At 35.9% G+C, this 72,089-nt stretch overlaps 1 protein-coding gene across 1 annotated transcript; it reads left to right on the forward strand.

Annotated features, from left to right (window-relative positions):
* The first annotated feature begins 34,899 nt into the window (after window positions 1–34,899).
* On the forward strand, window positions 34,900–35,514 carry LOC130841998 (60S ribosomal protein L15-like). The gene has a single exon (XM_057718643.1). It carries the CDS (start codon window positions 34,900–34,902, stop codon window positions 35,512–35,514), a length of 615 nt encoding a protein of 204 aa, XP_057574626.1.
* Window positions 35,515–72,089: the final 36,575 nt, after the last annotated feature.

Consider the following 72,089-nt stretch of genomic DNA (forward strand, 5'->3'; position numbering starts at 1 on the left):
TTATTTTCTACTATCTGCAGAATGTGAATGCATACTAGAGGAAAGGTAGATTGGATAATGACTTCCAATATACGGTTACTCCATGCCCCAAACATTCCTATTTTTCCACCCAAATCTGCCTTCCTTTTTCTCTATAATGTCCATTTTTTACCATTATGGTTTCTATTTCTTTTTTAAATCAGATAAATTTTTTTGTATTGTCTTTCAGTTTCTTCTATTCTCTCTAATACTTTGATGTTCTTTATCCTGTTTGTAGAATCTGTTAATTTTGTCATTGTAGATCATATCCTCTGAACTTTAAAACTTCTTTAATAGTAACCTTGTCTTTAGTATGAAACAAATATATATATATATATATATATATTTTTTTTTTCTATGGTTGACCTAAGTTCTCTGTATTGTGTTGTGTTGTTGTTTCTGGTTGTGTTCCCTGGGAGGCTGACTGAAACACAGATTTGCATATAGATTTTTCTTTTAGGGTGTGCTTTCAGGATTAATACTACCACACAGTTTTAATAGATGACTCAGCAGACCCTGAAAATTGTCCTATTGTAACAAGAGAGCTTGACTTTTATATTATCACTTTGACCAGTCTTTGGAGGTCAAAAAGAAAGAAGAGAAGAAAGTGTGCCTTTGGGCAAATTGGCTCTTTTCAGAAGAGGTAATGCCCATAGGGGCTGACAGCTAAAGACTGTCTCCTAGGCTTCACTCATTACAGGCTGGCGGAAATAGGTTCTTCATTTTTCAGGGGGATTTGGGTGGCATATCAAGGCATTTACCACAGTTATTAAAGAGTTTTTGCATTTGCTTCTAGTAGGTGTGCCCTCAGGGGTTTCAGGTACATTTATTGGGCTCAGGATTTTTGCACCAGATAAGTGGTGTAAATTTGAATTCACATGCTCATTTGGTGTCTTAAACATTATTTTTTAATGGAATATATATTTTCACCAAGAAATTCTAAGCAGAGAAACAAATTCCTTATAGATTTTGTGGGCCAATAGACAGAATCTTTCCAATTTCCTTTCATTGAAGGGTTTGCCTTTCCAAAGTGTCAGCTTTATGTTATTTCAAATATAATTCCCTGCTTTACCTTCATCCAAGACCAGATCTCTTATCCCCATATGGATTTAAGCTCTCATTCCCTATGTCTATACTGTATTCAGTAGGGTATCTCTAGATCACCAGAATCAGCTAAGGTTGTTAACATAGCTTAGAGTTTTTTTCTGGCACCTCAGAATTTCTCTATCTTTCCTTTGGTTTGAATATATATATTTATATTTAAACATTTGGGTCATGTTGAATGTAAAACATATACATATGTTTAACATGCAGCAGTATCCATATTAGTTCTGTCCACTCTATTTTCTGAAACAAAAATCTCCAAAATCCTTCCATTTCTCTACAGTGGTATATCAACTTTTCTTCCTCTTTATTCCTAATATAGCCATGCAGACAATTTAATTATGTGCTTAGATGTCCAATGTGAATGTTAGAAGACCAGGTTTTTATCTTAGGGTTTTAATTAATTTTGAAATCTTTTGTAAAGAGATGATATTCCCAACTAAATATGAAAATATGCTTGTATCTGATAATTTAAAATATTGAGATAATACTTACAGAGTTCCTTGACCCAATTCAATAAAAAGACCAATTTTATGCACTAAAGTAGAAAAATTATTTTCAGGAGCCCATAATCGACTATTGCTTGATAAATTTTATATAATTTTAGTAATAGAAATTATATTTGTTATAAATTTCTATATTTAGACTCTTCAGTATACAGTTGAAATGAGAGGATAATTGAACTCCCAAAGCATCATCATCTCTCTGAAGTGGTAATTGGTGTGTGTTCTAGGCATCTGAAGCCTAAGCAAACGATGATGGTGATGAGGATTGGGAAATTAGCAATTGGGTTTATAAATAATGTTTGGACTTTATATGCCCTTCAGCCATTTTATTTGTATAGATAATTCAGAGTTGAGAGTGTGTGTTTTAGCTATGACAGACATAAATAGATAAGAAATTGGAAACATCACAGTTGCGAGTATTGTATAATAGTAAGAATATTATATCTATATTACTATATATATATATATATGTCATCCATTTTAGTGAATTCTATTTCAAGTAACAATTTCTTAGCAGAAGAAAACATAAATCTACTTTTTATTTTTTATTTTTCTTTATTTTTTATTTTTAAGCTCTTTATTGGAGTATAATTGCTTTACATTGTTGTGCCAGTTTCTGCTATACAACAAAGTGAATCAGCTGTATTTATACATATATCCCCATATCCCCTCCCTCCCGCAACTCCTTCCCACCCTCCCTATCCCACCCCTCATCACCAGTTATCAAGTTGATCTCCCTGTGTTATGCAGCATTTTCCCACTAGCTATCTATTTTACATTTGGTAGTGTATATATGTCAGTGCTACTCTTTCATTTCATCCCAGCTTCCCCTTCACCCCCCATCCCATGTCCTCAAGTCCGTTCTCTACATCTGCATCTTTATTCTTGTCCTGTCATTGGGTTCATCAGTACCATTTTTTAGACTCCATATATATGACTTAGCGTACGGTATTTGTTTTTCTCTTTCTGACTTACTTCAGTCTGTATGACAGACTCTAGGTCCGTCCACCTCACTACAAATAACTCAATTTCATTCCTTTTTATGGCTGAGTAAATCTACTTTTTAAAAACCAAATTATACATTCCATAGCCATTTTTACATTCAAAATATGTATACTTTATATAATGGGAGTATTTAGGCACTATTCATTTATGGAGAAGAGATCTATGTGTTTTTAATCACCTTTTTGACTTTCCCCAATCCTTCTTCTGATTTCCCTTTTTTTCATTGAGAATTTTCTACTCACAGAAGGAATGTTTAATCAGGCAACTAATAAAAATGTGTGTCCCTGTGGTTCACATTCTTAAATCACTGAAATCAATAATGTCTCTCAAGAGTGAAGGCATAAAATATGCTATTAAAATGATAAAAAACATAAAGGTTAATGCATACAAATCAAAGCAAAAATGCTATAGACATAAGGTTTCAGAAATTGAAGTATATGTGAAGCTGGTCCAGATTTTGTTGGGGAAAATGAGTTCCTTTTTGTACTGTTATTCCATCACTCTCAATTTTAGGTCCAAAATATTCTTTCTAGATTAATGAAATGATGACTAGATTTTCAAAGGAGGATATTTTTCCCAAGACTGTGAACTGTTATTTGGCTAACAAATATCTTATTCAGTGACCTGGAAGTGGTTACTGATGAAGAAAAAATGAACAATAAACGTGAGTGGGTGTAGTTCTATAGATACCTTTAAATTCAATGTCCAAAACTATATTGCTTTTCTTTTCTTAGAACACTTCTCCTCTTCCTGTATTACTCATGTAAATAAAATAATGATCTTTTTTGTAACAAAATATATCTTAGATTCCTTCATTCATTACCATATCCAAAGTTTGAACAAATCATATTGATTCTAAATCTCAGTTAATTTCTCAAACCTATAGCTTCCTCTTCATCTCTACCACATTTACCTTTGAGCCAATCCAGTAATTCTCTCCCATTTCTTACCAAAACTAGTGCAATAATTTCCCACATTGATTTTTCTCTAGTTTGTGATTTTTTTTTTCCTTTTGCGAGCAGGAAATGTGTTTTGTTATCTTGCATCCCAAATAGTCTCTCACATATAATAACGTTTTTTTTTTTAAAGAGCAGCTTTATTGAGATATTTCACATACTATAAAATTCACTCTTCTAAACTTACACTTCAGTGGTTTCTTGTATATTTAGAGATTTGTGCGATCATCACCTTTATCTAATCCCAGAATATTTTCATCACCCCCCAAAAAAACCCCACAACTATTAACAACCTTTCCCCAGCTCCTCTTCATCTCAGCCCCTGCACAACCACTAATCAATCTGCTTTTTGTCTCTAGGATTTGCCTAGTTGGATATTTCATATAAATATTATCATATAATAGTGGCCTTCTGTGACTGTTATCTTTCATTAGCATAAGTTTTTCAAAGTTTATCCATGTTATAACATGTATCAGTACTTTATTCCCTTTTTATGGATGAATACTATTGCATTCTACAGCTAAACCACTTTTGTTTATCATTCAGCCATTGATGGACTTTTGGATGATTTCTTCTTTTGGCTATTAAGAATAATGCTTCTGTACCAGCTTTTGTGTGGATATAATGTTTTTTTTTAATTTAATGTTAATATTTATCAGAAAAAACTTGTTTTACAATGTCATCTTTGTTAGGTGTGCAAAATCTTGTTCAATTATACATATACATATGTGTATTCAATGTCAGTGACTTTTCATCTATAAGTTATTCTAGAGTGTTTGGTATACCTTCCTTGCTGTAGAGTAAGGCCTTATTGATTATTGCTTTTATATGTATTCTTGTGGATATGTTGATCAAAACTCCAGATATATCCCTGTCACACACCTTTCCTCTTTGGTAAAACAAGTTTGTTTACTAATTTTCTGTGTCTGTTTCACTTTTCTTAACTAGTTCATTGGTATCTATTGCTCCATTCCACCTAAAAGTGATATCATATGATATTTGCCTGTCTCTTTGTGACTTCACTTATATGATAATCTCTAGGGCCAAAGGTTACTTCAAAGGTCATTTTTTTCATTCTTTTTCTGGCAGAGTCATATTTCATTGTGTACATATGTCACTTCTGTATCCACACATCTGTGGATTTACATTTTGTGTGCTTCCTTGTGCTGGGTATTATAAATTGTGCTGCAGTGCATGCTTGGGTGTCTGTGTGTTTTTGAATTCTGGTTTTAATGAATATACTTTTAGGTATAGCACTGCCTGATCATATGGTAGCTCTATTTTTACCTATTAATGTCACTTCCATGATGTTCTGTATAATGGCTCTTACCATTTACATCACACCAGCACCATAAAAGTATTTCCTTTTCTTCATGACCTTTTCAGCATTTGTTGATTGTAAATTTTGGTCATGGCATTTTAGACTGGTGCAAGGTGATCTCTTGTTGTAGATTTGATTTGCATGTCTCTGCTATGCTGCACATGTTTTTATGGGCTGTTTTTCTTCATAAAATTGTGATTTGGATTTACTTGTGGAATTAATTGCCTTCCTGAAAGTCTACCCTGATTTCAATTACTTTTGAGAACTTACCCCTGGACTTTTTTTGAGGGCAGGTATCATTTAGAGCCCAGCAGTCCTTGTGAATATTAAGTGCCCATAAACACTTGTTTTGTGGTTGCTTTTTCGGGAAACTTGGACATAATGTTTTAATTTATCTTGGGTATATCTAGGAGTGGAACTGCTAGGTCATATGACAACTCTATTTTTAACTTTTTAAAGAACTTCCAGAATGTTTTCCAAAATGGCTACACAATTTTTTATTTTCACCAGGAGTGTATGATGGTTCCAATTTCTCCACATCCTTGCTAACATTTCTTATGATGTATCTTTTTGATTCTAACCATTCTATAGGTGGTAACATAGTATCTCATACTTTTGATTTGCATTTCCCCAATGAGAGAAACATTTAAAAAATGTTAATTGAAAGAATGAGTGAATTACAAATAAATTATAGTTTGATAATATTTATATACCACTTTAAGTAGAAAAATCATAACTAATTTTTCATCAACTTATTTTAAAATGCCTTTAGATAGAGCTAAAATTTTCCTATGAATGGCATCTATTCCGTTTGTTTTCTGATGTCATTTGCTTCCCAATGGAGTTCTGGAATGTTCTTAATGGAGCAAACCTTAAAGAAATAGTTCTACTATCTAAACTTTGAAAAACCTCTCTGCCTGTGTGGCAATTCTTTGTGTGCCCATTTTCTCCAGTCTTCACTGGCATGAAGTTCAAAATGCTATAGGTGGGACTTCTCTGGCAGCCCAGTGGTTAACACTCTGCACTTCCACCGCAGGAGGTACAGGTTCGATCCCTGGTTGGGGAACTAAGATCACGCATGCTGCACGACATAGGTTACAGATTGAAAATAAAATAAAAGTGTTAAACTGAATTATTTTCCTTTTCATTTACTGTCTTTAGCTTTCATTTTACCATATTAAGTTGGCATGTTTTTAAACTCAGAAAATAATAACTTCAACCCAAGATAGAAGAGTTAACAAATAACTCTCACACACATTGGAATTTGCAAGACATTTTCAAAAATGTAAGAAAACCATTGTGATTCCATAAATAATAATAAAGATTATCATTGGTAATATGTGGGTCCTATAATAAGCTTCAAAACTTATAATTTATTTTTTTTTATTCCATATGGCTATTTTTAGGCAATGAACCTTATATCTTTACATTAAAAAAATAAGAGCAAAAACCCTGTTTACCTGCTGAATTTTTAGTTAGAACTTGTCTTCGGAAACTCTGACAGTCGTATAAGTAGAAAGCATATAAATCAAAGTGGTAGATGAACTGATTTTTAAGGAATACCAATTTGGTTATTTTCTTTGCTATTTTCTATTTTTTAAAGAATGATTTACCAGAGGACAAGGAATAATATCAAACAAGACTAGCATCTATAATATCATTCTAAAAAATAACTTTAGTTTAAAAATTGAGATGTTCTTTATTTTCTTCTTCTGGAGAAACAAACCCTGAAGGTAGGCATTGCACTGGGTTCAAAGTACCATCTTGAAATCATGATATATCTTATACTTCAGGAAAACAATGAATTAGCTGTGAGCATTTTAAAAACTCATCTTACAGTTAATGTGCTATGCTGTTCTGCCTTAAGCCACTCTAGAGATGAATAAAACTAAGCCTTTACTTTCTAATGAAGTAGAAAGCTGTTTATTATCTGTTCAGCCACAGTCACAGAAATTTAAAAACACTGAATATTACCCATTTTTATCCATGCCAGTGAGCTTTTATGAAAGCAGAATTTAGTAAATTGTTTTTCAATCTACTGACAAATAAAATGGATGGATATAAATTATACTTGTAAAATTAGATATAACCAATCATTATAATCATTTAATAGCAGAATACTGGAATTCATCATAATTAGACTATTTACTTACTATGGTTTACCTTAGACTCTTGGAGGATCATCAGCACCAACAATAATAAACAATCACTTAATCATCTGAGTGGAAGCCATGGACTCTGGTGTTTCATTTTTGTGAGTAAACAGTAAAAAAATTAGAAGAACAATATCATTTAAACCTTGGGAAGTTTGCCTAGATATTTGCTCAAGTTTTGTCTTTTTACTAGCAAAAGAATACAGATAGGTTAAGGTAATATGCAATAAAGTTGTATTCTCCCCTTCCACATATACTCAACAGCACCACTAGTAAATCTTTATTGAATGCATATCCTATCTTCAAATTAGTGTTTATGTATAATTGCATAAAGTGACTAAAGATTAAAATTGACTTTTATTACTAAACTGTAGTACTTATTACTATCAAGTTAATTGATTGGTGTCATATTTCTAATAGTAATTACAATAAGAGATGATATACAGCTGTAGTGCAGTAGAAAAGATATTTGAGTGGCAATTAAACTTAGAATTGAGCTCCGGTTTTGCCACCAGCTGTATATTCTTGGAACAACCCCCTTTGTTTTGCTAGACCTCATTTTCTTCATTTCTATGTTAAGGAGACTGTATCCTTTTGCATTCTTTTCAACTGCTGTATTTTATGAGTCTATGAAAGGAATGTACTCAGTAAGTCCCACACATAAGTATCAGTTGCATGCTTGCCTTTTCAAAAGGTCTATCTTTACTAAAAAGAACTTCACAATATGCTTGTTTATAGGAAGGCAAAATATCTTATTTGAAATAAAATTATCTTCCACAATATAACTCAAAACACAATCCTAATAAATACATTTATTAATAAATTCATTAATATAAATTTTCTCTTTTCTAGTAACTTAATTTGTTTTATTGACATATATTAAGGTCTAGTTGCCACTATCTTTCATGAATAATCCACTCAATGAAAATATGCTTGCTTCGACAGCATTTGGGTAGTCATGTTTCTGAGCTTTCATTCCTTCAGGTACATGGTAGGCTTGCACTGTCAGCTCCCATTGAGATTGAACGGGGCCATGTGACTAGTTGTGGTCAATTAGTTGTAAGCAGACATCACCTACAGTGCCGAGCTGGTCTCGGTGACTCGGGGCGAATGATGGGTGCCACAAGCTTAAAGAAACACAGACACAGATTTAAGAGAAAGATGGGATGGGGGACTCAAGACCTCTAGGATCAAGAGCCCCACTGATTCATCCCATGTTGCTTTTATTGAGCTCTCGGCATTCAGCAAGCAAGATAGCATAAGGTTCTCACACTCCCAGTTCCGTCCCACAATCAAGGTTTTCTTTGAAGTAACCAAATTTCTTTTTGTATATCTTTTTGCACAAAGGGCCTCACATGATTGGGGGCAGTGGTCTTTTGCAGGAACAGCAGAAGAATCATCAGTGCGTGCACTTGCACAGATCCTTGCTGTGGTGAGAGGGAAGCTGCTATTGGTCAGGTCTCTGTTTGCCTCCTGCATCCCAATCTGAGCTGGGTGTGGGAAGCAAAGCAGCCATGGGGGCAGGAGATCTCCCTCAGAAGGTGTGAGGGTCTGTGCCCCACCTCTGTTGGCCCCTCTGTGACTGTGCCTGTCTTAGGTTGTTCTTTCCCTGAGGAATGTTACCCATTTCTGGCTAACCAGCCATCCTCCAGGGCCAAGCAGGGTGATGTGAGGTGTGCAAGTGAGGGAGGGGCAGTGCCCCCAGAGAGGGTCAGTTCTCTGTCTCCTCAGTAGCCTATGCCCCCACGGCCTCCACACCCAGCACTGGCTCCTGACAGCTGTGCCCTGCATGCACATGCAGTTTTCTGACTCACACTGACCCAGTTTTCCTAAGCCCACACCCTTAGCTCCTCCACTGCTCAAGTAGGACATCCTGCACCCAGTTGCTCAGCCCACACACTTTAATTACTTTAATCCATATTTCTGTAACATTTTCAAGGCTTCAGAAAGACTTCTGAATGTTTTCCCACACTACAGAATGATTATTTAATTGTCAATAATTCAACATTCTCTTTTCCCTCTGGTATAGGATTGACAATTTCTAAGCTGATGGTTTCTCTGTCAGCTTTGTCCCTGAGTGACTATGAAGAGCAGGGACAACCCTATGAAGGACATATAGTAAGAGCAAGAAATAAAACTGTATTATTTTTGTCACATTTTGGAATCCTTTCTATACTATAACATAGCCTGCCTTGATGAATACAAATGGAATATGAAATGAAGCATTTTGAGTTGGTGCCTTTTCCAGATCTTTTAAAGTATTGCATGCAATTGGATTAACTAAGCTGTCCAAATTCATTTTTAAAATATTTATTGAGATTCAACTTTGTTCTAAGCAATAATCTAGGTGCTGAGGATACATCTAGATTGGTGAAAAATTAGACATTCCCTGCCTTCATAGAGTATACATTACAATGGAGGAGCATGATCAATATTTTCCCTTTCCTTTCCAGATCCACTCTCTCTCTCATCCTGTTCTGTGCTTAATGTCAGAATAACAAGCTTCCTTACTCTTTGGCTTCTGATTAGGTTTTGCCAATGGAGTGTGCTTTGACAGGCTGAGGCTCACAGTTGGAAAATGAAGTTGATGTATTTATTCCTCCAGCTCTCTTCTTGTCATTTAACGTGCAGGTAAGCTGTGTCCTTTTACTAGAGATCATGAAGGTCATAGCTCAATTAAGGTGGCACTCCATGTGGCTTTCCAATCCAGATTCTTGTAGTCAATTTCTCCCTTTTGCCCCTTCAGGACTAAGGGTGCAAAATCTCCTCATTGTTTCGACCCCTGGGATATTGCACAACCCCTTGCTAATTTCTCTAAACTCTGTTCACACTCTGTCACTAATCCCTTTATTAAACTCCCCTCAAATTACTTCTTTCAAACATTTCTTACCCTGTGTAAGCATCCAGGAAAATATCAAATTTAGTGCAAGCATACCTTGGAGATACTGTGTGCTTTGTTCCAGACCACCTTAATAAAGTGAGTAGCACAATAAAGCAAGTCACACTGGTTTCCAAGTGCATATGGAAAGTTACATTTTCACAATACTGTAGTCTATTAAGTATGCAATAGCTTTATGTCTAAAAACTGTAATTATCTTAAAAAATAGTTTATTGCTAAAATATGCTAAACATCATCTGACAACACAGGGTTGCTACAAACATTCATCTTTTCTTTAAATGCAGTATCTGTGAAGTGCAATAAAGGAAAGCAAGACAAAATGGGTATGCTTGTACTTTGATTTTATTTGCCTCATGAATTTAGTTAAGTGTATTAATTTGTTTCAAAGCATTTGAGTTTGCATCAACTCTCTGAAGTTGCTTTGATTGTCACTCCAGTAATCTCCTTCCCCCCAAGTACAGTGTTTCAGATACTCTAAGTTAGCAGTTATCAATACAAAAACCTGGATCATTATCCTTTTCTATAAAAATCATAATTTAATTTTCAAATTTAAAAAGAAAAAGCTTGACAAAGATGGATGTGCTTGGAGAATTTTCCCTCATGTTAGTATTAAATGGCATTTTTCTAGATTTTCTTTTTATCCAAGTTCTAGATTTCATTCCACTTAATATAAATGCAAAAACTGAGACTTACTTGAATTTTGTTTCTAAATTAGGCCCTTAAAAATAATTGTCTTGATATTGTTGCATGCATGCCCTCCTGCTCTCTTAGTAAACAAAGACTTTGAGAGTAGCGTTTGTTTTTAATTCATTCATTACCACATCCAAGCATTCAACAATTAACTATTGAGTGCTTCTATGCACCTTAAAATTTTTAAAGCTGTTATAGCCAAGAAAATTAACTAAGAGATGAGAGATAGGAGAGGACAAGGGACTAGAGAAATGAAGCAGAGCACTATTCCAGTGACTCCCACACCATTTTAAACCATAGAATTTTACTTTTATTTGAATTATAAGTTTCTCTGTAAACTTTCATTTGAATACAGGGTTCCAATGCTGAAACCAGGTTTTATTTTGCTTTGGCAATTAAAGTGAATTATGATTCATAATTCCTAAAACACATACAGTAAGTCCCCTAAATATGAACCTTCAAGTTGCGAACTTTCAAAGATGTGAACATGCATTCCATCAATGTCAGGCGTGAAAGGAGTTGCAGCTTGCCCTCCATCTCCTATTGGTGATGATCCTTCAGTTCTACCATCTTCCACCTCCTCTCCCTCCTCCAGGCAGTAACTCTTCTTGCCTGTCCACTTGATGCCAGCCCCTGTATGCCAACTGTTGTACTGTACTACTGTGCTTCTCAAGGTACTGTACTATAAGGTTAAACATGTTTTATTGTTTGTGTTTGTTTTTTATGTATTCTTTGTGTGAAAAATATTATAAACCTATTGCAGTACAGTACTATATAGCCGATGGTGTTAGTTTGGTACCTAGGCTAACTTTGTTGGACTCGTGAACAAATTGGACTTATGAATGCAGTCCCAGAACGAAACTTATTTATATGCAGGGGACATACTGTAGTGGTTATGAATTTCACGTGAAGTTAACCATATATCATAAAATTCGTGGCATTTCAAGTTTTTTCTGTTTATAGTCAACTAAAAAATCTTTTTTTGGGAAAAAAAATCTGTCCACTTACACTGCAAAAAGCTCATCATAATTAATGGGAGAGTTAAATGATTTTCTATATACTAATTACTAACCATGTTCTAGGCAAGATTTCTTGCTCTGGCAGAGCTCATAGTTTATTGCACAAGGTCCCTGACAACATGCTATGAGAACAAATAGGTGATGCAATGAATGCTTCAACAAATGCATGTGGGGGATAGAGAAGTCTTTTTTTTTTTTAACTCTTTATTGGAATATAATTGCTTTAAACCCTTGTGCCAACTTTTGCTGTACAACAAAGTGAATCAGCTGTATTTATACATATATCCCATATCAACTCCCTCCCTTGATTCCCTCTCATCTTCCCTATTCCACCCCTCTAAGTCCTCTCCCATCCTCAAGTTGATCTCCCTGTTTCAGGCAGCAGCTTCCCACAAGCTATCTATTTTGCATTTGGTAGTGTATATATGTATATCAATGCTACTCTCTTACTTCGTCCAGCTACCCTTAACCCCCACCCCGAGTCCGCAAGACCGTTCTCTACATCTGCATCTTTATTCTTGCCCTATCACTGGGTTCATCAGTACCAGTTTTTTAGATTCCATATGCATGAGTTAGCATATTATATATGTTTTTCTCTTTCTGGCTTACTTCGCTCTGTATGACAAACTCTAGGTCCATCCACCTCACTACAAATATCTCAATTTCATTCCTTTTTATGGCTGAGTAATATTCCATTGTATATATCTGCCACATCTTCTTTATCCACTCATCTGTTGATGGGCATTTAGGTTGATTCCACGTCTTGTCTATTGTAAAGAGTGCTGCAATGAACATTATGGTACATGTTTCTTTTTGGATTATGGTTTTCTCAGGATATATGCCCAGGAGTGGGATTACTGGGTCATATTATAGTTCTCTTTTCAGTTTTTAAGGAACCTCCATACTGTCTTCCATAGTGCCTGTACCAATTGACATTCCCACCAACAGTGCAGGAGGGTTCCCTCTTCTCTGCACCCTCTCCAGCATTTATTGTTTCTAGATTTTTGGCCATTCATTTTTGTGTGTGTTTTTAAGCTCTTTATTGGACTATAATTGCTTTACACTCTTGTACGAGCTTTTCAGCTACACCAAAGTGAATCAGCTGTATTTATACATATATCTGTATATCCCCTCCCTCCCACAACTCCCTCCCACCCTCCCTGTCCTGGCCCTCTAAGGCAACAACCATCATTGAGTTGATCTCCCTTTGTTATACAGCAACTTCCCACTAGCTATCTATTTTACAGTTGATAGTGTATATATGTCTATGCTGCTCTCTCCCTTCAACCCAGCTTCCCCATCGCCCCCTGCCCACCCAACCCCATGTCCTCCAGTCCTTTCTCTGCATCTGCACCCTTATTCTTGCCCTGTCACTGGGTTCATCAGTACTATTTTATTTATTTATTTTTTAGATTCCATGTATATGAGTTAGCATAGAGTATTTGTTTTTATCTTTCTGGCTTACTTCACTCTGTATGATAGACTCTAGTTCTATCCACCTCATTACATATAGCTCCATTTCATTCCTTTTTATGGCTGAGTAATATTCCATCATATATATATATATATGCCACATCTTCTGTATCCATTCATCTGTTGATGGGCATTTAGCTTGCTTCCATGTCCTGGCTATTGTAAAGAATGCTGCAATGAACATTATGGCACATGTTTCTTTTTGGATTATGGTTTTCTATGGGTATATGCCCAGGAGCGGGATTAGTGGATCATATGGTAGTTCTATTTTTAGATTTTTAAGGAACCTCCAAACTGTTTTCCATAGTGGCTGGACCAACTTACAGTCCCACTAATAGTGCAGGAGAGTTCCCTTTTCTCCACACCCTCTCCAACATTTGTTGTTTCTAGATTTTTTGATGATGGCCATTCTGACCAGTGTGAAGTGATACCTCATTGTGGCTTTGACTTGCATTTCTCTAATGATTAGTGATGTGGAGCATCTTTTCATGTGTTTGTTGGCCTCTGCATGTCTTCTTTGGAGAAATGCCTATTTAGGTCTTCTGCCCATTTGTGGATTGGGTTATTTGCTTCTTTGGTATGAAGCTGCATGAGCTGCTTGTATATTTTGGAGATGAATCCTTTGTCAGTTGCTTCATTGACAAATATTTTCTCCCATTCTGAAGGCTGTCTTCTTGTCTTGTTTGTGGTATCTTTTGCTGTGAAAAATCTTTTAAGTTTCATGAGATCCCATTTGTTTGTTCTTGATTTTATTTCCATGATTCTAGGAGGTGGTTCAAAAAGGATCTTGCTTTGATGGATGTCATAGACTGTTCTGCCTATGTTTTCCTCTAAGAGTTTTATGGTGTCTGGCCTTACATTTAAGTCTTTAATCCATTTTGAGTTTATTTTTGTGTATGGTGTTAGGAAATGTTCTAATTTCACTTTTTTACATGTAGCTGTCCAATTTTCCCAGCACCACTTATTGAAGTGGCTACCTTTTCTCCATTGCATATTCTTCCCTCTTTTGTCAAAGAAAAGGTGCCCACGTGAGCATGGGTTTATCTCTGAGCTCTCTATTCTGTTCCATTCATCTATATTTCTGTTTGTGTGCCAGTACCATACTGTCTTGATCACTGTAGCTTTGTAGTATAGTTTGAAGTTAGGGAGCCTGATTCCTCCAGCTCTGTCTTTCCTTCTCAAGATTGCTTTGGCTATTCAGAGTCATATGCTTTACATACAAATCATAAAATTTCTTATTCTAGTTCTGTGAAAAATGCCATTGTTAATTTGATTGGGATTGCTTTGAATCTATAAATTGCTTTGAGTAGCATGGTCATTTTCACAATGTTGATTCTTCCAATCCAAGAACATGGTATGTCCCTCCATCTGTTAATACAATCTTTGATTTCTTTCATCAGTGTCTTATAATTTTCTGCTTACAGGTCTTTTGCCTCCTTAGGCAGGTTTGTTCCTAGGTATTTTATTCTTTGTGCTTCAATGTTAAATGGGATTGTTTCCTTAATTCCTCTTTCTGATCTTTGTTGTTTATGTGTAGGAATGCAAGTGATTTATGTGCATAAATTTTGTATCCTCTTACTTTCCTAAATTCATCAATTAGTTCTAGCAGTTTTCTGGAAGCTTCTTTAGGGTTTCCTAAGTTTAATATGTCATCTGCAAAGAGTGACAATTTTACATCTTCTTTTCCAATTTGGATTCCTTTTATTTCATTTTCTTCTCTGATTGCTGTGGCTAAATCTTCCAAAATTATGTTGAATAATAGTGGTGAGAGAGGACAACCTTGTCTTGTTGCTGTCCTTAGAGGGAATGCTTTCATTTCTTCACCATTGAGTATGATGTTGGTTGTTGGTTTGTCATATATGGCTTTTATTATGTTGGGGTAATTTCCTTCTATGCACACTTTCAGGAGAGTGTTTAGCATAAATGGATGTTGAATTTTGTCAAAAATTTTTCTGCATCTATTGAGATTATCATATGTTATTTATCCTTCAGTTTGTTAATATGATGTATTACATTGACTGATTTGCTTATATTGAAGAATCCTTGCATTCCAGGGATAAACCCTACTTGATCATGGTGTATGATCTTTTTATTGTGCTTTTGGATTCTGTTTGCTAGTATTATGTTCAAGATTTTTGCGTCTATATTAATCAGTGATATTGGCCTGTAATTTTCTTTTTTTGTGACATCTTTGCTTGGTTTTGGCCTCAGGGTGATGGTGGCCTTATAGAATGAGTTTGGGAGCTTTCCTCCTTCTGCTATATTTTGGAAGAGTTTGAGAAGCATAAGTGTTAGCTCTTCTCTGTTTGATAGAATAGACCTGTAAAGCCATCTGGCTCTGACCTTTTGTTTGTTGGGAGATTTTTAATCACAGTCTCAATTTCAGTGCTTGTGATTGGTCTTTCCATATTTTCTATTTCTTCCTGGTTCAGTCTTTGAAGATTGCACTTTTCTAAGAATTTATCCATTTCTTCCAGGTTATCCAATTTATTGGCATATAGCTGCTTGTAGTAGTCTCTCATGATCTTTTGTATTTCTGCAGTATCAGTTATTTCTTCTTTTACATTTCTAATTCTGTTGATTTGCGTCTTTTCCCTTTTTTCCTGAGTCTAGCTAATGTTTTATCAATTCTGCTTATCTTCTCAAAGAACCAGCTTTTAGTTTTATTGATCTTTGCTATCATTTCCTTCATTTGTTTTCATTTATTTCTGCTCTGATCTTTATGATTTCTTTCCTTCTGCTCACTTTGGATTTTTTTTTTTTCTTTCTCTAATTCTTTTAGGTGTAACTTTAGGTTGTTTATTCGAGAATTTTCTTATTTCTTGAGGTAGGATTGTCTTGCTATAAACTTTCCTCTTAGAACTGCTTTTGCTACTTTGTATAGGTTTTGGGTCCTCGTGTTTTCATTGTCATTTGTTTTTATGTATTTTTTTTCTCTTTGATTTCTTTAGTGATTTTTTGGTTGTTTAGTAGTGTATTATTGAGTCTCCATGTGTTTGTATATTTTACATTTTTTTCATGTAATTAATATCTAGTCTCATGGCATTGTGTTCAGAGAAAATGCTTGATAAAATTTCAATTTTCTTGAATTTATCAAGGCTTGATTTGTGACCCAAGATGTGATCTATCCTGGAGAATGTTCCATGTGCACTTGAGAAGAAAGAGTATTCTGTAGATTTTGAATGGAATGTCTTATAAATATCAATTAAGTTGAGATGCTCTAACATGTCATTTAAAGCTTATGTTTCCTTATTTATTTTGTGTTTGGATGATCTGTCCATTGGTGTAAGTGGGATGTTAAAGTCTCCTACTATTATTGTGTTGCTGTTGATTTCCCTTTTTATGGCTGTTAGCATTTGCCTTATGTATTAAGGTGCTGCTATATTGGGTGCATAGACATTTACAATTGTTACATGTTCTTCTTGGATGGATCCCTTGATCATTATGTAGTGTCCTTCCCTGTCTCTTGTAATAGTCTTTAATTTAAAGTCTAATTTGTCTGATATGAGTATTGCTACTCCAACTTTCATTTGATTTCCATTTGCATGGAATTACTTTTTCTTCCCTTTACTTTCAGTCTGTTTGTGTCCCTAAATCTGAAGTGGGTTTCTTGTAGACAGCATGTATAATGGTTTTGTTTTTCTATCCATTCAGCCATTCTGTGTCTTTTGGTTGTACCATTTAATCCGTTTACATTTAAGGTAATTATTGACATGTATTTTCCTGTTACCATTTTTTTAATTCCTTTTTTTTTTTTTTTTTTTTTTTTGTAGGTCTTTTCCTTACCTTGTGTTTTCTGCCTGGAGAAGTTCCTTTAGCACTTGTTGTAAGGCTGTTTTGGTAATGGTGAATTCTCTTAACTTTTGCTTGTCTGGAAAGCTTTTGATTTCTCCATCTAATCTGAATGAGATTCTTGCTGGGTAGAGTATTCTTGGCTGTAGGTTTTTCTCTTTCAAGACTTTCAGTATATCCTGCCACTTCCTTCTGGACTGCAGAGTTTCTTCAGGAAGATCAGCTGTTATCCTTATGGGTTTTCCCTTATATGTTATTTGTTGCTTTTCTCTTGCTGCTTTTAACATTTTTTATTTGTGTTTAATTTTCATTAGTTTGATTAATATGTGCCTCAGTGTGTTTCTCCTTGGGTTTCTTTTGTGTGGGACTCTCTCTGCTTCTTGGACTTGATTGACTATTTCCTTTCTCATGTTGGTGAAGTTTTCCACTATTTAGCCTTTGAATATTTTCTCAGACCCTTTCTTTTTCTCTTCTTTCTGGGACCATTATAGTTCAAATGTTCATGCTTTTAATGTTGTCCCAGAGGTCTCTGAGACTGTCCTCAATTCTTTTCATTCTTTTTTCTTTTTTCTGCTCTGTGTCAGTTATTCCAACCAGTCTATCTTGCAGGTAATGTATCTGATCTTCTGTCTCAGTTATTCTGCTCTGCATTCCTTCTAGAGTATTTTTGAGTTCAGTTATTGTGTGTATTCACTGTTTGTTTGCTCTTTAGTTCTTCCAGCTCCTTGTTAAACATTTCTTTCATATTTTCCATCTGTGCCTCAGTGCTCTTTCTGAAATCTTGGATCATCTTTACTATCATTGTTCTGAATTCTTTTTCAGGTAGACTGGCTATCTCGTCTTCTTTTGCCTGGTTTTGTGGGGTTTTACCTTTCTCCTTCATCAGCAGCATCTTTCTCTCTTTTGTCATTTTGTTTAAATTTCTGCGTTTGGGGTCTTATTTCCTTAGGCTGCAGGGTCGTAGTTCTTTTTAACTCTGTTTTCTGTCCCCAGTGTGGAGGTTGTTCCAGTGGGTTTTGTAGGCTTCATGGTGGATGGTCAGGGGGAACTGGTGCCTGTGTTCTTGTGTGTGGAGCTGGTTCTTATCCGTCTCATGTGCAAAGCCATGTCTGTTGGTTTGTTTGGGTGTGTCTGTGGACTTAGTATGACTGTAGGCTGTCTGTCTGCTAATGGGTGGGGTTATGTTCCTGTCTTGCTAGTTGTTTGGCTTGAGGTATCCAGCACTGGAGCTTGGTGGCCTTTGGTTGCATTTGGATCTTAGTGTTGAGAATGAGACCTCTGGTAGAGCACTAGCTAATTAATATTCAATGGGGTTGGGAATTCTCTGGTGGTTCAATGTTAGAGACTCAGCTCTGCTGCATCAGAGGTCCAGGTCTGACCTCCGGCCAGGTCACCAAGCCCCTTGAAGCTGCACATTATGGAGAAAAAGGAGGTAGAAAGAAAGAAAAGAAAAAAAGAAGAAAAGAGAAAAAAGGAGGAAAGGGAAAGGACAAACAAATCCCCAAGGCAGGTGGTGAAAGCAACTCTAAACAGTCAAAATCACACAAGGAGATGTGCACACCTGCACAGGAAGTCCTCCAATACTTCTAGGTAAGTCTCTGAACCTCCTATGTGGAAGACTGTGGAGAGCTCAGACTGTAATCTGGTATTAGTCTTGTGTGTATTTGCCCCCATGGTCCACAGTTGCCCCCTAAGTCTGTAGCCTCTATTTTAGAATCACTCATCTATTCAGGTGATCCACAGATGCAGAATCTATCAAGCCTATTCTGGGTATTAAATCTGCTCCTCCTGCAGCTGTTTCCCTTTCTCTTCTTTGGCCCTACAGTTCTTGGGGATCAGTTTTGGTTTTGGTCCCTTCTTTGTGTGTGGGCTGCTCTCAGGGGTCAGTTCCCCATCCAAGCAGGAGGGGGCAAAAGAGGGTGTTTGTGATTCACTTGCAAATTCAGGTCAGGGGAAGGGAGGGGTATGGCAGTCTAATGGAAATTTGTGGGAGTGCTTGCAGCAACAGAGGTTGGTGTGAGCCTGAGGTGTGCCATGTGCTCTCCCAGGCAAGCTGGTCCCAAATGCAGAACCCCTGGTACTGGCAGGCTGCACCCACTGCTGGGAGGGCATGGCCAATGACCTACCCTACACACAGGACCCTTGGCAGCAATGGTGGTGGGAACAGCAGTGGGTGCTTCAGTGGCAACAGTCTCTGTGTTTCAATTTAGCAGTCATGGCTCGTGGATGGTGCTCGCACAGATGCCACTGTGTAGCCTGTGAGTTCATGGAGCAGCAAGCTCCTCTCGAGCACCCTAAGACAACAGTCTCCTGCCTCTCCATCAGGCCCAGGCTTTCTCCCAATCTCCCTCCCAGCTAGCTGTGGCACAGTCCCCCCCAGGCTGTTTTCTTGCAGCCAGTCCCAGTACTTTCCCTGGTGTCTGTTCTCTGAAGCCCAAGCTTTGGTGCTCAGCCCCCACCGACCACTGTGGTGAGCAGACCAGTGTCTCTGACTGGGGAGTGCTGCCTGAATCCTCAGTGTGGGAATCTTTTCACTCTGCCCTCCACACACCTGTTTTTGCTCTCTTCTCTGGGGGCTCTGCAGCTCCCCCTATCCATCCCCACCAGTGAGGGGGCTTCCCAATGTGTGGAAACAATTCCCCCTTCACAGCTCCCTCCCAGAAAGGCAAGTCTCCTTGGGATTTCTTTAGCTCTTTTTTTCCCCTTTTTTCTTTTGTGCTACCCAGTTATGTGGGAATTTTCTTGCCTTTCTGGAGGTCTGAGTTCCCATGCCAGCATTTGGAAGGTGTCCCCTAGGAGCTTTTCCACAAGTGTATGTATTCTTGATGTATTTGTGGGGAGGAAGGTTATCTCCATGTCTTACTCCTCTACCATTTTTTTCCTGCTCAGAAGTCTTCACAAATAAGGTAATTCATTAAATGATTAAAATCAAACTATATAATGGATTTTTAAATTATTGTAAACACATTGTTTATGTCAGATAAAATGAATTTTCATGAGAAATCATATTATACAAATGGCCAGTTCAAGGATTACCAATAGGATTCTTTGAGACCCTTACTGGTTTTTGGACTAGGATTGGATAACCTTTTATGTAAAATAAATTCCTCTTAATACATTGAGTTGTATAAGGTAAGAGTCTAATTTCATTATTCTCATGTGGTTATCCAGTTTTTCTAATATCCTTTATTGAAGAGACTATTCTATCCCAACTAAGTATTCTTGGCTCCCTTGTCAAAATATTAGTTGACTCTATATGTGGGAGTTTATTTCTGAGCTCTTGATTCTGTCCCATTGGTCTATTTTATGTGTTTATTTTTGTGTCAGTACCATAATGATTTAATTACTATAGCTTTGTAGTAGACTTTGAGATCAGGACATGTGATGCCTCTGGCTTTGTTCTTTCTCAGAATTGCTTTGACTATTTGGGGCTCTTTGTGGTCCAGCACATATTTTAGTATTGTTTTTGTATTTCTGTGAAAAAAAACATTGGAATTTTGGTAGATATTTCATGGAATCCATAGATGACTTTGGGTATTATGGATATTTTGATGATATTAATTCTTCCCATGCATAAACATGGGATATCTTTCTATTTGTTTGTTTTTCTCTTCAATTTCTCTCATCAAGGTCTTATAGTTTTCATTATACAGATCTTTCACTTCCTTGGTTAAATTTACTTTTAAGTATTTCATCATTTTTGATGTTATAGTGAATGGGATTGTTTTTCCTTTATTTCTGTTTCAGATATTTCCTTGTTAGTGTATTGAAATGCAATCCATGTCTGTATATTGGTTTTCTATCCTGCAGCTTTACTGAATTCATTAAGTAGTTCTAATTTTTTTTTTTTGGTTGAGTCTTTAGGATTTTATATATATAAGATTATATTATCTGCAAGTAATGACAATTTCATGTCTTCCTTTCTAATAGGGATGACTTTTTTTCTTTATTTTGCTTGATTGCTCTAGCTAAGACTTTCAGTACTGTGTTGAACACAAGTGGTGAGAGTGAGCACTCTTGCCTTGTTCCTGATCTTAGAGAAAAAATTTTCAACCTTTCACTGTATGTAGAGTATGATGTTTGCTCTGGTTTTGTTGTGCATAGACTTTCTTATGCTGAGATATGTTCATTCTGTTGAGGGTTATTATCGTGAAAGGATGTTGGATTTTATACAATACTTTGCCTGCATCAATTGATGTGATCATATAATTTTAATTTTTCTTTATATATTAGTGTGGTATATCACATTTATTGATTTTTTTTATGTGAAACCACTCTTGCATCTCAGGGATAAACTGACTTGATCATGATGTATGATCTTTTCAATGTGTTGTTGAATTCAGTTTGCTAATATTTTGTTGACAATTTTGGCATGTATATTCACCAGGGGTGTTGATTTATAGTTTTTTCATAGTATCCTTATCTGGCTTTTCATCTGGGTACCACTTTCAAGATAAAATGAGTTTAGGAATATTTCCTCCTCTATAAATATTTGGAAGCATTTGGTGATTCATGTTAATTATTTAAATATGAGTAGAATTAACCAGTGAAACCATTTGGCCTTAGGCTTTTCTGTTTTGGGAAATTTTTGATTATTGATTCAGTTTCCTTACTGCTTACAGGTCTCTTCATAGTTTCTATATTTCATGATTCAGTCTTAGTATGTTGTATGTTTTGGGGATTTATTTCTTTTTAGATTATCTAACTTTTTGGCTTTAATTGTTCATAGAAGTCTCTTATGACAGTTGTATCAGTTGTAATGTCTCCTCTTTCATTTATGGTTTTATTTATTTCAGTATTCTCTTTTTTTGTTAGTGTAGATAAAGGTTTGCTGAATTTGTTTATCTTTTCAAAAAATCAGGTCTTAGTTTCATTGATATTTTATATTGTTTTTCTTTTCTCTATTTGGATTCTTCGTTATTTCCTCACATCTGCTAATTTTGGGCTCAGTTTGTTCTCTTTTTTTTTTTTTTTTTTAGTTCCTGAGATGTAAATTTGGGATGTTCATTTGAGATATTTCTTTTTTTCTTAATATATGCATTTATTATTATAAACATCCCTCTAAGAATGGCTTTTGCAGCATGCCATAGGTTTTGATATGTTGTGCTTCCATTTTCATTCATTTCAAGATATTTCTTGTTTTTGCTTTTGATTTCTTCTTTGACCCATTAGTTGTTAAAGAGTATGCTGTTTAGTATTCACATGTTTTTACACTTTCCAAATTTCCATCTGGTGTTGATTTCTAGTTTCATGCCATTGTGGTTGAAAAAGATACTTGATATGATTGCAATCTTCCTAAATTTTACTAAAACTTGTTTCGTGGCCTATATTATGATCTATTGTGTAGAATGTTCCATGTGTGCTTGAGAAGAATATGCATTCTGCTGCTATTGGGTAGAATGTTCTATATACGTCTGTTAGGTCCATTTGGCATAAAATATGGTCCAGTCTAATATTTCTTAGTGGATTTTCTATCTGAATGATCTATCCATTGTTGAAAGTAGGATATTGAAGTCCACTAGTATTATTATATCATTTTCCATTCATCAATATGAATGGATCTCATAAACCTAAGTTTGAGTGAAAGTATACAAAAGTAATATATTTTACCATTCATATCCCTCTAAAAAGTAAACAAAGATACTCATATATAGTGTTAATAGGTTACATGTTTAAGGTAAAAAGCCACAAATGAAACTAAAGCAAGAGTACCATTTAGGTCGGGACAGTTATTTTCATTGATAGAATAGGTGAGTGTAGTAATTTGGAGGTGACCGTAGTGGACTTTGAGGCCCCTAGCGTTGTTCTATTTCTTGACCTGAGTAGTACTTACATGAGTTTTTATTTTACAGTAAATCATTTGACTGAATATTTCAGTTTTGCACATTTATATTCACGTATGCTATGTCTCATTACATAAAATGGTGAAGGAAGCACAACATAATTCTACCTTTGTTGGAAAGAATAGAACTCAAGTAATTTCATGAATGTTTGCATAGCAAAATGAGATAAATTAGCTAATTTTGAAATAAAGTCATTTAACATGTTATCTTCAAAATATTCTGGCAATAGTTATTAACTTAGGAGAGTTCTTCTCTCTTAGGATATATTTGGAAATGTGTTAGGGCATTTTTAGTTGTTACAATTACCAAAGCTACTGGTGTTTATTACTGTGGGGCCTAAGATGTAAACATTATCCAGTAAATGGAATAGTATGACAGAATGAAACATTGCCCTGCTCCAAATGTCAACAGCATGTCTCAGGAATTTCAAGTTAAGCTAAAATGATTTGGCAAATATTTTTCATGGATTAAACATAGCCAGACATGTTCTAAATTATTCTATAAAACATATATATGTATATATATGTACATATATAGAGAGTGCTACAAATGATCAGTCTGTGTATTTTCACTATATATAGCTCATACTCCTCAACAAATTACTTTTATCTATTGATGGACTTTCTTTCACAGAAATGTATTAGCATCAGAGAGCTATAACCAAAGCTTTCTCCCAGTTAAAATGTCAGAGATGTAAATGAATACATCTCTGAAGATTATCTTTTTAAAAATTAGTTTTGTTTGTTCATTTTACTCCAGGCTATGTTTTATGTTATTTAAAAAAAATTCTTCACATTTTGGTATTTTGGGTAATTTTCAAAAGATTATAGTTTGACAGTTTATACAAGAGTGTGGCTATAGTTTTAAATATGGAAAAGTAAATTCCTAAAACAATCTTGTTTCCTCAATTATTCTAACATTTTAATATACACAGGAACTCCTAAATCTCCTCAACTAAATTATGGTAAGCAAAAAGCATTAGTGCTGTTTTTAAGCCCTCTTAAAATACTTGTTTTCAATTTAATGGAAATTTCCTTTATGTAAGTTTTTATTCTTCAGCTTCACTATATCTACTTGCTAACATTTTAAAGGTTCATTAATGACAGTGCTTCCAAATTTGTTAGAGTTTTGTGGCTATTTCATTTAAACTTTTCCCTAAATGTTACTTAACATTGTAACTACATTTTTCTGTAATAAATTTATTATGCTGAAACATGATTATATTTTATGTACTTTTCATTATTATATAAAAGTGCTTCAAATTTATCACGAATTACAATTATATTTTCATTATTAAATTTTATCAAATGCAAAATGAGATAGCCTAGAAAATACAGCTTATTAATATATCTTAACAAGAAATAATCATATCTTTATTCTTTGCACAAGAATAAAGTTCAATACAGCCCAGAAAATCTATGGAAAACCAGGAAAGCTGTTAATCAACAGAAGACATTTATTAAACACTGAGCCAGTTTCTGATTTGATGGCTTTTCTTCTTTAACATGTGATTTTCCTCTAATTCCCTTCAGCCAAAATTTCACCTGATGTTAAATTACATTCAGTTAAATAAAAATAATTGCCTAGTATGTTACTAGCATAAGTGGGGATCTACATGAAGTATAGAACAAAATCTTCTGATTTCAGGAATTGGCACATGGATATTTCCTGGGGAATGTTTGGCCAAAGATAAGAGGAGATTCCCTTCTCTTTTCTGAGCCTTAAATTAATTAATTAATAGATTATTTTATGAGAAATATATGACACAATGGAGAAACCTCATCAGCAAGTGACCAAGAAAACAGATTGAGCCCTAGCCTATAATTACTTAATGTTATCTTAAGTAAAACATAAAAAATGATAATCATATTTTTCAGAATTTCTTTTGGAAAACTGGTTAGGAATTGCCTTGATTTCTTGGACACTTGTATCATACCTATAAACAGTAAAAAAAGATCTTCACTATCTTAGAGAGAATGGACTAAGAAGAAATTATCTACTATCAAACTCTATACCTGACATCTGCTTCCTAAAGGGCAAGATAAAGTATCCCCTTTATTCGTATTTGAGATTATTAACACTGATGATATCCAATTACAATACTGAGAGTTGGTCTTCCTGTATTATTTAATGGAAATTTAAGGATGCAGAAGTTCCATGACATAGAGCAAGATACAAAGACATCACAACATATATTAATATCTTTTGCCTTAAGTCAAAAGATAATTTCTGAGAACATAATATGTTCCAGGCAATATTCTAGACACTGATGATACAATGAAAAGTAAAAAAGTGACATGGTTACTATTTTCATGAATCTTTTTTGTACAAAATTCACAGGCAAATAAATGTGGTGCAGATAATAAGTGACCAGAAGTTTTCTGGTTCAGTTCAATACAACTAACAACTTCTTCCCCTCCAATGGATTTGATGTCAGGAAACTTCAGTTCTACTCCTACTCTTTTTCTATTGTTCTGTTGCTTCTGGAAGACTTTTCAGAATTCAACCTCTGCAGTAATTTCCTTAGTTCTTTATTGCCATGCTTCCTTTGGAATCTGGGTCTTGAATTTGCCTGTTCTCTTTTACTTGGTTCTTGATATTTCTCAGTTGTCTTCTGAGGCCCCATGAATCAATTTCTTTGTGGTGGGCAGAATTTTAAAATGGCCTCATAGTTATCACTCTTTATTGTGCACACCCTGTATAATCCCCTTCCCTTGAGTGTGGGTGAGTTTAACATAATCAAGTAACCCCTTTTAAAAGAGAGTCTAGAAGTCAGAGAAGGAAGAAGTGAGAGAGATTTGAAGCTCTCTTCTTGGCCTGGAAGAAGCAGATATCCACATTCTGGAGAGAGCCACATGGCAGGAAATGTCAGATACCTAGGATCTAAGGATGGCCGCAGCTGACAACCAGCAAAAAAATAGAGACCTTAGTCCTACAGCTTCAAGTAATTTAATTTTGCCAACAACCAAGTAAACTTGGAAGAGAACTCTAGGTTCCATGAAGAAGTGCAGCCTAGATGACACCTTGATTGCAGCCTTGTGAGACCCTGAGCAGAGGACCCAGTCACACATTGCCTAGACTTGGAGATAGTGTGTTGTTTTAAATAACTAAGTTTGTAGTAACCTGTTACACAGCAATTGAAAAAACCCTGTCAGCCATAACTAACTATGGTTCTTGGGACACTGGCTTGGGCAGATCTCTAGATACACTGACCCAGGGAGGATGTTAGAAAAATACAGCTGTAGAAATTTTGTGTTATAGGCTGAATTATGTCCCTCCAAAATGTATATGTTGAAGTCCTAATCCTCATACCTCAGAATGTGACTGTGTTTGGAGATAGGGCCTTTAAGGAGGTAATTAAGATAAAATGAGGCCATATGGGTGGGCCCTAATCCAATATGACCAGTGTTCTTGTAAGAAAAGGTGATTAGGACACAGATAGGCACAGAGGGGAGAACCTGTGAAGATACATGGAGAGGGCAGCTTCAGGAGAAACCAAATCAGCCAACAGTTTGATCTCAGAATTCTAGTTTTCAGAACCATGAGAAAATAAACTTCTGTTGTTTAAGCCACCCACCCAGTGTCTGATACATTTTTATGACAACCCTAACAAACAACTACAATAGATAAAACTCAATATGGCTACTTTTTTTTTTCTGTTCAGCTAAAGTTATATCCACTACTGTGTTTTCCAGTTCACTGATCCACTCTTCTGCATCATCTCATCTACTGTTGATTCCTTCTAGTTAATTTTTTAATTCCAGTAATTGGTTTCTTCAGCTCTGTTTGGTTCTTCTATATTTTTTCTTTGTTCAACCCCTCTGTGGTCATTCATTCTGCTCTTGAGTTCATTGAACATCTTTATGATCATTACCTTGAACTCTTTATTGGGTAGATTGATTATCTCCTGTTCACTTAGTTCTTCTTCTGGGATTTTATCTTGTTCTTTTCTTAGGAACATATTCCTCGTTCACCTAATTTTGCCTGGTTCTCTGTTTTTTATTTCAAAGTATTAGACAGGTCTATTATGTTTACTGACCTTGGAGAAGTGGTCTTATGTAGGAGATATCTTATAGGGCCCTGTAGCACACTCCTCTCTGATCACCACAGCTATATGCTATAAGATTTCCCCTTATGTGAACTGTATGGGCCCTTCTGTTGTGGTGGGGTCAAAATTTATGCAGATGCTGGTAGGCAAGGCTGACCCCCAGTTGGCACCCTTTTGTGTAGCATAGAGGTTATTGATGGGTATATTCATGTCCTGGTACCACTGAATGCACAATCCAGGGAGTCCTGTACCTGGTTTCACCCACTTGTGGGTGAGACCATGTTCTGAGGTAGATGACTGTACTTAGGGTGTACTGATGCTGATGTTAGCCTGTTCATGGGTGGAACCTAGGCTGGGTACATTCCAGGGTTGGTACAGGCCTGCTGATGTGCATGACCAGATCTCAGGGTGACTGGCTGGGATTTGGGGGTGACAAAGCTGGTGTTGACCTGCTGATGTTTGGGGCTATGCCCCTATGCATCTGGCTGCTTGGCCTGGGGTGTCTCTTGACCTGTACTTCCTGTCTGGTGGGTATGGCTGGGTCCTGGAAGAAATAAGCTGGAGGAAGGTTTCCAAAATGGTGCTTGTGAGCACCAGTGTTCTCGTGGTAGAAAAAGCTCCTCAAAATGGCTACCACCAGTGTCTATGTCCCCAGGGTGAGTCCCAATTGCCTCCTGCCTCTCCTGGAGGCTCTCCAAGATCAGCAAGTGAGCCTGACTGAGACTACTTTCAAATTACTGCTTCTGCCCTGGGTCTCAGAGTGTGAGATTTTGCATACACCATTTAACGATGGAGTCCTTGAATCATACAGCCCCCTGGCTCTCTTGAATGCAAGCCCCACTGGCCTTCAGAGCCAAATGTTCTGGGAGTTCATCTTCTTGATTCAAGACCCTCATGCTGGGGAGCCTCTTGTGGAGCTTGTACCCCTCACTCCTTAGGGAGAATGTCTGCAATTATGATTATCTTCCATTTGTGGCTCACTTGCCTGGGAATCTGGGTTTTGACTATACTGTGTTTCTGACCCTCCTATCCACCTCATTGTGGTTCCTTCTTTATATCTTTAGTAGTAGAAGATCTTTTCTTCTAGTCTTAAGGTCATTCTAATTGATGGTTGCTCTATAAATGGTTGTAATTTTGGTGTGCCCATGGGAGGAAGTAAGCTAAGGGTCTTCCTACTCCACAAGTCTCGTCATTCTTAACCATTTTTAAATGTACAGTTCAGCAGCATTAAATACATTCATATTGTGGTGCAACCATCCCCACTAACCATCTCCAGAACTTTTTGATCTTTTCAACCTGAAATTCTATGTCCATTAAACAATAACTCTCCTTTCTTCACCACCCCATAGCCATTGGCAATCACCATTCTACATTCTGTTTCTATGATTTTAACTAGTCTAGGTACCTACTATAAATGTAATCATACAATATTTGTTCTTTTTCCTCTTGCTTATTTCACATAGCACAAAATATTCTAAATACAATAATGTAGCATGTATCAGATTTACATTCATTTTTAAGGTTGAATAAAATTCCATTGTGTGTTTATACCACATTTTGTTTATCCATGTGTCTATGAAAAATTGGATTGTTTCTACATTTTTGCCATTATGAAAATGCTTCTATAAACATTGGTGAACAAATATCATATTTTAATCAATATTTTTTTAAGTATAGTTGATTTACAATGTTGTGTTAATTTCTGCTGCACAGAAAAGTGATTCAGTTATACTTAACTGTTATCTCTGTGCTATACAGTAGGACCTTGTTGTTTATCCATTCTATATGTAAAAGATTACATCTACTAACCCCAATCTCCCATTCTATCCTTCCCCCAACCCCTTCCCCTTGGCAACCATCATTCTGTTTTCTATGTCCATGATTCTGTTTCTGTTTCATAGATAGGTTCATTTGTGTCATATTTTAGATTCCACATATAAGTGATATCATATGGTAACAAATACTGTTTTGAGTCTCTTTTTTTAATGTTTTTGGTATATACTCAGAAGTGGAATTGCTGGATCATAATTCTATGGTCAGTTTTTTTGAATAACTGCCATATTGTTTCCCATAGTTGCTGCATCATTTTATATTCCTAGAAGCAATGAACAAGGGTTGAAATTTCTCCACATCCTTACCAACATTTATTTCCTGTTCTTTTTTTTTTTTTTAATAATAGCCTTCCCAATGGGTGTAAAGTGGTATATCATTGTGGTTCCAGACATAGTTTTCCCTGCCTGTATCATATTGTGGCAACTCTAGCACCCCATGGGAATTGGAGAAAATTACCCCCACTAAAATAGTGGCCTTTTCCTTGCTCAATTAGTCTGTTGGTCTACTGATATGAAAACTCTAAAGGCATCAACAACTATTTTACCCTTAAATTCAGTAAATCCATCAAATATTCAACTTACAGGAGTTTTACCATCAGGGAACTAGAACCTCTAATCCAGCAGTATATACAATTGAGGAATGAGAAGCAAAAAAATTCACAGATGGGCCAATCTTATTTCATTTCTTGGTTCCTGGAGCCCACAGTCATTAGTTCAAAGCATTGTACCCTATCCTGGAGGATAGTATCCCAAACCTAGAGTATGTTGTCACCTTAATGGAGCTTTTACACAGGCATTCCAGCCTTCTATGTGTTGCTTCTGGATAACACAGTATACTATAGTGCCAATAGATCTTGTGGTAATATGCCCCTGATGAAGCTATTTATCTATTGTTAAAAACCTCCTTTGTTATAAGAGGTAACGTTTTGAAGGATCTCTTAGAGGACTTTAGGTGCATTCTATAATTCCTCAGATAAAGGTGATAGACCAGACTTTGAGAGAGGGTAAATATGAGTTTAGGCCATGCATAGCTGCCACTCCTGCCACCATATTAGAGGCTGGTTGACATCCACCAAGTGTGTCATTTTCTGCATATGGTTACCGAGTGTCTCATTTACAAAGGTACTCTTTAGTGGTCCTTGCTTTGAGGTATAGAGACCTATATACTCTCTGCCTACTATCCCAGATCAATTCACTTAAGTTTCCATTCCCCATTGGTTGTAAGTTTTCTCTGGGGACATTAAGTTCTCACACTATCAAGCTGTTTGCATTTGGACTCAGGAAGCTCCCACGAATTAGGAGAAGTCACTGAGGTTAAAAAAAAAAAAAAAAAAAAAAAGAAGAAAAGAAGCAGAGTGTGCATTTAAGAAAGGAAGCTGTCACCATTAGTTGGAGCTCATACAGAATTTTCCACTATAGTCGTAGCTAAAATCAGAGCTGGGTGTGGAAAAGTAAAGAAATGAAGACTCAATCAAAAGGTTGTTCTTGGGCAGATTATTTTTAGAAAGAGTATATATGAATGCTGAGGTTCTAGGAATTTATTATTTTAAACTGTCTATGCCTTTACATCCTTTGGAATAGATTGGTGAATCCTCAGATATATATAAATCCTATTAAAGACTGCTGCTTGAAGGATTTCTGCATTCTTTCACCAGGATACTTGAGAAATCCCGTATGTCCTGCACACCACACATAGGCTATTGAGGATCAGAGCCCTCTCTCAGATCAGTTAATTTAAATACTTCCTTTACCTTTACTGACATATGCCATGGTGGACAAGCAGGAAGGCAAGAACAACAATAATAACAACAGTAACAACCTGGATGGTCTTATATTCTCCTTCAATTTATTCAAAGTTTGTCAGTGTTTCTACTATAGTAATGCTTTTGGCCAAGATCAAGAAAGTTTGGGGACTGACTGGGTTTTATGTTCCTCATCACCTTCCTTATCTCAATTGCAGTATTTTTGAATAAAAACAATCCCATGGTGGATAAGCCCTCCTATTTTATCATTCTGTCTGGAAGGAATTCTCCTTATGTCATGTGTTTCATCCTCTATGAACTATGTCCTACAGTAAAATCATGATCTTTTAATATAAGGGGAAGTTTTTGGAATTTCCAACACATTTTCCTCTTTTTAAAAACCCAACTTTCAGGGGAAAAAGGGGAGGAAGGATAAATTGGGAGGTTGGGATTGACATATACACACTACTATATATAAAATAGATAACTAACAAGCAGCTACTGTATAGCACAAGAAACTGTCCTCAGTACTATGTAATGACCTATATAGGAAAAGACTCTAAAAAAGAGTGGATATATGTTTATGTATAACTGATTCACTTTGCTGTACAGCAGAAACTAACATAACATTTTAAATTAACTATACTCCAATAAAAACAAAACAAAACAAAACCTGACTTTCAAGTATATTGTCTTGCTCTGGACTCAAAAATTTTACTTTGGAAGTCAGGCTGAATATTGACTTTTTTCATTTTTCATTCCTCCTCTAACAATTCTAATCTTGCCAAAAGAAGGATTTAGAATACTATCTAGTTGACACAAATTTGGAACACAGAGATTTCCACTCTGTCTAATTGAGGGGATGTTACATATATAAGTATAGCTTCTACATCTTTAGCTCCTACCAAGGTGATAGCTGCAAACACACCCTGAGGAAAGACGTGAGTTGTGTTGATATCAAATCCAGCTCTCTCACCAAAGCCACTGGACACATGCAGACTGTATAGGAATTTTCCCACATAAGGACATCCCTTCAATACCATCATTGGTAAGTGTTCCATAGAGACAGAGAAAGATAAGCAAAATGTGAAGACAGAGGGATTTTTCTCAATTGAAAGAACAAGAAAAAATACCTGAAAAAAGCAGTGAAGTGCAAATTAACAATTTACTAGATAAAGAATTCAAAGCTTAGTAATAAGAATGCCAATTGAAATAGGAAAAAGAATAGATGAACACAGTGAGAATTTTAACAAATAACTATAAAATATTAAAAAAAAGAACCAGTCAGAACTGAGGAATATAATGACCAAAATGAAAAACACACTTGAGAGAAGTAACAGCAAACTAGGTGATACAGACAAATGCATAAGTGACCTGGAAGACAGAAATGGAAACCACCCAATCATAACAGCAAAAAGAAAAACAAAACAAAAAAATGAAAACAGTTTAAGGGATCTTATAAATGAATTCAACTATGTTGCAGGATACAAGATTAATATAGAGAAATCTGTTGCTTTTCATTACACTATTAATGAACATTCAGAAAGAGAAATTAAGTAAACAATACCATTTACAATCACATCAAAAAGAATAAAATACTTAGGAATAAACTTACCTAAGGAAGTAAAAGCCCAATACTTTGAAAACTACAAAACATTGATGAAAAAAGTAGAAAATGATACAAAGAGTTGGAAAAATTTCCCGTGTTCTTCAACTGGAAAAAATAATGTTAAAATGCCCATACTACCCAAAGCAATCTACAGATTTAATACAATCCCTATAAAAATACCCATGGCATTTCTTCACAGAGCTATATCATATAATTACAAAAATATATATGGAAGCACACACATACAAAAAAAAAAAAAAAAAAAACCCTCAATTTGCCAAAGCAATCTTGAGAGAAAAGAGCAAAGCTGGAGGTATCACACTCCCTGACTTCATACTGTACTATAAAGCTACAGTAATCAAAGCAGAATGATACTGGCACAGAAACAGACACACAGATCAATGGAACAGAATAGAAAGCCCAGAAATAAACCCATGCACTTATGATCAATTAATCTACCACAAAGGTGGCCAGAATAGACAATGGAGAAAAGGCAGTCTCTTCAATAAGTGGTCCTGGGAAAACTGGACAGCTACATGTAAAATAATAAAATTAGAAATTTTCTCACATCATATATATATATATATAAACTCAAAATGGAATAAATACCAAAATGTAACACTGAAAATCATAAAATTCCTTGAAGGAAACATAGGTAGAACACTCTTTGAAATAAAATTGTAGCAATATTTTTTGGATCATTCTTCTAAGGAAAAAGAAACCAAAACAAAAATAAACAAATGGGACATAATTAATATTAAAAGCTTTGCACTGCAAAGGAAATCATCAACAAAACTTAAACACAACCTGATGAATGGGAGAAAATATTTGCAAATGATATGGCCAATAAAGGGTTACTATTCAAAATTTATAAACAGTTCATACAACTCAATATCAAAACAAAGAACCCAATTAAAAAATGGGCAGAAGACATGTATAGACATTTTTCCAGCAAAGATATACAAATGGTTAGCAGGCACATGAAAAAATGCTCAACATTTCTAATCATCAAGAAAATGCAAATCAAAACCACAATGAGATATTATATTACCTCGTGCATGTGAAAATGGATATTATCAAAAAGTCTACAAATAACAAATATTGGTGAGGATAGGGTTAAAAAGGAGTCTTATTACACTGTTTTGAGGATTATAAATTGGTGCAAGCACTGGAAAACAGTGTGGAGGTTCTGAAGGAAATTGAAAATACAACTACTATATCATCCAACAATTCTACTGCTGGGTATATAGCCAAAGAAAATGAAAACATTAATTCAAAAAGATACATACACCCCAATGTTCATAGCATTATTATTTATAACAACCAAGATATGGAAGCAACCTAAGTGCCCATCAACAAATGAATGGATAAAGAAGATGGGACATATAAATGATATATTTGTGTATGATGTATATACACAAAATGGAATAATATTCAGCCATAAAAATGAATAAAATTCTGTTATTTGCAACAATGTGGCTGGATGTAGAGATCATTATTCTTAGTGAAATAAGTCAGACAGAGAAAGACAAATACTTATGTCATCACTAATATGTGGAATCTAAAACCTAAAACAAATGAATGTATTGTTTTTCATTTTGAGCTGCATGAGCTGTTTGTATATTTTGGAGATTAATCACTTGTTTGTCACTTCATTTGTGAATATTTACTCCAATTCTGTGAATTGTCTTTTCCTTTTGTTTATGGTTTCCTTTGCTTTGCAAAAGCTTTTTTAAATTAGGTCCCATTTGTTTATTATTCTTTTTATTTTCATTACTATAGGAGGTAGATCCAAAAAGATATTGTTGCGATTTATGTCAAAGAGTGTTCTGCGTATGTTTTCTTCTAAGAGTTTTATAGTGTCCTGTCTTGCATTTAGGTCTTTAATCCATTTAAGTTTATTTTTGTGTATGGTGTTAGAAAATGTTCTAGAGTCATTCTTTTACATCTAGCTGTCCAGTTTTCCCAGCACCACTTATTGAAGAGACAGTCTTTTCTCCATTGTCTAGTCTTGCCTCTTTCATTGCAGATTAATTGACCATAGGTGCATGGGTTTCTTTGGGGGCTTTCTATCCTGTTCTGTTGATCTATATTTCAATTTTTGTGCCAGTACCATACTGTTTTGATTACTGTAGCTTTGTAGTATAGTCTGAAGTCAGGGCGTGTGATACCTCTAACTCTGTTTCTCTTTCCCAGGGTTCGCTTTGGCTATTAAGGGTCTTTTGTGTTTCCATAAATATTTAATTTTTTTTCTTCTAGGTCTGTGAAAAACGCCATGGGTAATTTAATAGTGATTGCATTGAATCTGTAGATTGCCTTGGTTCGTAGAGTCATTTTGACAATATTGATCCTTCCAAAACAAGAACATGGCATATATTTCCATCTGTTTGTGTCATCTTCAATTTCTCTCATCAGCATCTTCTAGTTTTCAGAGTACAGGACTTTTGCCTCCGTAGGTATATTAATTCCTAGGTATTTTATTCTTTTGGATGTGGTGGTAAATGAGATTGTTTCCCTAATTTCTCTCTCTGATCTTTTGTTGTTAGTGTATAGAAATGCAAGAGACTTCTGTGTATCAATTTTGTATCCTGAAACTTTACTGAATTCATTGATGAACTGTAGTAGTTTTCTGGTAGCATCTTTAGGATTTTCTATGTATAGTATCATGTTATCTGCAAACAACCCAATCAAAAAATGGGCAGAAGATCTAAATAGATTTTTCTCCAAAGAAGACATACAGATGGCCAACAAACACATGAAAAGCTACTCAACATCACTAATTATTAGATAATTGCAAATCAAAACTACAATGAGGTATCACCTCATACCAGTCAGAATGGCCATCATTAAAAAGTCTACAGTCTGGCGGCAGCCATCAGGTGATCCAACATGGGCACATACAAGTACATCCAGGAGCTATGGAGGAAGAAGCAGTCGGACGTGATGCGCTTTCTGCTCAGGGTGCGTTGCTGGCAGTACCTCCAGCTCTCGGTGCTGAACCAGGCCCCCCACCCCACCAGGCCTGACAAGGCGCGCAGGCTGGGCTACAAGGCCAAGCAAGGTTATGTCATGTATCGTATTCATGTGCACCATGGTGGCCGCAAACGCCCAGTTCCTAAGGGTGCCACCTACGGCAGGCCTGTCCACTTTGGCGTCAACCAGCTCAAGTTTGCTCGAAGCCTTCAGTCTGTTGCAGAGGAGCGAGCTGGATGCCACTGTGGGGCCCTCAGGGTCCTGAATTCTTACTGGGTTGGTGAAGATTCTACATACAAATTCTTTGAGGTTATCCTCATTGATCCATTCCATAAAGCTATCAGAAGAAACCCTGACACCCAGTGGATCACCAAACCAGTGCACAAGCACAGGGAGATGCGGGGGCTGACGTCCACAGGCAGGAAGAGCCGCGGTCTTGGCAAGGGCCACAAGTTCCACCTCAAGATCGGTGGATCTCGCCATGCAGCCTGCAGAAGGCGCAATATTCTCCAGCTCCACCGCTTCCGCTAATATCAGTGATGTCTGTAAAATTCTTACCTAATAAACAATTTAGGACCTTCGTGCCTGCTTAAACGTGTTTTTTAATTTGTCTGTTAAAACTAGTTGTCTGCAGATTGTTTCATTGAATGCATTGTCAAATTATGAAAGTTAAAGTGCAATAATGTTTGAAGACTAAGTGATGATGTATCTTGTTTCTAATAAGGGAAATGCCTTTGTTTTTGCTTTATTAGGGAGTTGATATGTCCGTGTTTAAAATGCTGTTTGGTACATTAGGTGTAAAATAAATTCTGTAAAAGGAGTGCAGAAATTAGCCATGTAGATTTGTTGGTGCATGTGATGAAACCTGCAGCTTTACTGGGGTGATGCAATGCTCTGCTGTTTTACTCTAAAGTGGCTGTTTTATGGAGTTTGGCAAGGACAAACTTTAAAGTGGATTTTCCTTGGAAATGCCAAGGATGTCCTGATCCTTTATCATGATCATATGCAGAAACATAATGAAAGTTGATTGACCCACATTTTTTAGACTTATTCTAATATTCCATTTCACCTGCTTCTGAAAGGCAAAAAGTAAAGGAATGCCACCATTTTTAAGAGAATTGAATAAACCTGTTAAAAGAGGGTTCTCTTAAAAATGAATCAAATCCTGGTTAACCTAAATTAAATTGCCTGGGCTTCCGTGGTACCACTGAAGTTCACATAAAAGGTGGGAGCCCCTGGTTCAATCCCATGACTCTGGGGTATGTAGAATACAGAGCTTCATGCAAAATAGTTATGGTATTTACACAGTAGTGTATGTTGAAACTGATGAAAATTGAACATTAGGTAAAAGAGAAGGGAGTTATTAGCTCTTAGGTATGTAAGCTAGTGATGCTAGGTTTGGGAAATTGGTGTTCATCAGATACCTTTCAAGTGCGGGAGGATAGAAAAGGCTTGGGTCAACATTTTAAATGTTTTATCTATAGTGTTTGACCATTGTGAACTCTAAGCCACCTTGGGGGAAATAGGGTTGGTTTTATTCAAAAGTAACATTGCAAAGTCTAATTACTGTTATCTTGGGTCAAGCCACTTGATCCATTCCCATAAGGCTACTGAGAAGTTATGTAGTTAGTGTCAATACAGGTTCACTTGGTTTCCAATTTTATGTGTTCTCTACAGTTAATTTTCTCATCCCTGCTCAAACTACCCTCAGGAGCCTCAACATTCCAGACATGCCAGGCCATCAGTTGTGGTTGGGCATACCACCACCTGCTGCTTGCATCATGTCTTCCCATAGACTAGGCTTCTGTTTCCCAGGTGGAGTTGAGTGTGTAGGAAATATGGAAGTGGAATTGCCCCAATTCTTTCCAGTTCTTGATTTGCTGTCTTAATAAGAAGTTTAATTTTGAAGTCTGTTGATTTTCTTGAACCAATTTTTCTTGTATTTTCCTCAAGGGTCTTTTAAAAGACCAGCCTAAATGACTTCCAGAAAACATGTAGCAGGCTGGCAAAAACTTTGAGACCCAAATTCCTTCCCACTCAAAAAATCTTACACCATATTATTTTGTGTGTAGAGGCTGTTCAACTATATATAATAGAATAAATGTCTATTAAGCTAAAAAAAGTCTACAAACAAAAAATGCTGGAGAGGGTGTGGAGAAAAGGGCACCCTCCTACACTGTTGGTGGGAATATAAATTTGTACAACCATTTTGGAGAACAGTATGGAGGTTCCTTAAAAAACTAAAAATAGAACAACCAAATGATCCAGAAATCCCCTCCTAGGCATATACCCAGAGAAACTATAATTCAGAAAGATACATGCACCCCAATGGTCACTGCAGCACTATTTGCAGTAGCCAAGATATGGAAGCAACCCAAATGTTCATTGACAGAGAAATGAATAAAGAAGACTTGGTACATAGATAAAATGGAATATTAATCATTAAAAATAATGAAATAATGCCATTTGCAGCAACATGGATGGACCTAGAGATCATCAAATTAAGTGAAGTAAGTCAGACAAAGACAAATATCATATGATATCACTTACATGTGGAATCTCAAAAAATGATACAAATGAACTTATTTACAAAACAGAAATAGACTCACAGACTTCAAAACAAATTTATGGTTACCAAAGGGGAAGGGAGGAAGAATAAAATAGGAATTTGGGATTAACATACACATACTATTATATACAAAATAGATAATCAACAAGGACCTATTCTATAGAACAGGGAACTCTACTTAATATTCTATAATAACTATATGGGAAAAGAATCTGAAAAAGAATGGACATATGTATATGTATAGCTAAATCACTTTGCTGTACACCTGAAACTAACACAATATTGTAAATCAACTATATTCTAATATAAAATAAAAATTAGATTAAAAAATAAAAAAAATGAATATAGCATAGTAGAAGTGGACTCAGAGATATAGAGAACAATCTAGTGCTTATCAGTTGGGAGATGGAAAGGGGAGGGTCGCGATAGGTGTATGAGATTAAGAGACACAAACTGCCATATATAAAATAAACAAACAATGAGAATATATTGCATGGCACAGTGAAATACAGCCATTATTTTGTGTTAACTTTAAATGGAGTATAATCTATAAAAATATTGAATCACTATGTCATACACCTGAAATTAATATAATATTGTAAATCAACTATAATAAAAAAACTTGGAAAATGAAAAACAAAATCAAGATGGAACACTGGCATAGGGCTATAATTTTGCAATACTGGGTTGATTGCCTAGGGTCCAAAATCTGGTGCTCAAGGGTCCACACTCAGAAAGTCAAATTTATAAGATGAATATCACATTCACAGGTGACCAATCTCTTAGAGAATGAATGACCCTAGTTAGCTTCAAAATTTATTAACAATGTGATGCAAGAAAGAATTAAACCAAGTGCAGGGTCCTTCTGAGATAGATATACTGTTCTACTGCACAAATTGCATGCCCATAAAACAAGCCTTTGTTTTACAGAAGATGCCATTTACAACGTCAGTCTACCTGTTGGCTAAAAAAAAAAAAAAAAAAAAAAAAACTTTAAGATTTTTGTAATCAGATTTAATTTTCTCAATGGGCAAAGGAAATTCACAATAAAAAAGTGTGAAGTATGCACTCTAACACAATTTTATGTATACCACATACAGACACATATATTATCCAAGCTAAAACCATGGTGGTTGAAACAATGAATATGACTGAATATATCCAAGGAGGTTGTGGAGACAGATGAGCAGTGGGTCAGGTATAAAATCTCAGTAAAACCTCAAATTTTAAGATGTTGGCAGTTGACAAGATGCCAATAAAGGAGACCAAGAAGAAACAGTCAAAGCTAAGAAGAGACAGAATAAAGAAGTAATATAAAATTCAAACAATAGGGTGTTTTAAGAAAGATTAATAGCCATTAGTTTAAAATATAGGAGAAACATATAATAAAAATACTGCAAATTCATACAATATTCACATACTTGGTAATATGTAAATAGTCTTGTGAATGGAGTTTTTTTTTAAGAGTTTTTTTTTCATTCTGAAAAAAAATTATTTTAAAAATAGGAAAATTTTATACAATCTCATATATTAAAATTCAATGTAACTGCCATATATTCTTTTTTATTTAGAACTTTTATTGAGATACAATTAACATACAATAAACTGCATATATTTAAAGTGTACAATTTGGTATCCCAATCTCCCAATTCATTTCCCCCAACCCTCCCCACTTTCCCCACTAGGTGTCCATATGTTTGTTCTCTACATCTGTGTCTCTATTTCGGCCTTGCAAACCGGTTGATTTGTACCATTTTTCTATAGTCCACATATATGCGTTAATATATGACATTTGTTTTTCTCTTTCTGACTCACTTCATTCTGTACAACAGTCTCTATGTCCATTCATGTCTCTACAAATGTCCTAATTTCATTCCTTTTTACAGCTGAGTGTCATTCCATTGTATATATGTACCACATCTTTTTTATCCATTCCTCTGTTATGGACATTTAGGTTGCTTCCATGTCCTGGCTATTGTAAATAGTGCTGCAATGAACATTGGAGTGCATGTGTCTTTTTGAATGATGGTGTTCCCTGGGTATATGCCCAGTAGTGGGATTGCTGGGTCATATGGTAACTCTATTTATAGTTTTTCAAGGAATCTCCATACTGTTCTTCATAGTGGCTATATCAATTTACATTCCCACCAACAGTGCAAGAGTGTTGTCTTTTCTCCACACCCTCTCCAGCATTTACTGTTTGTAGATTTTCTGAGGATGCCCATTCTCACCGGTGTGAGGTGATACCTCATTGTAGTTTTGATTTGCATTTCTCTAATAATTAGTGATGTTGAGCAGCTTTGCATGTCCCTCTTGGCCATATTTATGTCTTCTTTGGAGAAATGCCTGTTCAGGTCTTCTGCCCATTTTTTGATTGGGTTGTTTGTTTCTTTGATATTGAGCTGGATGAAATGTTTGTATATTTTGGAGATTAATCCTTTGTCTGTTGATTTGTTAGCAAATATTTCCTCCCATTCTGAGTGTTGTCTTTTTGTCTTGCTTATAGTTTCCTTTGCTGTGCAGAAGCTTTGAAGTTTCATTAGGTCCCATTTATTTATTTTTGTTTTTATTTCCATTACTCTAGGGGGTGGATCAAAAAAGATCTTGCTGTTATTTATGTTGAAGAGTGTTCTTCCTATGTTTTCCTCTAGGAGTTTTACAGTGTCTGGCCTTACATTTAGATCTTTAATCCATTTTGAGTTTATTTTTGTGTATGGTGTTAGGGAGTGTTCTAATTTCATTCTTTTACATGGAGCTGTCCAGTTTTCCCAGCACCACTTATTGAAGAAGCTACCTTTTCTCCATTGTATATCCTTGCCTCCTTTGTCATAGATTAGTTGACCATAGTTTATCTCTGGCCTTTCAATCCTGTTCCATTGATCTATATTTCTGTTTTTATGCCAGTACCATACTGCCTTGATCACAGTAGCCTTGTAGTATAGTTTGAAGTCAGGAAGCCTGATTCCACCAACTCCATCTTTCCTTCTCGAGATTGCTTTGGCTATTCGAGGTCTTTTGCTTTTCCATACAAATCATAAAATTTCTTGCTTGAATTCTGTGAAAAATGCCATTGGTAATTTGATCAGGATTTCATTGAATCTGTAAATTGCTTTGGGTAGTATAGTCATTTTCACAATGTTGATTCTTCCAATCCAAGAGCACGGTATATTTCTCCATCTGTTTTGTGTCGTCTTTGATTTCTTTCATTAGTGTCTTATAGTTTTCTGCATACAGGTCTTTTACCTCCTTAGTTTGGTTTACTTTTTAAAGAGTATTTTAAAAACATTTTTATAAATTAATTAATGTTTTTTAATTATTGGCTGCATTGGGTCTTTTTTGCTGTGTGTGGGCTTTCTGTAGTTGTGGCTAGCAGGGGCTACTGTTCGTTGCAGTGCATGGGCTTCTCATTGTGGTGGCTTCTCTTGTTGCAGAGCACAGGCTCTAGGTGCAAAGCCTTCAGTAGTTGTGGCACACAGGCTCAATAGTTGTGGCTCATGGGCTCTAGAGTGCAGGCTCAGTAGTTGTGGCACATTGGCTTTGTTACTCCGTGGCATGTGGGATCTTCCTGTACCAGGGCTCAAAAGTTTGTCCCCTGCATTGGCAGGCAGATTCTTAACCACTGCACCACCAGGGACACCCTGTGAATGGAGTTTTAGTGGCATAATGGTAGCAGAATTCAGACTAGTTTCTTGAAGATTACATGAGAGATAAGAGACTGTGAATGTAGAAAACACTTTAAGAAGCTTTTTTAAAGAAAAGAAAAAGAGACATAAGGCAGTAACCAGAGTCAGAAAGATTTCAATTGAGGGTCATTTATTTAAGATGGCTGAAACTTGAGTATGCTTTTAGGAGAAGGAGAATACTGAAAATATGAGGAGAGAGACAGAGAGAGAGATAAAATAATTTATAAGACAAGATCCCTAAGAATATGAGAATAGTTGCAATCAAAAGCTATCAAAAGTTCAGTTGGAGGACTTCCTAGGTGGTGCAGTGGTTAAAAATCCACCTGCCAATACAGGGGACATGGGTTTGATCCCTGCTTCAGGAAGATACCACATGCTATGGAACAACTAAGCCCATGCACCACAACTATTGAGCCTGCACTCTAGAGCCCATGAGCCACAACTATTGAGCCCACATGCCACAACTACTGAAGCCCACATGCCTAGAGCCCATGCTTTTCAGCAAGAGAAGCCACCACAATGAGGAGCTCGCACACCACAATGAAGAGTAGCCCCTGCTCACTGCAACTAGGGAAAGCCTGTGCACAGCAATGAAGACCCAACACAGCCAATTAAAAAAAAAAAGAACGTTCAGTTGGGATTGGCCTTTACCTGTCTTTATAGCCTGTTCTATTCAGTTGAAGGTAAGAAGGGATCACAGGATGCAGATGAAAATAATTTGTGGAGAGAGAGTCTCACACCAAATGACATGTTTTCTTAATAAAATAGAGGAGGTGACATTTTCTTGATAAGAGTTGCTTTGGACAATTCCTTTTATGAGTTGAGGGCTTTCCAGGAAATTATCCATTGTAACTTGGCTGTCTACTTTGATAGTTGAAATCTATAGACCTTAGGTATGAAGCTGGGCAATAAAACTTGGTTCTTACTGCAGCAACTTGAATTTGGGAAGAAATGTTATTTTTGAACTTAATGGAATAGTTTTCAGCTACATATTTGAAAAGCTTAGTAGATAAGTTTTGCTTATGCAGTCTAACACTGAATATCCAGCTGTTTTCAATATAATTATACAGCTCAGGTGCTGAATACCTAACATTCAAGTAAAAGTAATAAGGACTATAATCAAACTGACTCCATAGAACAGAGGGCCTAATGATCATCTCTCTGGGACATGGTATGATATATACCCTGTCCATCTATTGCTGCCTGATAAAAGAAATACTTACTCTCCTTTGACCACAAAAAAAGGATCCAGTTTCCTGAGGAGTCATGTCATGTAGGAAAACTCCATCCACTTCTTTTTGTGTTGTTAGCAAGCACTCTTCCATAACTGGAGTTTGAAAAATTGTAACCTCTGCCTCTCCTTGGCCTAACTCCCTTCTCTCTTTTTCATTGTATTTTAGGAGTTAGGAATTATTAACACAGCTTAATTGTATATTATTCTGAGTTCTGCTCTTTTGAGTTTCATGGGTGTGTCCTTTGTCTCCTGGTTTGAATTTTGTTCTGGGGTACTAGCAGTAGAAAAGTTATGGTACCCAGTTAAAAAATGTTGCTCCTACTAAGGATTCCAAATTCTGAACCATGCAAAATTACCATGGCATTTTATTTCCAATAAGTTTTAGACTTAAGTTACCAAAACAGTGAAAATGAGTTAGAAAATTCTTTAATATTTTCTATTAAGCATATTCCATATAATGTGAGAGAAGAATGTTCAAAGTACTTTATAGTAGATTTGATATATAAAAAGGCTTAAAATATTTTTGGTAGCAGCAAAATATGAATGTATTTTGTAGCAATTGTTGGAAACTCCAATTCCATACAGTGAAGAACAAAACCCAATGATCTATAAGTTTAACATTATCAAATTATTTGCTGTTCATATTTACTTTTCTTTTTAAAAATATTTGGACCATTTCCATTATGAATTCAGACCTTTATTGTTTATTTGAATCGAACCCTTACTACATGTAGGGTGCTGTGCTGAGCTTATTTCCACTTAGGCTCTTTTTCTACTTTCCTACCAAGTTCTCTTTTTACTTTTCTACTTAGATTGTCCAAAATACTTTTCTCTTTAAAAATGTATCAAAAGTAGCTTCCCAACTTTTTTTTTTTAACCATGTGCGACTATCCAACACGGTATCATTTCCTTGACTGCTTTAGCACTATACTTTTTTGAAATGGGCAGCAGCTGAGGGTAAGTAGAGCATTTTCTTTGAGCTATGTTAGCATCTGAATTCTGGTCCTTTGGCAAATGCAGTAGAACAAGATATTGCATTAACTTCTGCCATCTTTACATTTTGTAGAACTTTGTCAGTGGGCTTTCTTTTCCTTGTAGTGCATGCAAAGATCTTAAGGAGAGAAAGCTTGTAAGTTAAAGGGGTTTGAAATACGTAAAATTGGTGTAATAATTACATATACTAAATCTCATCTAAATCCTTACCAGTACATTTCACATTAAACAATTCCCATGGATAATAATATGCAGAAAGGAAGGCTTGACTTCATCTCATTACTAGTCCAAATTTCAGTGTTCAAATTGCACCAATATCTATTGATCAAAATAGTAGCTTATTCTGGCTTCAAAGGAATGTTATTGAGTCATGTTTTGAAAACACTAACTCCACCTTCCCTTATCTGCCAAATGGCCAGAATTAAGAACCATCATAAAACAATTTGAATAGGTCATTCATTTAGTATATACACATATATGCACATACATTCAGATTATTATCATCATATACAGTTACCTATTCAAAATATTGGTCTATCAGGGTAATGCATTATAATTCAGCATTTGACATTAAAATATCAGGCTGTACTGATGTACAAGAGATAGTATAGAACTCACTTTTGAAAAGATATTATGAAAAATGTGAACCTTTGGAAGTACTAATAATGTTAATTATAATCAGCAGTTAATTAAAATACATGTTTAACTATTCAGAAAAAGGAACTCAAAGCTATGAAAATTGGACACTGAAAATCATCATGCTTTTTATTTTAGCATGTATTATATTGATTTTTCCTTTGTTGCTAATTTTAAATTGAAGTATAATAAAAGTGAATAAAACATAAGTGTATCAGCTGATATTAAAAATGAACAAAACATAAGTGTATAAGCTCATTGACTTTTCAAAAGGTAAAATCTTCTGTGTAACTATCACCTAGATTAAAAATGAAACATTAGTAGCATCAGTACTTTGTCTTATTCTTCCTTGCCTTCTGGCCTCACAAGGGTAACTAACCACTATACTGAGTTTTCTCTGCATATGTTAATTTTGTTTATTTTTGAACTTGATATAATTCACACATACACACACAAAAATAGATATCTTTTACTCAGCATTAAATTTATGAGATTCTTCATCATTGTTATGTGTAGTTGTAGTCCATTCATTGATGTTCATGTATTGAATTTCATTGGATTAATAAACTACAATCTACTTTTCCTACTTTACTGCTAACGGAAATTTGGGTTATCTAGTTTTTGGTTATTAGAATAGTGCTACTGTGAACATTACTGTAAATATCTTTTGGTGAACATGCACTTTTATTGTGTAGGTACATTGGAGTAGAATTAAAAAGTCATGGAATATGTATATATTCAGTTTTAGTAGATACTGCCTAACAACTCTCCAAACTGGGTATACAAATATATAGTCTAATAGTATGTGTGATGATTTTAGTTGATGTAAACAAACACCAACACTTCATATTGTCATTTTTTTTACATCTCAGAAATTCTAATGAGTGTGAGATTCTATGTTTCAATTCTGTAAAGACTAATGCAGTTGAATAGTGGTCTTATGACATCCTCTTTTGTTGTACCCATTTGAGTATTTGTGTTTTTTTTCTTGACTGAGTATCCATCATTTTATTATTGAATTATAGTTCTTTCTATATAATAGATATGGGTCCTTTGTCAAATATATGAATTGAAATTATATTCTTCCAGTCTATGCTTGCCTTTTCATTTTCTTAATACTAATTTAGATACAAGAGATGTTCTTAATTTAATGTAGTACAATTCATCTTTTTCCCCTTTAGAGTTAGTACTATTTGTCCTGTTGAATTTCTTTGCCAGCCTGCAATTCATGAAGATATTTTTTTATTTCATATGAACACTTTATTCTTATACCTTTTACATTTATATCAACAATCCATTAGGAATTGATATTTGTATATGGTATGAAGTGCAGGTCAAAGTTCTTTTTTTTCCCCAGTTGACTGAGTTTTAATTTACTAAAAAGGACACTCTTTCTCCAGGCACTTCTGTATCACCTTTGCCATAAATCAAGTGAATCTATATGTGAGCTCATTTTATGAACTCTATCCTATTCCATTTGTCTATTTTTGCCCTTGTGCCAAAATTACAGTATTTTTCTTATACACCAGCAATTAACTATTAGAATTTTAAATTAAAAACACAATGCCATTTACAGTAACACCTCCAAAAATGAAATATTTAGGTATAAATCTACCGACATTACACCCATACAAAACTAAAAAACCCTGATGAAAGAAAACAAAGAGGAACTAAATAAATGGAGAGATATTTCATGCAATAGAGAGGAAGACTCAATATTGTTAAGATGCCAGTTCTTGCCAACCTGATCTAGTGATTCAATGTAATAAAAATCAAAATGCCAGCAGGTTATTTTAATTATTTTATAGATGTTGACAAACTTTCTAATATTTATATAAAAAGGCAAAAGGTCCTTAATAGCCAACACAATGTAAAAGGAGAAGAACAAACTCAGAGGATTGACACTACCTAACTCAAGACTTACTATAAAGCTATAGTAATCAAGACAGTGTGGTACTGGCAAAGATATGGACCAATGGAACAAAATAGAGAGCTCTGAAATAGGACCATGTAAACATAGTCAACTGATCTTTGCCAAAGGAGCAAAAGCAATACAATATAGGAAAGATAGTCTTTTCCACAAATGGTACTGGAACAATTTGATATTCACATGCAAAAAAATTAATCTAGACATAGATCTTACACCATTCACAAAAATTAACTTAAAATACATCATAGACCTAAATGTAAAACAAAAAAAAAAAAAACTATAAAACTCTTAGAAGACTAGAAACAGTCCTGGCAAAACCTTTCACCTCCTCCCCAGGATTGCTCATTTATTGCCCTGGGCCTGGAACTTCCCTTAAATAGAGAGAGGTTGGGTGCTTCTTCCTTATTAGGAGAAGTCATTCCCTATTCTATGTATGCAGTGAACTTCTTTGTACTGCTTATATGTGTGCATTATATGGTGCCTGGCCAACCCCATTATTACATCAACCCCCCCATGGGGACAGAATGGGGTCTTTGCCTACATCACAAGTGGGATGCATCAGTCCATAGCCCTGCATCAGCTATTGGGGGGACACACTGATCATGGGGAACAGTGCACATGACAAACACTTATCTTGCTGAGTCTTTTCTCCTTTCTGTGTTTAAAGTGTTGTTCCAACTAGCACCTTGTGTATTGAGTCCATTTTGGCAAATCCAAATCCAGAGATGATGCAGTGTGCTGAGGTCAGTGGGCTCCTTGTGAAAGCAGTAGGTATGTTTATGAGGTTTGCCATCCTCTATGAGATGGGAATTCTTACCTGGGATCAGTAGCTAGATCTGCTTGAAAATCCTTTGGGTTTTGCAATGACTTTAGACAAAACACCAAAGACAGAATCAATGAAATAAAAAATTGGAAAATTGGACTGCATTAAAATGAAAACTAAAACTTCTGTTCTGTGAAAGATATTGTCAAGAGAATCAGAAGACAAGCCAAACACTTGGAGACTGCATTTACAAACACATGCACTCCAATGTTCATTGTAGCACTATTTACAAGAGCCAGGACACGGAAGCAACCTAAATGTCCATCAACAGATGAATGGATAAAGAAGATGTGGTACATATATACAATGGACTATTACTCAGCCACAAAAAAGAATGAAATTGGGTCATTTGTAGGGACATGAATGGACCTAGAGACTGTCATACAGAGTGAAGTAAGTCAGAAAGAAAAAAAACAAATATCATATATTAATGCATATATATGGAATCTGAGAAAATTGGTGTAGATGATCTTATTTGCAAAGCAGAAATGGAGACAGAGATGTAGAGAACAAATGTAGAGATACCAAGGGTTGGAAAGGGGGAGTGGGATGAATTAGGAGATTGGGATTGACATATATACACTATTGATACTATGTATAAAATAGGAAACTAATGAGAACCTACTGTATAGCACAGGGAACTCTACTCAGTGCTCTGTGGTGACCTAAATGAGAAGACGATCCAAAAAAGAGGGGATATACGTATACCTGTAGCTGATTCACTTTGCTGTACAGTATAAACTAACACAATATTGTAAAGCAACTGTACTCCAATAAAACAAGGAATAATTAAAAAATAGATATATCTGATAATGAACTGTCATTCAAAATATGCCAATAGCACTTAAAATTCACAATAAAAAGAGTACAACCTGACTAAAAAAGGGGCAAAGTATCTGAACAGACACTTCACCAAAGGAAATGGACAGATGAAAAAATTAGCATATGAAAAGATGCAGAACATCATATGTCATTTGGGCATTGCAGATTAAAACATCATTGAGATACCACTAAATACCTATTAAAATAGTGTACAGCCAAAACACTGACAGTGCCAAATGCTGGGAAGGTTGCAGAGCCCCAGGAACTTTCATTCATTGCTGGTGGGAATGCAAAATGGTAAAGCCACTTTGGAAGAGTTTGGCAGTTTCTTACAAAACTAAACATACTCTTATCCTCTGGTCCAGCAATCACCATCCTTGGTATTCACCCAAATGAATTGAAAACTTATTACCACACAAAAATCTGCAAGTGTATGTTTATAATTGTCAATATCTAGAAGCAACTAACATGTCCTGGATAAATAAATGGATAAATAAACTGTGGTACATCCAAACAACAGAATATTATTCAGCGCTAAAAATAAATGGTCTATGAAGCATGGAAAGACATGGAGGAAACTTAAATGCATATTACTAAGTGAAAGAAGATGATCTGAAAAGGCTATATGTTATATGATTCCAACTATGACATTCTGAAAAAGATAAAATTATGGAGACAATAAAAATATGAGTGATTGCCAGGGATTTGGGGGAGGGAGGGATGGCTAAGTGGAGCACAGAGGATTTTTAGTGTAGTGAAACTATTCTGTGTGAAATTATAATGGTGGATACATGTCATTATACAGCTGTCAAAGCCCATGAAGTGTACAACACCAAGGCTGAATGCAAATGTAAACAGTGGACTTTGAATGATAATGGCATGTCAATGTAGGTGTATTGATTGTAACAAATGTACTACTGTGGTGCAGGTTGTTAATGGTGAGGAAGACTGTGTCTGTGTGTGGGGGGACAGGTATCAAGGAGTATATAGGTACTCTGCAAACATTCTGCTTGATTTTGCCATAAACCTAGGACTTCTGAAAAATAAACTCTATTAAAAAAAAAGTTTCCTATAGCTTTATAAGAAATTTTGAAATCTTTTAGAGTTAGTCATCCTTCTTTGTTATTCTTCAAGATTGCATTGCCTAATCTTGGCCTTTAGCATTTTCATTTGAATTTTAGAATCATCTCTTCAATTATCATAAATAATCTTGTGGGAATTTAATTGAAATTTTATTCAATCTACAGATCAATTTTGGGGAACTGACATACTAAATTATTTTTGTTACATCCATGAACATGATGTCTTTCCATTTATTTATTTAAAAATTTTCCTCAATATTTTGCAGTATTTGGAATAGGAGCCTTGCACATGTTTTATGGCTTTATTTATAGAATTTGATGAGTATTTGCCATTATAAATTGTAGTTTTTAATTTTATTTTTTGATGGTGTTTAGTAATATAATTCATTTTTTAACATTCATCATATATCCAGTGACCTTGTTAAATTCACTTATTAATCCAAATTACTTTCTTTGTCAAAAAATTTCTGTTTTCTGTATAAACTGTGATTCCTTCTGGAAATGATATATTTTTATATTTTCTATTCTAATTCCCCTTTCCTATGTCTTGTTTTTACCCTTATTTCAATAGTAGGGCTTCCAGTACAATGTTCAATTAAAGTATTGATCATTGGAAGCCTGGTTTTGTCTCTTGGCCAAGATGTCTCACATGGGGTAGCTATAAATTTGCAATGTGCTATTTAAGATTTGAAACTTCCCTGGTGACAACCAGGAACAGCTTGTTTATATTGCTTAAGAAAGTACAGTTTTATGTTTTAAATCTAGTTTAACTAGTTACATACTCTGACAGCTCCCTGACCAGTGAGGTATAAAAGATGCTGTTTGAAACATTTATTCAAGTTCTCTTGAAATACAGATTTCTCACATATGTCTTGGTGGTTTGTAATCTGGAGAGGAAACATTCTCTGTGATTAAGAAAAGACCATGGTGAGCTGCTACTGGGAATCTCTTGGGCCCCTGACATTCATTGTGCTTTCTATCCCCTCTATGTCATATCCTTTGTTTTTACTAAAGTCTTATGTGTTTCCTGGGAAGTCATGTGAATTTTTGCAAGTTTCCAATCTGTGAAATAGTTGCAGTTTTATTTTCTGCACCAATTGAATTGATTATATGCTTTTAATCTTCATTTCCTGTTAATAGGGTGCATTATGTGGAATAATATTTAAATGTTAAGAAATCCTTGTATTTTGGAACAAATTCCACTTTTTTGTGATTTATTGTCTTTTTTATCCATTGTTTTATGATTGCTAATATTTTATTTGTTATTTTTACTTCTATGATTATTTTTTTCTTAAATGTTCAGAAGTTGATGGTGAACCATCTGTGCTCAAAATCTTTGATTTGCTTATTTCTCTGTTTACAGAAGCTTTTTAATAATATATTTTATTTTTAATGGATATGGAATTAATCAGATTTACTCTTTCTTTTTTGTTTGATTTTGAAAGTTTATTTTTTTGTGAATCTGCCCATTATTTTTCAAATATATTTGCCTATTTTATCCATAATATCATCTTTATTATGTATTTAATACCTAGGATAATTACTAATACCATCTTTCTCATTAATTCCTGATACAGGTAATTTTTGTTTTCTTCTTTTCTCCCTTTGTCAGTTTGCTAGGAGTTTATTAATTTTATTAACCTTTGATATAATTTGCTTTGGCTTCTTTTATTTTTACTTTTGGTTATTTGATTTATTTCACTGATATGTGTTCTTTTATTATTTCCTTCTACTTCCGAAATGCTCCATTTTCTGTTCTTTTCTAGCTCTTGTAGATGGAAATTTATATAATGGATTTTCAGGCATTCTAACATTTTGATATCTGCATTTAAGACTATACTTTTTTTCTAAGCATTTCTATAGTTCTTTGAAATGTCGTATATTCATTTGCATTCATTTAAAAGTTTTGTAATTGCTATTTATTCCTTGACCTGTTTACATATGCATTACTTAATTTCTAAGGACTCAAGGATTTTCTATTTATCTTTTTGTAATGATTTATAATTTATTTCCACTGGATAAAAGTTTACATTGAATGATTTTAAGTCTTTTAAATTTTTGAAGCACGCTGTGTAAAATGCTTAATTTTGGAAAATATTCCATGTGCACTTGAAAAGAGTGTGTATTTTTTCATTGTTGAATGCATAGTTTTATTTATTTTTTCCATAAGTTTTACATATTTTATTCTGACATCATATCTTTTAAAGACAAAGAGATGCAAACATTTGCACTTAATACCATTTTCTTTAGATGTGGTTTGACTTCGTCCTTCAGGCTCTCGATACTGCCTGTTTGTTATGAAAATATCAGAAGGAGTCATCTTCAATGCAATATTCCAGTTGGGCTTATTCACTGATTAGATTAGCTGCATAATTTTTTCTAGGACATTTGTCACAGACGCAACACATATAGGATTTAAGTTTGCATTTTTCCCTTTTTTTCTTTCCCTAGGGTGACTCCTGCTTCTCATTCATAGTTTCTTTTCTTTGAATATATTGCACAATATTTTATTATTAAAAAAAGGTTTTACATCTCAGGCAAAAAGTTTTTCTCATTTTCTTGGGAGGTGCTAATGTGTATTATTTTCCAAAAGAGGTAAGTGGTTGTCTGTGTGGCCGTCTTCAAAGGGAACAGAATTGACAGGTTTGTAGGCTCCAAGTCTGAAATGACAGTAAATTATTTCAACTATAAATTTTCCAATTCCATGTAACATGCCTATTCTTGAAAAGATTCCTCCAATAATACCACAAAGTCTTACAAAAAACTGCCCTGAACTCATGTGGCCCCTCCAGGTGTGTTGTGTATTTCCTCTAGGACCTGGAGGAAGTTTAAAGAATAAACTTCTTTCTTTTGGCTAGTTTTTGCAAAGTATATATTTATTGATTATTTTACTTCTAACCTCTCTGTGTTCTTAAATTAACTCTCTTCTAAACAGCATGTAATTATTACAGTTGTCCTTTTGTGTCTATGGGGAAATTGGTCCCAGAACCCACCACTGTGGATTCTAGATACATGTATATGTATAACTGACTTACTTTGCTGTACACCTGAAACTACCAAAACATTGTAAATCAGCTCTACTCCAACATATAATAAAAAGTAAAAATAAAATAAAATAAAATCCATGGTATCAAGTACCATAGTCAGCCTCTGTGTATCCACAGCTCCAAATCCATGGATTCAACCAATTGCGGATTGTGTAGTACTGTACATATTAATTGAACAAAACTGCATATAAGTGGACCCCTGTACTTCAAACCAGTGTTTTTCAAGGGTCAGCTGTACTTTAGTCCAGTTTGCCAATATAAGTCTTTTATTGGAATACACTATCCATCTATATTACATATAATTACATTAATGTAGTCACTAAGTTTAATATATTCTCTTACTATAATCCTCCATGTAGCCAAACTGTTTTATATTTTTCTCTCATTTACTGCCTCCTTTTATATTAATTACTTAGCCTTTTCTCTATTACCTTGTTCATTATTTCTTCTACTACTCTTTTAGTGGTTACCCTTGAAATAACAATATGCACACCTGGTTCAACAATATTTAATACAAATTATTGCTTTTATCACATACCCAATAGTATTATATTCTTAACATTGTTAACAACCCCCATTGCCTCTTGCAACATTTGAATTATCACTGTCATACATTCTAAATCTTTCTATATTTTAAATATCACAAGATATTACTGTTATTGTTTTGTACCAATATCCTATTAATTAATATTCATTAATATTTACCCACATATTTGTACATTTTTGTTTTCCTTGTTTCCTGCAAAACTATGTTTCTCTTGGAAATTTTTTCTTGCCAGAAACACATCCTTTAGTATTACATGTAGTGCACGTATTCCGGTGACAGATTCTCACTTTTTGTCTATCTGAAAATATCTTCACCTTTTAAAAAAATAATTTATTTATTTATTTATTTTCTTGGCCATTTTGGGTCTTTTTTGCTGTGCACGGGCTTTCCTCTGTTGCAGTGAGTGGGGGCTACTCTTCATCGTGTTGTGCGGGCTCCTCATTGCCATGGCTTCTCTTGTTGCAGAGCATGGACTCTAGGCACATGGGCTTCAGTAGTTGCAGCACATGGGCTCAATAGTTCTGGCTCATGGGCTCTAAAGCACAGGCTCAATAGTTCTGGCTCATGGGTTTAGTTGTTCCGTGGCATGTGGGATCTTCCTGGAGCAGGGATCGAACCTGTGTCCCCTGCATTGACAGGCAGATTCTTAACTACTCTACCACCTAGGAAGCCCCTCACCTTTATTTTTAAAGAATAATTCTGCTGAGTATAGAGTTCCAGCTTGGAAGTTATTTTCTTTCAGCCCTTTAATGATACCATTCCATTGTATTTTAACTTTCAATATTTATGTTGTAAAGTCAGCTATTATTCTTATTTTTGCTTCTTTTAAGATAATACTTTTTTTTTCTCTTTTTGCTTCTTTTAAGATTTGATTTTTCTAAAACTTTTCAGAAGTCTTACAATTATGTCTTTAGGTATTCTTTGTGTATATTTTGTTTGGGCTTCTTGAGTATATGAATTGATGTATATTGTCAGTTTTGGAAATTTCAAAAAAATCTTATCGCTTTCTTTCTCCCTTTAAAATTTTTGGCATTAAAACTGTATATACATTAGAACTAGTGGAGAACAGAATTCTAAGATGTCCCCTAATATCCACATCCAGGGTGTGCATGCCTTCTATAAATCCCTGAGCCTGCAACTACCAAATTACTTGAGCCCTTTAACTATGGGTCTAGTGGTTAGAAACAGAGGAAGTTAGATATTTAAATCTATGAGACATGAGGTCTTCTGTTTGCTCTTGTAAATAAAATTTTATTGAAAGAGCCATGCTCATTCAACAGGTGTCTGTGGTTACTTTTGCTACAATGGCATAGATTAGTAGTTGCAACAGAGACTATAGTCTGCAAGCTTACAATGTTTTCACCTGGGCCATTAAGAAAAAGCTTGTCAGTCCTTGGTTTACTGGATTATCCTCTCCTGTTCTTGTTGCTTTAGCAACGTTTTGATGCCTTCAGGCAGACAAGTTCTGTTTTTCAAGTTCTTGTTTGTGGGATTATTGCATCCCTGAAGTCTTTAGTTTTAAATGACTATTTTATTGAGTTTTCCCCCTCCATCTATGTTTGTCCTGGACATTCTCTGCTTCACCAGATCCAATCTCAAATCTACTTTTCCTATTCTGTGCTCCAAGTAGTTGAGCTCTGTGAAATTGATCAAACAGACATCCCTATTTTCTGGCTTCAGGTTGGACCAGAAGATATTGGGACATCAATAGGAGATATTGTCAACTTCTCAGAAAATGGGTAAAGGACAATGTCAGGGTAACAATTGCTTTTGATCCTTCCCTATCACACTATAGACTGGCAGGAGCTCTGTACCATTAATAAAGGCTACAGCTCCTGTTGGGTGGCCCCATCCTACAACCTAAGTTTGAGTTCTCACCAAGTCCTGGTAACTACTTTCTACTTTTAACATTTCAGGGCTAAGCATGATAATGTTTCCCTGGTCTGTTAACTTCAGTGTGCTTTATCATGTAGTGTTGATTTCACATATTTGTAAATGGTCTCTTTATTAAACTCTCATTAATTATACTGATTTAGTGTTCCACCTGTTTTCTATCAAGAATTACACTGGGTGGGAGGAAAGATGGTGGTGAGGTAGAAGGAATTGGAGTGCATCTCTCTCCACAGATGCATCAGGAATACATCCAAATATGCAATAATTCCCACAGAAAACCAGCTGAACCCTAACAGAAGACCTTGGACACCAGAAAGGACTGCAAAGATTCTGGCATAACTGGGTAGGATAGAAGAAAAAAAAAGAAAGGAGAAAGAAGAGGAGAAAAAACCCCAACAGGTCCTGCACCCTGGGACTGGGGGGAGCTGAAACAGAGGAGAGATTCCCAAATTCGAGGAAACCCCCCTTTTCTGACTGGGAAACCCCCTCTCCAACAGGGAATTTGGTTGGGTCAGAAGGGAGGCTTTTGGGGCTGTCCAAAGAGAGTGAAGCAGCCGATATGTGGCAAACAAGAAAGTGTGAGAAACACACAGAGTCCATTCCACGGCCCTGCATGTCCCACACTGAGACATGGGTTCACAGTAGTACAGTGGGTCTAGGAGCTGGAACATGGGGACTGCAGAACTGTTTCAGGGTGAGAACTATTTTTGGCTGTGGGGAGACTGACTGAGGGGATAAGAGAGAAGAAATCATCAGCAGGGGATGCCTATCATGGAAAACTGGGCTGCCATGGAAACAGGGCACTACTGCTGAGTCACAAACAGCAGGGAAGAGCCATTGATGTTGCCTCTTTCTCAGCACCTGCAACAAACAAAAGGAGGCCCCCTCTGGGCCTGACTGTTGAGCCCCAGTCAACAAGGAATATTAAAAGCCCCCTCAGCGGCTGGCCCTGGTGTACCTGCTGCCAAAAGCCAGAAGAAGTTGGCAAGGGTTGTCCATTTCTGGAGACATTCCTCTTACACCTGAGCTCACCAGCTTCCCTGTGCAATTGGCACAACTGCTGCTACCAGGGCTCCCATGGCCCAGGTAGGGCTCTAGTGCTGAGTCATATGCAGGGGAAGGAGACACTGTTGTACCCTCTCTCTCCTCTCAAATTGGCACATGCAGATGAACAATAAAGGATGCTCCCCCAGCCACAGAGTAATACAAAAAGCCCCTGAGGGCCAGCCTTCATAAGCCTTATGCTGGGCACCAGTAAACAACCACACTAAGGCTAGATTTCCTATACCTGTGGAAGCCAGCATCCCTGCACATTTGGTGTCATGCCCAGGGCTCCCGCAATCCAAGCAGGTTGCTGCTGCTGAGTCATACACAGGGAGAGAAGCCACTATCAAAGCCTCTCTCTCCCCACACACCAATACCTGCAGATGAACAATAAAGGAAACCCTCACTGAGGCAGACCCAAGAGCTCCAAGGCAGCCTCAGGACCAGCCTCAGGAGGTTGGACCACACATGGAGGTGGGGAAAAAACCAAAGCTGAATGCCAGGGATAAGGGGACTAAAATCTTTCTATCATCTATACAAGCTGCAGATTAACTCCTTGTGAACAGCTAGGTAGACCCTATGTCTTTGGAATATCTGAGTAGACAATGAATGTTCCCACAAATGAAAAAGGTCTAGCTCTGGGAGCTGAGGATTTTGGGAGCAAGTGCACACAGGAACTAGGCCAGATCAGAACCTAAGTGGACCCCATAGGACCCACAGCAGGTCAAGAGTCCTACCCAGAAGCAGAAGAGGGCCTCTGGGGAGGTGAAGTTGGCCTGAGGCTCAAGGCATGTACAAGGACACTTACAGCTGAGACCTCCAAGGAAAAAGAGTCATTATTATCAATTCTATTGATTTGATCCATTCTCTTGTCAGTTCTGGCTTTTTGTAAAATCATGATCTTCGTCCTAAGGGATCTTCACTTTTTATATCATATTTTAAAATTCTATTTCTTACTTTTTATTTTCATAATTTTTATATATTTCTATTTCTGGCTAGCTTTTCTGTAGTGCTGAGTTCACCTCCCCTATATTCTTTTCCTCTTTATCTTTAATATATTTCTATTTTTTTCTTTTTCATTTTATAATTCCAGTTATACTATACTCTTCTGTTGCTCTGTGTTTTATCCCTTTTATTTTATATTTTATTTTATTTTCTATCTTATGCTTTCAATCATTTCTCTGTTCTGTTTCATTTTTTATTCTTCAGATGACACACTGCTTTGAATATTGTCTTTATCTTAGATCTAATTATAATTATTGGATTTCATTTTGGTGATCTTCAGTCTATCTGGTTACTCTCCTGCTCTTTGAAATATTTGGTCTTCATTTTCACAATTCCTCTGTTTTTCATTTTTTTAAAGCATGCTTTTTGGTTTGTTTTCTTTCTTTGCATCAGTCTTTAGTTGACACTCTGCTTAGGTTTTGTTTTTTACTGTTTTGAATTTTTGTTGGTTTCCACTTTGATTGTGTTCTGGGGCTCTTCGGTCTGGTTGTTCTAGTGCTTTATGTGCCAGTGAGCTGTTTTTGTTTCTCTTGTTCACTTATAAGTTTCCTTGATTAAGTACTTCTTTGTTTGACTTAACCTTTTACCATTAGCATGGGGCTTAGAGAGTCTTTTTTAATCCCCTTTATTGCAAGGACAAGTGACCTGTGGAGTCTGGATACCACAACCAGAAGTCAAGTCTGAAGCACTGGGGAGGGAGCACTGAGTCCAGGATGCTAGACCACTAGAGAATCCTCAGCCACAGGGAAGATTAATCACAGAGAGCACTCATGGAGGCCTCTATCAGAGTCTAAGACCTGGCATAACTCAACTGCCTATAACTGCCAGTGCTGGATACCTCACACCAAACTACAAACAAGACAGGAATACAAACCTACCCATCAGAATACAAACTACTAAAGCCACACTAAGCTCACAAAGGCCCTAAAACACACCACTTGACATGGCACTGCACATCAGAGGGAAAAGACTCAAAGAGACACACCAGAAAGCAGGCACCAGAACTTCCCATCAGGAAGCCTACAGAAGACACTGGACCAATCCCACCACAGGGGACAGAGAACAGAAACAAGAGGAATTACCATTGTGCAGCATAGGGAAATACTGAAAAATAGAAAAAAAATGAGAAAACAAAGAAACACCCTGCAGGCAAAGGAGCAAGATAGAAACCCACAAAAGCAAATAAATGAAGAAGAAATAGGCAAACTGCCTGAAAAAGAATTCACAGTAATGATAGTAAAGATGATCCAAAGTCTTGAAAACAAAATAGAGAAAAAATAAGAAACATTTAATAAGTACCTAGAAGAACTAGAGCAAATAAAAAGTAATGAACACCACAATAAATGAAATAAAAAATACTCTAGATGGAATCAGCAGCAGAATAACAGAGGCAGAAGAATGAGTAAGTGAGCTGGAAGATAGGATGCTGGAAATAACAGCCACAGAGCAGGAAAAAGAAAAAAAAGGATGAATTGATAGGAAAACAGTCTCAGAGACCTCAGGGACAACATTAAGAACACCAACATTCAAATTATAGGCATCCCAGAAGAAGAAGAAAAAAAGAAAAGGTCTAAGAAAATATTTGAAGAGATTATAGTCAAACATTTACCCATGATGAAAAAGAAAATAATCAATCAAATCTAGGAAGCACAGAGTTCTATACAGAATAAACCCAAGGACAAACACACAGAGGTACATATTAATCAAACTAACAAAAATTAAACACAAAGAAAAAAATACTAAAAGCAGCAAGAGAAAAGCAGCAAAAAAATATAAGGGAAAATCTATAAAAATAACAGCTGATCTTTCTGCAGAAACTCTGCAGGCCAGCAGGGAGTGGTAGGATATACTGAAAGTCTTGAAAGATAAAAACCTACAGCCAAGAATACTCTACCCAGCAAGAATCTCATTCAGATTTGACAGAGAAATCAGAAGCTTTCCAGACAAGCACAAGTTAAGAGAATTCAGCACCACCAAACCAGCCTTATGAAAATTGCAAAAGGAGTTTCTCTAGGCAGGAAACACAAGAGAAAAAAAGTCCTACAAAAGCAAACCCAAAATAATTTAAAAAAATGGTAATAGGAACATACATGTCAATAATTACCTTAAATGTAAATGGACAAAATGCTCCAAAGAAAAGACACAGACTGGCTGAATGGATACAAAAACAAGACACTTATATATGCTGCTGACAGGAAACCCACTTCAGACCTAGGGATACATACAGACTAAAAGTAAGGGGATGGAAAAAGATATTCCATGCAAATGGAAGTCAAAAGAAAGGTGCAGTAGCAAGATTCGTATCAGACAAATTAGACTTTAAAGTAAAGACTATCACAAGAGACAAGGAAGGACACTCCATAATGATCAAGGGATCAATCCAAGAAGAAGATATAACACTTGTAAATATCTGTACACCCAACATGGAAGCACCTCAATACATAAGGCAAATGCTAACAGACACAAAAGGGGAAATTGACAGAAACACAATAATAGTAGGAGACATTAACACTCACTGACGTCAATAGACAGATCATGCAAACAGAAAGCAAATAAGGAAATACAAGCTTTAAATGACATGTTAGATCATCTGAGCTTAATTGATATTTATAGGACATTCCATCCAAAAACTACAGAATACACTTTGTTCTCAAGTACACAAAAAATATCCTCTAGGATAAATCATATCTTGGGTCATAAATCAAGCCTTGGTAAGGTTAAGAAAACTGAAATCATATCAAGCATTTCCTCTGACAACAACGTCAGGAGATTAGATATCAATTAAAGGGAAAATATCTGCAAAAACCACAAACACCTGGAGGCTAAACATTATACTATTAAACAGCCAAGAAATCACTGAAGAAATCAAAGAGGAAATCAAAAAATACCTAGAAACAAATGACAATGAAAACACCATGACCCAAAACCTATGGGACATAGCAAAGCACTTCTAAGAGGGAAGTTTATAGCAATATAATCCTAACTCAAGAAACAAGAAAAATTTTGAACAAACAACCTAAACTTACATCTAAAACAAGTAGAGAAAGAAAAACAAAAACCCCCAAGGACAGCAGAAGGAAAGAAATCATAAAGATCATATCAGAAATAAATGAAAAAGAAATGAAGGAAACAATAGCAAAGATCAAGAAAACTAAAATCTGGTTCTTTGAGAAGATAAACAAAATTGATAAACCATTAGCCAGACTTATCAGAAAAAAAAAAAAGGGAGAAGACACAAATCAACAGAATTAGAAATGAATAGGGAGAAGTAACAACTGACATTGCAGAAATACAAAAGATCATGAGAGACTACTACAAGCAACTAGATGCCAATAAATTGGATAATCTGGAAGAAATGGATAAATTCTTAGAAAAATACAATCTTCCAAGAGTGAACCAGGAAGAAATACAAAATATGAACAGTCCAATCACAAGCACTGAAATTGAGAATGTGATTAAAAATCTCCCAAAAAGCAAAAGGCCAGGGCCAGATGACTTCACAGGCAAATTCTATCAAACATTTAGAGAAGAGCTAACAGCCATCCTTCTCAAACTCTTCCAAAACATAGCAGAAGGAGGAGCACTCCCAAACTCATTCTATGAGGCCACCATCATTCTGATACCAAAACCAGGCAAAGATGTCACAAGTAAAGAAAATTACAGACCAATATCACTGAGTAATATAGATGCAAAAATCTTGAACAAATTACTAGCAACTTAATCCGAGAGCACATTACAAAGATCATACACAATGATCAAGTGGGCTTTATCCCTAGAATGCAAGGATTCATCAATATACACAAATCAATCAATGTGATACATCATATTAACAAACTGAAGGTTAAAAACCATATGATAATCTCAATAGACACAGAAAAAGCTTTTGACAAAATTCAACATACATTTCTGATAAAAGTCTTTCCAGAAAGTGGGCACAGAAGGAAATTATCTTAACATAATAAAAACTATATATGAAAAGCAACAACCAACATCATTCTAAATGGTGAAAAACTGAAAGCATTCCCTCTAAGAACAGGAACAAGACAAGGGTGCACGCTCTCACCACTATTATTCAACATAGTTTTGCAGGTTTTCAGCACAACAATCAGAGAAGAAAAAGAAATAAAAGGAATCCAAATTGGCAAAGAAGAGTATAATTGTCAGTCTTTGCAGATCAGGGGATATTATACATAGAAAAACCTATAGATGCTACCAGAAAAGTGCAAGCAGTAGTCAATAAATTTAGTAAAGTACCAGGATACAAATTTTTTTAAATAAATGAATTTATTAATTTATTTACTTATTAATTGATTGGCTGCAGTGGGTCTTTGTTGCTGCACAGAGTGTTTCTCTAGCTGCAGAGAGGGGGGGCTCCTCTTCATTGCAGTGCACAGTCTTCTCAGTGTGGTGGCTTCTCTTCTTTTGGAGCATGGGCTCTAGGCATGTGGGCTTCAGTCATTGTGGGACATGGGCTCAGTAGCTGTGGCTCATGGGCTCTAGAGTGTAGGCTCAGTAGTTGTGGAACACAGGCTTAATTGCTGCACAGCATATGGGATCTTCCCAGAGCAGGGCTCAAACCCATATCCCCTGCTTCGGCAGGCAGATTCTTAATATTGCACCACCAGAGAAGCCCCAGGATACAAAATTAATGAGCATAAATCTCTTGCATTCCTATACATTAACAACGAAAAGTCAAAAAGAGAAATTAAGGAAACACTCCCATTTACCATTACAACAAAAATAATAAAATACCTAGGAATAAACCTGCCTAAGGATGCAAAAGACCTCTATGCAGAAAACTATAAGACACTGATGAAAGAAATCAAAGAGGATACAAACAGACTGAGGGACATACCATGGTCTTGGATTGGAAGAATCAACATTGTGAAAATGACTATACTACTCAAAGCATTTACAGATTCAACACAATCCCTATCAAATTACCAATGGCATTTTTCACAGAACTAGAGTAAGAAATCTTATATTTTGCATGGAAAGGCAAAAGACCCTGAATAGTCAAAGCAATCTTGAGAAGGAAAGATGGAGTTGGTGGGATTAGACTTCCTGATTTCAAACTACACTACAAGGCTACAGTGATCAAGACAGTATGGTACTGGCACAGAAATAGAAAGCAAGATCAATGGAACAGAATAGAGAACCCAGAGGTAAACCCAAACATATATGGGCACCTTATCTTTGACAAAGTAGGCGAGAATATACAATGGAAAAAATACAGCCTCTTCAATAAGTGGTGCTGGGAAAATTGGACAGCTGCATGGAAAGGAATGAAATTAGAACACTTCCTAACACCATACACAAAAATAAACTCCAAATGGATTAAAGACCTAAATGTAAGGCCAGACACTATAAAACTCCTAGAGGAAAACATAGGCAGAACACTCTATGACACATATCAAAGCAAGATCCTTTTCTGACCCACCTCCTAGAATAATGGAAATAAAATCAAGAATAAACTTATGGGGAGAGGAAAGACGGCAGTGAAGTAGAAGGATGTGGAGAGCATCCCTCTCCACAGATGCATTAGGAATACACCAAAAGATGCAATAATTCCCACAGAGAACCAGCTGAACATCAGCAAACAACCTCGGACACCAGAAAGGACTGCAAAGATCCCAACATAACCAGTAGGGAGGCATTTGCGACTATCAAAGAGGGCGAAGTGGCTGAGCTGTGGCAGAAGGGAGGGAGTGAGAATCACACAGAGGGGCCTCACCATGGACTGAGACGTCGATTCACAGCTGAACAGGGCATCTGGGAGCAGGCGGGTGGGAACCGGAGAGCTGGTTCAAGGTGAGAAACACTGCTGGCAGTGGGGAGACAGACTGAGGGGACAGGAGGGTAGATGTCCACAGTGAGGAGTGCCTACCACAGAGAGCTGTGAGACCATAGTGGTGGCTGGATACTTCTGACCCACAAGCAGCGGGGCGGAGCCATGGGTGCAGCCTCTCTCTCGGCACCTGCAACAGACAGAGGAAGGACCCCAGTGGGCCAAGCTAACGTGCTCAGGGATAACAAAGGCCCCCGGGTGGGGCTGGCTTAGTGTGCCTGCAGCTGAGAGCCAAAAGCCCCGCAGAGTGGCTCAATTCTGAGACATTCTGTTTAAACTTGAGCCGCTGGTGTCCCTCTGCAACAGGCACTGCCACACCCGGTGGAACTGCTGAGTCCCAGACAGGGCACCACTGCTCACTCACTCCCAGGGGAAGGAACCACTATTGTACCTTCTCTCTCCACACACACCAGCACTTACAGGCTAACAATAAAGGAAGCTCTGCTGGTCGCAGAATAATACAAAAACCCAAGGCAGGTAGAAGGACACTTAAAGCTGAGGCTCCAAGGAAACAAAAATATTAGAATTGATTCTATTGAACTGGTCCATTTTGGGGTCAGTTCTAGTTTTTTTTGCTGTTGTTTCTTTTGTTTGTTTGTTTTTGTTTTTTATTAATTACTAGCTTAGTCCTAAGGGATCTACAAGTTTTTATAACATTTTTATTATATTTTTTATTCTATTTTTATTTTTAGCCTTTTTATATATTTCTATTTCTAGCTAAGTTTTTTGTAGTGCTGACTGTATCTCTCCTACATTCTTTTCATCTCTATCTTTTATACATTTCTATTTCTTTCTTTTTATTTTCATATTTCCAGTCACACTACACTCTTCTGTTGCCCTGTCTTCTCTTCTTCTTTAGTTTATTTTATCTTAATATACTTATAAGCAAAATTATTGGTCTGCTCTGTCTCCTTGCTTTATTCTCCAGATGACACACTGCTCTGGTATTTATGATTAGGTTTTTGTCTTTATCTTAGATCTAAGTATAATTGTATGATTTCACTCTGAGAACCTTCAGTCTGTCTGGTGGTACTCTAGCTCTTTATCATATTTGATCCTAGCTTTCAACATCTCCCTGGATTTGTATTTGTGTGTGTGTGTGGTGTTATTTGCTTGTTTGTTTGTTTTTGCTTTTGTTTCTGTATTGTTCTGTTTTGGTTTTGAATTTCTGTTCATTTTCTCTTTGAATGTCTGATAGCATACTGGGGTTCTTCTGTCAGGTCTTTCTAGGGCCCTATGTTCTATTGGATTCAGTATTTTTGTGTCTTATATATACGTGTGTTTCCTTGACTTAGTTATGTTTGACTCAACACTCTGCCATTAGTCTGGGGTGTGGAAAGTCTTCTTTAAAACTCTTTATAGCCAGGACAAGCAACCTCTGAAGCTTGGACTACCATGAGAAAACAAAGAAACACCATGAAGGTAAAGGAGCAGGAAAAAATCCCACAAGACGAAATAGGTGAAGAGGAAATAGGAGAAATGCCTGAAAAAGAATTCAGAGTAATGATAGTAAAAATGATACAAAATCTTGATAAAAAAATACAGAAAATACAAGAAACAGTTAATAAGGACTCAGAAGAACTAAAGAGCAAACAGTAATGGACAACAAAATAACTGAAATTAAAAATACTCTAGATGCTATAAACAGCAGAATAACTGAGGCAGAAGAATGAATAAGTGAGTTAGAAGATAGAATGGGGGAAATAACTGACACAAAGCAGGAAAAAAAGAATAAAAATAATGGAAGACAGTCTCAGAGACCTTGGTGATAACATTATGCACACCAACATTTGAATCATAGACATCCCAGAAGAAGAAGAAGAAAAAGAAAGGGTCTAAGAAAATATGTGAAGAGGTTATAGTGGAAAACTTCCCCAATATGAGAAAGGAAATAATTAATGAAGTCTAAGAAGTGCAGAGAGTCCCATACAAAATAAACCCAAGGAGAAATACACCAAGGCACATATTAATCAAACTTACAACAATTAAAGACAAAGAAAAAATATTAAAAGCAGCAAGAGAAAAGCAACAAATAACATATAAGGCAAATCCCATAAGGATAACAGCTGACCTTTCTGCAGAAACTCTGCAGGCCAGAAGGGAATGGCAGGATATACTGAAAGTCCTGAAAGAGAGAAACCTACAGCCAAGATTACTCTACCCAGCAAGAATCTCATTCAGATTTGAGGGAGAAATCAAAAGCTTTCCAGACAAGCACAAGTTAAGAGAATTCAGCACCACCAAAACAGCCTTACAACAATTGCTAAAGGAACTTTTCTAAGTAGGAAACACAAGAGAAGGAAAAGATCTACAAAAATAAACCCAAAACAATTAAGAAAATGGTAATAGGAACACACATGTCAATAATCACCTTAACTGTAAATGGATTAAATGCTCCAACCAAAAGACATATACCGGATGAATGGATACAAAAGCAAGACCCTTCTATATGCTGCCTACAAGAAACCCACTTCAGACCAAGGGATACATGTAGACTGAAAGTAAAGGGATGGAAAAAGATATTCCATGCAAATGGAAGTCAAAAGAAAGCTGGAGCAGCAATACTTATATCAGACACATTAGACTTTAAAGTTAAGACTACTATAAGAGACAAGGAAGATCACTACATAATGACCAAGGGATCCATCCATAAAGAACATATCACAATGGTAAATATCTATGCATCCAACATAGGAGCACCTCAATACATAAGGCAAATGCTAACAGCTATAAATGGGGAAATCGACAGCAACACCATAATAGTAGGAGACTTTAACAGCTCACTTACACCAATGGGCAGATGATCCAAACAGAAAATAAATAAAGACACCCAAGCTTTAAATGACACATTAGGTAATCTCAATTTAATTGATATTTATAGGACATTCCATCCAAAAATGACAGAATACACTTTCTTCTCAAGTGCACACGGAACATTTTCCAGGATAGATCACATCTTGGGTCACAAATCAAACCTTGGCAAATTCAAGGAAATTGAAATCATATCAAGCATCTCCTCAGACCACAACAACATGAGACTAGATATCAATTAGAGGAAAAAAATAAACCGCAGAAAAATACAGACACATGGAGGCTAAACAATACACTATTAAACAACCAAGAAATCATTAAAAAAAATCAAAGAGGAAATCAAAACAAATCTAGAAACAAATGACAATGAAAACACAACAACCCAAAATCTATGGGACACAGCAAAAGCAGTTCTAAGAGGGAAGTTTATAGCAATACAGTCCTAACTTAAGAAACAAGAAAAATATCGAATAAACAACCTAACCTTACACCTAAAACAATTAGTGAAAGAAAAACAAAGAAACCCCAAAGTGAGTAGAAGGAAATAATTCATAAAGATCAGGTCAGAAATAAATGAAAAAGAAAGGAAGGAAACAGTAGAAAAGACTAATGAAAGTAAAAGCTGGTTCTTTGAGAAGATAAACAAAATTGATAAACCATTAGCCACACTCATCAGGAAAAAAAGAAGATGCAAATCAACAGAATTAGAAATGAAAAGGAAATAACAACTGACACCAGAGAAATGCAAAATATCATGAGAGACTACTTTAAGCAACTGTATGCCAATAAATTGGATAACCTGGAAGAAATGGATAAATTCTTAGAAAAATACAATCTTCCAAGACTGACCCAGGAAGAAATAAAAAATATGAACAGACCAAACACAAGTACAGAAATTGAGACTGTGATTAAAAATCTCCCAACAAACAAAAGGCCAGGACCACATGGGTTCACAGGTGAATTCTATCAAACATTTAGAAAAGAGCTAACACCTATCCTTCTCAAACTGTTCCAAAATATAGCAGAGGGAGGAACATTCCCAAACTCATTCTATGAGGCCACCATCACCTTGATACCAAAACAGGGCAAAGATGTCACAAAAAAAGAAAATTACAGACCAATATAAATGATGAATACAGATGCAAAAATCCTCAACAAATATTAGCAAATAGAATCCAACAGCACATTAAAAAATCATACAGCGTGATCAAGTGGAGTTTATCCCTGGGATGCAAGGTTTCTTCAATATATGCAAATCAATCAATGTGATACATCATATCAACAAATTGAAACATAAAAAAGATATGATAATCTCGATAGTTGTGGAGAAAGCTTTTGACAAAATCCAACATCCATTTATGATAAAAACTCTCCAGAAAATGGGCATAGAAGGACATTACCTCAACATAATAAAAGCCATAGATGACAAACCAAAAGCCAACATCATTCTAAATGGGAAAAAACTGAAGGAATTCTATCTAAGAACAGGAACAAGACAAGGGTGCCCACTCTCATCATTATTATTCAACATAGTTTTGGAAGTTTTAGCCACAGCAATCAGAGAAGAATATGAAATAAAAGGAATCCAAATTGGAAAAGATGTAAAATTGTCACTCTGTGCAGATGACATGATATTATATATAGAAAACCCTAACGAATCTACTAGAAAACTGTTAGCACTAATTGATGAATTTAGTAAAATAGCAGGATACAAAGTTAATGTGCAGAAATCTCTTGCATTCCTATACACTAACAATGAAAGAGCAGAAAGAGAAAATAAGGAAACTATTCCATTTAGCATTGCAACAAAAATAATAAAATACCTAGAAATAAAGCTGCCTAAAGAAGCAAAACACCTGTATTGCAAAAAAAAAATATAAAACACTGTTGAAAGATATCAAAGATGACACAAACAGATGAAGAGACATACCATGTTCTTGGATTGGAAGAATCAACATTGTGAAAATGGCTATACTACCCAAAGCAATTTACAGATTCAATGCAATCCCGATCAAATTACCAATGGCATTTTTCATAGAACTCGAAGGAGAAATCTTTCAATTTGCATGGACATGCAAAAGACCACACATAGCCCAAAGCAATCTTGAGAAGGAAATTCGGAGTTGGTGGAATTAGGCTCCCTCACTTCAAACTATACTACAAGGCTATTGTGATCAAGACAGTACGGTACTTGTGTAAAAACAGAAATATAGATCAATGGAACAGGATTGAAAGCCCAGAGAGAAACTATGGTCAACTAATCTATGACAAAGGAGGCAAGAATGTACAATGGAAAAAAGACAGCCTCTTCAATAAGTGGTGCTGGGAAAACTGGACAGCTACATGTAAAAGAATGAAATCAGAACACTTACTAACACCATACACAAAAATAAACTCCAAATGGATTAAAGACCTAAATGTAAGGCCAGACACTGTAAAACTCCTAGAGGAAAACACAGGCAGAACACTCTATTACATACATCAAAGCTAGATCCTTTTAACCCACCTCCTAGAAGAATGGAAATAAAATCAAAAATAAACAAATGGGACCTCATGAAACTTAAAAGCTTTTGCACAGTGAAAGAAACCATAAACAAGACTAGAAGGCAACCCTCAGAATGGGAGAAAATACTTGCCAATGAAGCAACAGACAAAGGATTAATCTCCAAAATATACAAGCAGCTCATGCAGCTTCATACCAAAAAAGCAAATAACCCAATCCACAAATGGGCAGAAGACCTAAATAGACATTTCTCCAAAGAAGACATTCAGATGGCCAACAAACACATGAAAAGATCCTCAACATTAGTAATCATCAGAGAAATGCAAGGCAAAGCCACTATGTGGTATTAGCTCACGCTGGTCAGAATGGCCATCATCAAAATATCTAGAATCAACAAATGTTGGAGAGGGTGTGGAGAAAAGGGAACTCTCTTGCACTGTTGGTGGGAATGTAAGTTGGTACATCTACTATAGAAAACAGTTTGGAAGTTCCTTAAAAATCTAAAAAAAGGACTACTATATGATCCACTAATCCCACTCCTGGGCATATACCCAGAGAAAACCATAATCCAAAAAGAAACATGTGCCATAATGTTCATTGCAGCACTATTTACAATAGCCAGGACATGGAATCAACCTAAATGCCCATCAACAGATCAATGGTAAAGAAGATGTGGCACATGTATATGATGGAATATTATTCAGCCACAAAAAGGATTGAAATGGAGCCATATGTAATGAAGTGGATAGACCTAGAGTCTGTCATACAGAGTGAAGTAAGGCAGAAAGAGAAAAAGAAATACTTTATGCTAACTCATCTATAAGGAGCCTAAAAAAAAAGGTCCGGATGAACCCAGTGACAGGGCAAGAATAAGGATGCAGATGTAGTGAATGGACTGGAGGACATGGGGTTGGGGGGATGGGGGGCGAAGGGGAAGCTGGGATGAAGTGAGAGAGTAGCATAGACATGTATACACTACCAACTGTCAAGTAGATAGCTAGTGGGAAGTTGCTGTTTAACAAAAGGAGATCAACTCAATGATGGTTGATTCCTTAGAGTGCCAGGACAGGGAGGGTGGGAGGGAGTCATGGGAGGGAGGGAATATGGATATATATGTATAAATACAGCTGATTCACTTTGCTGTACCTCAAAAGCTGGTACAAGTGTGTGGAGCAATTATATTCCAATAAAGGGTTTAAAAAATATGGAAACAATAAATGCTGGAGTGCATGTGGAGAAAATGAAACCCTCCTGCACTGTTGGTGGGAATGTAAATTGGTACAACCACTATGGAAAACAGTATGGAGGTGCCTTAAAAAACAGAAAATACAACTATAATATGACCCAGCAAATCCCACTGCTGGGCATATACCTTGAGAAAACCATAAATCAAAAAAAAAAAAAAAAACATGTACCACAGTGTTCATTGCAGCACTATTTACGATAGCTAGGACATGGAAACAACCTAAATGCCCATCAACAGATGAGTGGACAAAGAAGATGTGGCACATGTTTGTAATGGAATACTAGCCATAAAAAGGAATGAAATTGAGTTATTTGTAGTGAGGTGGATGGACCTAGCATCTGTCATCCAGAGTGAAGTAAGCCAGAAAGAGAAAAAAAAAAAAAACATATGGTAACTCTATATGGAATCTAAAAAAAAATTGGTACTGATGAACCCAGTGACAGGGCAGGAATAAAGATGCCAATGTAGAGAACGTACTTGAGGACACAATGGGCAGTGGGTGAAGGAGAAGCTGGGACAAAGTGAGAAAATAGTATTGGCATATATACTCTACCAAATGTAAAATAGATAGCTAGTGGGTAGCTGCTGCCTAACACAGGGAGGTCAACTCGATGATTGTTGATGACTTAGAGGTGTGGGGTAGGGATGGTGGCAAGGAGTCGCAGGAGGGAGGGGATATGGGGATATATGTATAAATACAGCTGATTCACTTCGTTTTACAGCTGAATCTGGCACAACATTGTAAGCAAGTATACTTCAATAAAGAGCTTAAAAAATTACACTGATTTTTGAATTCATTTGTGATTTTTTTCTGACTGATCCAATGCCACACAATTTACTGCTAGTGGTAAAAGTACTGGTTGTATTGCTATCTAAAAAGGATATGTCCATATACTAAAAGTGAATTAATCTGGCTTGAGATTGAAAAATGTTCTGAAATATTTGATATATCTTGAGCATGAGTAAAGGCCTGCATCATTAAAAACATAGATAAGACATCTTTTACATAGAAAAAATAATATAGCTCTTTCTTCCTATTAAAACTTGCATTTTATATTGTGTATACTTACAAGCATAGACAAAATTGAAATGGACATCTGTTTTGTAATGTACATTGTTATGTTCATATATTGTAAAAAATAGTACAATGGATCATTGATTTTTACATCTTCTATACCTAAATTAAACTAGAAGAATAAATTTTTTTTTTGTTTCATTAAGGCATTTACTCCCATATAGTGTCAATATATGCCTTCATAAAGTGAAGTGTCTTTGTAAACAGGAAATAATTAAGCAAGATTCTTCTTCCCTAAATAAAAATGAATGTGTTACAAAATATTTCAAAATGAAACTAAAGAAATTAATACTATGTTTTCTGACTTCAGTGAGAAATGTTAAATCAATGATGATCAAAGAAAAATAATCATTCTTACTTCACCACATTGTTAGTTAAAAATTTGATCCTTCCATTTTTATTTGTTGTTGCATCTCCATGAAAATCTTACTCTCTGACAAAATTGCTTAAATGTTTGTTTGTTCTTGTGGGTTTCTTTACTCATCCAAGGTGACTCAATAGGAAAGATCAAAGAAGATAGTGCAAAGCAAATGGAATTTGGAATGATCTTAACAAAGTGGTTATTTCAGCTTGACTTTCCTGAATCCTTTTTTTAATAAGGTTGTGCATATGTACAAAGCCAAGTGATGGTCTTTTTTCCCACTGTTATAAATATTATTCAAAACATAATTTAATTTTCTTTATGCACATGTCTTGATTCCAAAAGGAATTCCTGAAGATATCGGTGTTATAGTGTTTAAAATTGTAAAGAATCTGAGATTTTACCCTATTTGTAGGACAAGTTAACCTGCCACAGTTTCATTGATGCTGGAAGAAGATGTGACACTCTCATATCAGAGACAAAGAATAGTTTACTGTTCACAGTAATAGCAGTAGTCAAAATATTAACAATCGTGCCAGTTTCCTGAACCCCAGTTCCCATAGGGTACTGAGAAGAAGGCCAAGTGATGCCTGCACATGCAGTGTGTTCTGTTACTAGAGAGATACCCCAAGCATAGGGAACTTAAATCTTTATAATGACCAGTAAGCCTGCCTGATCTTTGCTGGAGAGAGTTATTTTAATTATGCTTATGAAAAAAATGTCCTTGGTTCCATACGGAAACACTATCACTATTTTCCAAGGCTGTTCACTATGTAAACATCTTGGAAGATAGTCTGGAATAAAGTAGTAGTAAATTCTTCCGCTTGGAAAATATGAAGAAACATGAGAGACCTGTGGAGCATTGTCTCCCAACAATAACCACCACTCATTCGTACATTATATTGGCTTCTGAAGGATTTTCCCATGTATATGTCACTTTATTAGCCACAACAAAATAGATCTAAGAGACTGGGATCACATCCAATCAATTTGTCTCATACTTCATTTAACTAAGGCAACTATCTACAGGGCTCTAAGAAGCAGAATGAGATCAAACTGTAGTATTGACTTCAACCATGCCTGCCAGCATCCTGGACTCAGTCAGCTGAACAAATATTAAACAGCTGGATCTAGCTTACAATGTGAGGTGGCTTTCTCCTTAAGTTTCCTTATTTATCATAACATTTGATTAGAGGAATTAATTCAGGGAGGGCAGGCTGCATTAGAAATGGCACAGATACCACCTTGGTCTGCAAATATGTAATCTATGGCAGTTCTATCATCCATAATAACCCTGGCCAGTAAGTTGAGGCTGACCTGAATGCTTTCTAGAGCTCAGATGGTATTATTCATCACTTCAGCAAAAGGCAGGTACAAACTATGTACCATTTTTTTTTTAAATTAGATGACTTTCATTGCAGGGATAACTGCCTCAGGGCACAAAAAATTAATTAATCTGTCAGCCTTCTGGGATTCTCCCTTGTCTAACTAAAGTGATACCAATTTTGAAAGAGCTCTGCAGTCATATGAGGCATATATGATCTATTGGTGGTATGTCATTAAACACCTGAAGGTTTCTTTTGAATACCTTTAAGGATCAAATAACCTGTCTGTGCTTTCAAAACTGAAACAAGTTAACACTTGGTTTCCCCAAAACTAATACATCTACAGGAATGCACATGTTAGTACAGAAAGCACTGTTTACAGTTGTTGAGGCTCCCAAGTGGAAACTCTATCAGTCTACAGCCCAGGTTAATAATCTCTATAAGGTGGCCTCCTAACCAGCAGTAGAACTTGAGATTCCCAGTTAAGTTTGAAAAATTGATTCTAGTCCTTGTTTTCAGTAGGAACTGACCATGCAATCAGTTCAACCTGTCTTGTTTGTCCATGCCATCAGTCAGGTGGCACTCACCTACCCCATGCAATCAGTGAGTGACAGCTAAGGAAATAATGG

This window comes from Hippopotamus amphibius, chromosome X (genome assembly GCF_030028045.1).
Source record: "Hippopotamus amphibius kiboko isolate mHipAmp2 chromosome X, mHipAmp2.hap2, whole genome shotgun sequence".
NCBI classification, from domain to species: domain Eukaryota; kingdom Metazoa; phylum Chordata; class Mammalia; order Artiodactyla; family Hippopotamidae; genus Hippopotamus; species Hippopotamus amphibius.

What these genes read in the sequence shown, in the direction of transcription:
- LOC130841998 (XM_057718643.1), top strand. Translation starts at nt 34,900, where the DNA reads ATGGGCACATACAAGTACATCCAGGAGCTATGGAGGAAGAAGCAGTCG.